At 40.7% G+C, this 60,948-nt stretch overlaps 1 protein-coding gene and 1 non-coding gene across 2 annotated transcripts; one reads left to right on the forward strand and one right to left on the reverse strand.

Annotated features, from left to right (window-relative positions):
* Positions 1–6,289: 6,289 nt before the first annotated feature.
* Trnaa-cgc (transfer RNA alanine (anticodon CGC)) lies at positions 6,290–6,364 on the forward strand. Its single transcript has one exon. It is a non-coding gene; the product is annotated as a tRNA-Ala (tRNA).
* Positions 6,365–8,928: 2,564 nt separating this feature from the next.
* On the reverse strand, positions 8,929–56,972 carry LOC126242271 (mite allergen Der f 3-like). Its single transcript, XM_049948075.1, has 7 exons — positions 56,915–56,972; positions 43,914–43,999; positions 34,287–34,381; positions 32,648–32,783; positions 27,068–27,184; positions 25,565–25,720; positions 8,929–9,217 (listed from the first exon to the last, which is right to left on the reverse strand). Exons 1-7 carry the CDS (start codon positions 56,970–56,972, stop codon positions 9,059–9,061), a joined length of 807 nt encoding a protein of 268 aa, XP_049804032.1. The 3' UTR covers positions 8,929–9,058.
* Positions 56,973–60,948: the final 3,976 nt, after the last annotated feature.

The raw sequence follows: 60,948 nt of genomic DNA on the forward strand, positions 1-60,948 counted from the left end.
AGATGCGGTCACAGGCTGGCTCCAGGCACAAGCGGGTGATTTTTATGCAAAAGGAATTTCAAAGCTTGTGAAGAGATACGATAAGAGCCTCAATCGCTATGGAGACTATGTGGAAAAATAGTGCAAAGATGTAGTTGTAAGATGTATATATTAAAATATTTTTATTTAACTTGGTGTATTTTTTTTAAATCAACCGGAGGTTACTTTCTGAACGGCCCTCGTATATAAATTCTCCTTCACCTGGCATTTCAACTTTTAATGGTTTATAAGTTAAACAATTTTTTATGAGCTCATCTAATTTTTCTTTACTATTAAAATGTAGTAAACATAAATCACAAATAGATTTTACTTCAGTATATTAAGTCATTTGACTTGATACCAGTGTAGATAAATTTTTCATATAACAGTAATGAGAATTATTATCTTTCTTGAAATAAAGTAGACTTACATGTTTTCCCTTTGGAGATTTTGTTATTTTTAATCGATACACTTTGTAGCTTTCATCTTCATCATCAAAAGAATAAACATTAATAGATTCATTAATTATACTATCTATTTTTGAGATATCTTCAACTAACATAGGAAATCCAATATTTTCAAGGTTTTTTATCAAGATCTAGATCAACATTTTAATATTTTGTTATTTATTATGGATGTTCATCTACAGGAAACACAGCTGATTTTTTAGAACACAGAAAACATATTACATTAATATATGTTTTTTTTATTTTTAATATTATCTGCTAAATCAATATAAGATGATCCTCTTAATGGAACATATTTGTTAAGGGCTCACTGTAAACCAATAATTCTATTTAATGACCATCCTGCTCCTTATGCTTGAAAATTAGATATTTTTATAAAATATGGCTTTTACCATATTTAAATTTTTTAATAAAATCTTTTTCTGTTAAAGTACTATAGTTTGGTGTTTGTTGTCCAAATTCTTGAACTTTATCATTTTTTTCATCTGTTCGTAGTTTATATTCACAATATAAATTAAAATTTATCTTTACACCATGATGTACCTTCAAATAGTCTTTATTTATCTTAAAAATTTTTGTTGTTACTGCATTTAAGAAATGATTAGGATCAAGTATATCCACATTATTTTCTAAATTTATAGTTTATAATCTTTTTACAAATGCCTTTTCAACTATGTACTCTTTAATTGTTTTTCTATCCCTTGTTTTCTGAAAAATATTTGTAGAAAAAGGAAATATTCCTTTTAATGGTTTATCTTCTAATAGTTAGAAAAACATTGTAAATATCATAAAATGGTAACTTTTTCCAAGGATTTTCACTCAATTCAGCTTTATTATTTTTAACAATATTTGTTTGATTATCACTTACTTCTTCAGGTATATAAATATTAACAATATTTATATATTTTTTACTTACTTCAGTTTAATAATTTTTATTATTGTCAATTATTTCAGTTGTATTGTTATTTTGAAGAATATTTGTGTTATTTTCAGGTGTATTATTTTCACTTACTACAGGTGTATTATTTGTAACAATATTTGGATGATTACTAATAATAATTGAACGATTAGTAATAGTAAATGTAATTAAAGCAGCTTTATGTAAACTTGAACATCCTCGTAAATTATTTATTCTACAAAATGCACAAAGCTTTACAACAGTTATCATTGTACTTGATAAGCAAATTGTTCTAGTTGAACCACAGTGTTACATTCCATCATGATTAATGTTATATTTCTTTAATAATTCTTTAAATTATTTACTATATAACTCTTTTCCATTATCTGTTTGTAAATTATGTGCTTTCTGACTATGAATATTTTTTCGAATTTTCAACTGTATTTTTAACTGTTTTACATTTAATAGGAACAGCAAACACATATTTTGGAAAACAGTCAATAAATATTTATATCCTTTATTTATTTTAGAAATACCTTTTAAATTACCTGAATCCATTTCATCTAAATCAGCCTACCAATAGTTATCTATTTTAAAAGAAATAACATTGCTTCTTTTAAAATTATTTCTCATTGGTTTATGTAGTTCATTTATTATATTTTCACGAATATTATTTAAACCTTCACCAGCACTTACAAATTTTTTTTAACAAATTTATTCTTTATAGATTTACATATTGTACAAAGACCTTCAATTGTTTCTCTTTCATTTTTAGTTGTTACTCTATGTTGATTATGTTTATCAGTAAAGTTTTTACACTTTAAACAATAAATATAATAATCATGTGAAGTATGATTTTCCATTTATATAGATAAAAAATTTAATAAATTTTTAATTTTTAATTATTTCACCAAAACACAATTATATTTACATCTACAGGAACAGTTTTAACAGAATCTTTCAACATTACAGTTATAAAATTTGATTTATGTACCATTATTGATTGAATATTATTATTTATTTTATATAGCTTATCAGCTACATTGACTGTTATTTCAAAAGCATCGAACTTTAAATCTCTGTTTATATTCATAATTATATATTTCTTGTTCAACACCTGTCATAAAAGTAAATTCAATTATTTGTTTATCATATAGTTTTTCTTTAAGATTACTTAACTGTTCTAAGTATGGTGTTAGATCTGTTTTTGAGAAATAATGTGAAAAAGCTTTTTCTACTTCCTTTTTTGTAAAGAAATTGTGTTGTAGTTATCTTGTTGAATCTGATTAATTTTGTAATTAAATTGTGTTGGTGACATAGTTATTAAATTGTGTTAGAATTATCATGTATATTTTTCTAAGTATTGTTCATTAACTACATCTTTTGCATCATTTGGATCATTTACATTTGCAAGTCTTCTACCTTTAAAACCAATATATCCTTTAGTTACTTTAAAAATTTCATTAAAGTCTTTTTGAAATTGTTTAACTGCATTTTTCAGTCTATTGATGATTGTAGATGGCTTAATAATATTTTCAATTTTTTCAATTTTTTTCAGTTTTTCTAAATTTAATGTAGTTGTATGAACTACTTGTTCATTTTGTTTAAATAAATGCACCTTATTTCCAAAAATGTCAATTTATTAAATCTAAAAATCATTAAAATTATAATTATCACATAGTAATTTTAAATCGAATAAACACAAATGACCACATATTACTTCATAAAAATTCTGTATTCTTTCTCTATTGTAATATAATTCATCTTTTCCTAAATAATTAACTGATCATTTTGGCATATTACCACCAAATGAATCAAAAACAACTGTTTTAGAATTATTTTTGTATTAACAAATCCAATGGTACCAGGATTATCAGTTGTATCTAAATTTACTATACCACATTAAATTTTAAATGGCTTATTTGGTAATTCATCAGTAATGTATATGCCACAAAAGTGTTAAATTTTTAATTGTTCAGTAAGTTCTTCTATATCAAAATTACTTAATGCATTAGGATATTCATTAATTACTTTTTCGAATTTTTTTTTTGTTTTCTTTATTCCAGTTCCAGATTTCTTTTCCATTTCTAAGTTACATCATTTTTGTTCTTCTAATTCTTTATCAGCTTTCCTCTTGTTTATAACTGCATTTGCAATCGCTGCAGATCCACCAGTTAAAGAACCAATTGTTGCTAAATAACGTAATGCAGCTAATAATAATGGTAAAAATCCTCATTCATGTTGTGTTAGTCCTTTACCATCTTTGTTTTTATTAAATATTCAATAATTTTTTTAACAACAGGAATACCTAATGTAATAAGTAAATTTCCACCAACTTTCTTCTATTTTTTCCTTTTTTGAATACCTGTTAAAAATGGTTCAATTCCATTTAATTGTTCATTATTTAACTTTAATTTAATTGACTTTCACATGCTGCATCACATTATGTGATGCAGCATGTGAAAGTTGCTGTATTTGGACAGGTTAGCCGTGTAACCAAAATACCAGATCTGAAGTTGGTTCTAAATGAACCAAAACCGGTCATATCAACAAACATTTTGCAATCAAGACGGATTATAAGTAAAATTATTCACACCACAAGGCAGCAACGTCATCGGGGTGGCTATCTAGTTGGGCGAATAGGTGGCTGATGGAGCAGACCTACTTCTATCATAGATTTAAAGATGTAAGAACAAATACAATGCCGAACTTTTAGAACAGGTATCTCCAAGATAACTAATTAAACTCAACATATTATTCTCAGTCTTCTCTTTTGCGTAATAAATGTTTCCTTTCTTAGTAATGAGCCACTGATGATACTGTGGATGTCGAAACTCTGTAGGGAATGTTGGGTTACAATAGCGGTATGTGGGCAAGCATTATAGTGTTGGAAAACAACTCCTGGAACGGTGTTCTTGAATGGCAGCATGACAGGTCGAATCACCAGAGTGATAATCACGAGAATAATCCTGCTGTCATAGGAAATCCTCATCCCAGACCACAACTCCAGGCTTATGCCCAGTGTGTCTAGCATTTAGACATGTTGGTTGCTGGCCCTCAACTGGCCTCCTCCTAACAAACACATAGCCATCACTGCCACAGAGGTAGAACCACCTTCTATCACAAAACATGATGGATCTCCACCATGGCCTCCAGTGAGATCTCTCTTCACACCACTGAAGTCGCAAATGGCGGTGGTTTGGTGTCAGTGCAACGCACGCTACAGGGAGTCTGAGTCAAAGCTGTGCTTCAAGTAAGCGATCTGTAACAGTTCGTTTGTCACTGTGGTGCCAATTACTGCTGAAATTGCTGCTGCAGGTGCAGTATGTTGCGCTAGAGCCATGCGCTGAAAACGCTGGTCTTGCCTCTCGGTTGTGCTACATGCCGTCTGGAGCACGATCTTCTTGTGACCATATACTCTCGTGACTACCGCAACCAGCAACCGTGTACAGTGGCTACATTTCTGCCAAGTCGTTCTGCAGAATCGCAGAAGGAACATTCAACTTCTCGTAGCTCTATTACACAACCTTGTTCAAACTCAGTGAAGTGTTGATAACAGCGTCTTTGCCACTTTGAAAGACGTTCTTGATCAACATTAACTCACCTCGTCCAATCTCAAAGGTAACTAACGTTCACGACTGTTACAGCGTGTATTTAATGCAAACATCATTTGCTAGCGCCACTCTAATGCGACTACTGCGAGATTTGTGTTGACTTCATCGTTCTGATGTGGATCCACGCCTATCAACTATCGTTTATGTCACAAAACTGCTTCTTGGTGTCGAGATTTTTTTCTGTCACTCTGATAGAAGTTACAAAAAGAATTTCAATTAAGTGAATTGATTTATAGTTTTCCAATTTTTTCAAAAACTGTACATACATCATATCCATGACATTTATTCATTATAGCAAATACCTGTCTAATGAAATATTAGCATCACAATCACATTTTATGTGCTTGCTATTAGGGTACGCAACATGTAATCTACAGGTGTTCACTGTTAACCGAAACGACAAACATATAATGACGATTGCTGATTTCATCAAGGCCCTGAGTCTGAGTTGTTATGCAGAATTCCTACACATTAAAGAATATTGTAATGAGTACCATCTTACTCACTGGCTGATGTCAGGCTTAAATTACAGCATGATAAAATTCACTTACTTGTTATGAACCACACGAAAGTAATTGAATCTGATAACAACTTTCATTAAGGTTACTGATGACGTCGATTCCTTACTGTTATCGTCGACAAAGTTTTTGATGTATTTTTGGCTAACAACTTCGTTATCTTAAGAGCAGCTCATAATCTTATGAACAACAAAGTGACAGGATGTATTTTGAACATATGTTGTAAACAAAATTCCTTATATGTTAGTGCAGAATGTAACCTCGTGATACAGTCCTATTTCTTCTAGTTGAGCAAGTTTTCACCATCTTCATGTTTCGCGACATATAAATTTATGCGGCTGCAAGCCCGAAATTTTCTGAAATAAGTTTTTCCCAGATTGACAGGAAACGTTATCCTTTAAAAGGAGAAAGTGACACCTCCCTCCCCCCCACCCCCACCACCACCATTCACCCCTCTCCCCGCAAATTGCTATTTGTTTGAAACTTCCTGGCAGTTTAAAACTGTGTGCCCGACCGAGACTCGAACTCGGGACCTTTGCCTTGCGCAGGCAGTTTTAATCTGCCAGGAAGTTTCATATCAGCGCACACTCCACTGCAGAGTGAAAATCTCATTCTGGAAACATCCCCCAGGCTGTGGCTAAGCCATGTCTCCGCAATATCCTTTCTTTCAGGAGTGCTAGTTCTGCAAGGTTCGCAGGAGACCTTCTGTAAAGTTTGGAAGGTAGGAGACGAGGTACTGGCAGAAGTAAAGCTGTGAGTACCGGGCGTGAGTTGTGCTTCGGTAGCTCAGTTGGTAGAGCACTTGCCCGCGCAAGGCAAAGGTCCCGAGTTCGAGTCTCGGTCGGGCACACAGTTTTAATCTGCCAGCAAGTTTCATATCAGCGCACACTCTGCTGCAGAGAGAAAATCTCATTCTGCTATTTGTTTGTTGGAATCTCCTTTGCAGTAACAAAGATAACATAATGAAATTTTCGCTCACTTCATTCAACCATGTGCTTCTCTCGTTCACTGTCTGGAGTACACATATTCATTCAGGTCTGGGTCAGGCAATCTAATTGAGATCAAAATCTGTTACATACGTGAATTTTCTTGCTTTTTTTTACCTTTTGCATTCTCAGTTCGTGAGAGCAGCGCAGGCTGTTGTAAGACTTCGTCCTTGTCAGCCAAATATTCCAATAGGCGGGGAGTGGGCCAGGGAGAATCCAGACTCACTATCTCTGGAAGGGAATTTCCAGTTCAGGCGTTCGCCTGATGAAAAGGGGGAAGTTTCCAGGAAACGTGTTTCTACTGAGGGATTACAACTATTTTAGTTTCTTTCTGGGACAATGTTGTCCATTCTCCCACAGAAAAATCAAAAATCTGTTTATTTGTAAGCATGTTTGTATATGTATGCGTGTGTATGTATGTGAGGGTCTGAGCCGTGTGTTTGCTTTTCCAAAATGATTGTTCTACTGATTCTCACTGCATTTCGCTACATCTAAAAATACTTAATTTTGCACAGAAGTATTTCATATTTTGCTGTGGGGGCATAGTAGACTACATTCAGTCCCCATACTTTCCTATAAAGAATATTTTTGTCATAATTTATTAATATATTCTGTGTCAGAATTACATAAATATGCAATCTATTATTCTATCTCAATAACAAAGTGACTGATGGTTAGTTGTTGCCAAGATATCTGCTGTACCGTTATCAATATTATTATCTTCTTCTTCTTTCGTTTCACCCTACTTTGTGGCACATGAAATCAATCAGTTTTTAACCTTCTCTGCCTTTCTAATAGCCAAGTATTGTTTCACTCCCTGTGATCTTGCTTGCCCTTCTTCTTCAGGGATTTTGATTGTTCGTTTGGCTGTCATTCTGACTTGAAACCTCTCTTTCTCGTGTTTGTCTTTTTCCAGTTTTATCTATGTGCATATTTTCTGTGATTTGGAGTTCTCTAGGTCCTTCTCCGTTCCCATAAACCAAATTGGTTGGTTTTTTTGTGTTTTGGAAGACTTTTTGTTAATTTATTGTGTTCCTGGAGATTCTTTGTTAATTTATTTTTTCGTACTCAGGATGTGTCCATGAAATTCAATTCTTTTATACCTTATTGTGTCTGAGTATGTTTCGTTAGTTTGCTAAAGGGTTTCTTTTTCATACGAATTAATTTGTTGTTGTGGAGTCTGGGACCAAGAAGTTTTCTTATTATGTTCCACTTTTTGATCTCCAACCTTTCAGCTGGGCTGTGGTTGGTGATGGACAATGTTTCGATTACATACAGGTGTTCCAGTTTGATTAGTGTGTTGTACTGTCTTATTTTTGTTTTCCATGAGAGGGACTTTTTGTTATATGTGTTTTTTGGTGATTTGAAAGCCCAGTGCATCTTTACTTCGTCTAGATACCATTTCTTTTTCCTCGTGGGCATTCCAGATGATCCATTCTCCAAGATATTTGAATCCTTCGACATCCCTATTTTTTGTTCTATCATTTCAAAATGTTTTGGTGTTTTTTTATTTTTGTCATTGTCTTTTCAATGGAGATTTTGAGATCTATTTTTCAGCTTGTTTTTGTAGTTCGAGATATAGACTGAATTATTTGGCGTACGACAGCAAAGTGTCACTGAAAATCAGCTGAAGCTTTGCTAAAAGTAACATTAACGGCGATTTCTGTGCACTTCCGTAAGATTAGGTTGGATGAATGATTACTTGGGGCTCTGCTAACCAGATGCTTACTGTATTCTACGAAAATGCGGTAAGGCGTACAGCCAGACTGTGCGGACGATCAAAGAAAGGTGTCAGAAACACAGGAGACACACCGAACCCAAGCAACCAACAAAATCTGTGGTTGCGAAGCGCTGCAGAACTACAGGGGAATCAGTGAAATATGAACAAGTGGAAGTCCTAAGAAAGACCTTATCATTTTTGGACTGTGATTTAAAGGAGGCTGTTGAAATACGGGTGCATGGTGGCCTGATCATTAGGGCCAATGGCTTCACTCTCAGTTCTCAGCCAACTGAAGTCACAAAATCAGAGGAAAGTGAATTTCCTTCCCAGATGTGACTGCAGAAGCACTGATGCAGGGGATATCTGAGCTGCGCTAAGCATTCAGCAATTGCGTCTCTGCTCCCCCCACCCCACCTCCCCTTTCATTGACTCCACCCGACGTGGGTTGCGGCCAGATAGTGAGGAAAGAAGTGGGGAGGTGTGACGCAGCAAACACGCTCATTGTACATGTATCACCTGATGATAACGGCAAGGTGCCGAATAGGAACACCGTGGAACGACTGCACCTTGCTGGGTAACCAACAGCAAAACAAACTCTTGATTCGGTGGAAACACCTAAAATGGTACAAATATTAGAATGAGAGGATTTGGTTTAGGAACAAAATTAAGCCTGAAACAGTGTCAAACAGTGAGCACTAGATTGCCGCTAAGAAACTTATGATGAAATTTTATTGTGACTTTTAGACAGACATTGACATAAATAACATACTGTAATAACACAATATTAACTTTTACCAATATTTAAAAACTATAGCAAATACAGATCCAACGGTGCTATCAATACACCACTGATGCATTAGTCTTCTCAATGATCCAGTCCACGTAGCTAGAGACACGTGTGTAGACCGAAGGGTAGGGAGGCTCGCCACATGCATAGCCCCACGACGCAATCCCCACAATCTTTCCCTCATAGAGCAATGGACCCCCTGAATCACCCTGAAAAGATCAGTGGACAAAGTAGTAGTGGTACGTGTACAAAATCATGTTTTAAAAACCTATATTCTTACCATTCTTAACATAATACACACTTTTGCTAATCAACCTACAATATCGGTGACCAGGGTTAAATGTAATTTATGTCCTTCAATAGAGATTCTAATATTTTTATCAACATATTGACTTCAATCGATATTTTACTTTATTGCATTTATCAAAATATTGTATAATTACATAATTGTAAAATGCTAATATTATTAGTTCCATAATACTGCAAATCCATTTACCTTAGGTATGCTAAAATTAATTTTTAAATAAACTGTATGATATTGGCTCCAAGTAATAATTATTCCATTTCATATGTTTCCAAGTATTCGTCTGGCACTTTTGAAAGGAAACTGAAACCGTATCTTTGAAGTATTTATACTCTTAATTTTTTTTGTATAGATCAATAATGCATCCACAAAAGCATTGTCCAACAAGTGATATCATATAACAAGCAAAACTGTCATTACACACGAAGAACACTCATACATTTTAGTATTTCTTTAGTTTTTAAAGTGGCCACACACAAAAATTTAAGACTGAAGATATAGAACAAAACGTGGAATTTAAATGATCAGTTTCTCTCTGTAACACAGTGTCATAACGAAATTTCTGGAGAAGATTGCAGCCAAACAGGGACATTAACGTAAATATTGGTTGTAGTATGTCACTTTGCAATGTAATTGAAGTATTTCCTCTTTTAAGACTGCATCACTCTCATATTTCCTGTTAACTGCAACTATCGTTTCAACTTCTTGCTCACTGCGATGTCACAGAAGCTTATACATCTACATGTACATTTAAATATTTACTCTGCAATTCAAAATTTAGTACGTACCTGAAAGTGGCTTCATCGAACCACCTTCAAGCTATTGTGACGGTATGTCAAATAACATGATAAAAATTATATTGAATAACTTCGCAAATATAAGAAAACTGACCTCGTAACGAAATAAATACTATCGCAGAAAAATAACAAAGACTGTAATCAATTAATGTGATCTGCGAATGTAATTGCAATCTCTGCTCCTTTTGCAAAAGGATTGCTCTCTCTTCCCATTTGTTTCTTGGTAGTGTAAGAAGCCATTTCGTGACGAGGCATGAAAACGTGTAAGTTCCATGTAATATTTAGCCTAATTATAATCAATTATTACTTAAACGTATTGTAAAATTTTATATGTACCAACTCATACATTTATGAAGCGGCAACATCAATGTTTTTATGCAAATTTTATAGCGGAATATTGGTGGACAGGTCAGCGCAGTTGTTCCAATAATAACGACCCAGAGTCGTAATACATATCTTAATACTTGGTAATTTTGACAAAAATAGATGTATATGTGAAACACTCTTTTTATTTGCGGTACGTTGAAACAGTATAAGTAAACCTATTTTATAATATTGAACCATATATGAGTAATGTGAAATCGGTTAATTCTTTCGATCCCCGCTAAACGGAAATTGAGGGAATCGCTGTGTTGGTGGTGTCTTTTAATATAAAAAATTCGTGTCGGGCAAACTACTGCGAGAAGTACAACAACTGAGTCACTGACATAAATAATTTTCCAGTTGTGAAGCAGCCAGAATAACACTAACTCCAACTTTTCATAACATATAAATAACGATACATAGAAGAACCACCACAATGGCGCCCAAAACGTGGCGCTCGAAACACCGATTTACATAAATATAGCAGTTGTGGAGGTACACCCAGCAACACCATAACTGGAGACCAAAGGGTGCAGCTCGAATGACTTACATAAATATATCCGAACGGATGTGAAAACAGATATAGCTGTATTTAGATTTTTCTTAACCTCAGAATCTCAAACTAAAACTTAGATGTAAATACATATTTTTTTGTATGTGGAACATATTTTAACGTTGTAAAAATAAACTGTTTCATGTACCACTTCCATCACAATCCTACAAGCAACGTATCCATCCGTGAGTAGTGGCTGCAGGAACTGATCCTGGGGCTGCAGCTTTGAGAAAAATGCAAGTAACCAGAATAATAAACCAAAAACTACGAAAGGTAAGATTGCAGATGCAAGTGCTGCTGGCTTGTGAACGACAAGACATAAATTAGCAGGGGGCCAGGCACTCTGCACAGTGAAAAATTTTAAATTGTAAAAATATTTTAATGAATTTACATTTGCATATCTTTGCAGTGAAGTCAAAACGATTCTTTTACTAAAATCAGTGAATGATAGTGTTAAATTTGAGTGCCTGATATAGGTTGTTTAGTGCAGTGCATATTTCATACGAATTTGATTGCCAGATTTAGTGTAAAGTAATTTAACGTGTGCACAAAAGTAACTTCAGAGTGTAGATCAGAAGACAGTTTTTCAGTGTTTTTCATAATTAACAATTCAGTATAGGTAAAACTTTCGCTGCAGTTGCAGAAAGTTCTGTATAGGTGTACTAGCTCCATTCATGTACATCGTCAAGTTTTGAGTCAATTTTAAAGAATTATAGTTAAGAATAGTCTTAAATAATTAAAAGAAAGTTAATTTAAGTAGAAATCTATATTTTGTTTTTGTATATTGTGACACACTTTCACTTAAGGTGTGTTTTATATTTCTTGTGTTTTTGTGCGTGTCTTGCATATATTGTCATTGAATAAGCATGGGTAGTCTGCGTAGAGAGAAGCGTACCTAGAGCGAGGCTCTGCCTGATGCGGAAGTGGACGATAATGTCCACGAGCTACAAATAACTGAACCATCGGAGAATACCCTTTCGCAAATTCCTCAAAAGGAACCAGAACTGAGATAAACATCTCACGATTTTACTGAAAATACTGAACAAGCTCAAGTGAGCACACATGTTCAGTAAATTAGGCCAGAAACGAAGACTGATGTCACAGCATCAGCTGATGGTGCATCAGTAGCAGCAGGTCCCAGCCCTGATTTTCTTGCGATGTTTTTAGCCCAATTAGATATCCGGGACAGACAACTCGAACAAGCACTTTTACGTCAGGTAAAATACGTGTCACAATCAGAACGTGAGGAAAGGGAAAAGGTACAATCCAAAGCTCTTGAAGAAAGAGAGACAGCTAAACCCTGGCTACGGAGAAAAGAGAGAAAGAGCGTGATGCCCTTCTTGTCCAGAAATTAAGCGACCTTTTTGAAGAACGAGATAAGGCTGTCATCTCACATCTGCGCAAGAGTTGGATGTGATAAAACAACAAGTTTCGGAACGTGTAGAACAAAACGAAGATGTTCTGGATAAAATCAGTGAGCTTGACGATAGAGTAAATAAGCTTGACAATACCCAGGTCGTGCTCGAAGGACAGGTAAAGGTCATCAGCCGGACGGTTGATGACCTCACACTAAGCTTGGACCAACGCATTGACGAGTGAAGCGGTGGGCCGGTTGCAGGTCGACCCGCCCTTGTGCCTTGGATTCAGGCGTATTACCAACCCTTGGCCAAGTAAAACTTGAGGAATCGTTGATAATGCATAGACAGTTTCAGATATGTAATGATGAGAAAAAGGCTGTCTCTCATGGACAGAGAGGCAAAAGATTCATTTTGTCACATCCTTTATAACAGTAGATGCAGAGCTGTGGGCACTAGAAACGGTCGAACAGTGCGCATCGTATTCTGATTTTGGAAAAAAAAAATTCTTGCAAGGTTCTGGTCCCTACCTGTACAAGAACGTTTAAGAAAACAGGTCCACAACCCTGAACTATTCAACCCCCGCCAGAGGAATTTGAGAAGGAATTTTGAGAAGCATCTTAATAAGACGCGCTATTGGGATGAACCGATGTTGGCAAGAGCTGTATTGAGAATTGTTAAACGAAAAGTACCCATTGCCATTCGATAAAAACTCGTTGATGCTCCAGACACGGACTTTGAACAATTTCACACTAGATTCTCTCGATTTAATCCAAGAAGATGCACGTCAGAACGAATATGGAAATGCGGGGAGTAATCAAATCAACAATAAATCACGACAGTCGAATAGAAGCAGCCCCAGAAAGAATAAGTTAGCGAAAAATAATGACTTCAAATGGTGAAGCGTACAGAAAAAGGCAGATGGGGCGTAACCAGCAACCGAGTGACAGTAATTAGCATCCTAACCATGCGGAAGGAAACCAATATTCACGATCTACTTACTCACCGAGTGAAAACGGCAGTGAACAATACAACCGTAAAAGGAGAGATGAAGGAAGAGGTAACCACAACCTCTCCCAAAAAATATGCGCACTGCCATCGGCTACTGGCAATGCCAAGGGCCAGAAAACTGGCAGGTACAAAGTCAAATGTCAAATAATAATGTAATGAGTTAGCAGCTTTCACTCAGTTAATACTAGGCAGAAATAAAATCTGCGTGTGGAATGCACTTCCTTGACTCTTGTGCAGAAAGGAGTGCAGTATTCTGCTGCATCCATTTTCAATAAGCTACCACAAGAACTCAAAAATCTTAGCAGTAGCCCAAACACTTTTAAGTCTAAACTGAAGAGTTTCCTCATGGCTCACTCCTTCTATTCTGTCGAGGAGCTCCTGGAAGAGCTGAAAAATGAAGCAAATTCCAGTGTTACATTGTTGATTTTCTTTATTTAAACTTACGACTTGTCGCCTGAATATGTTTCTTATATTTCATTTTATCTGTTTCTACTATCGTGTCATAATTTCATGTATTGACTCGTTCCATGACCATGGAGATTTCTCCTTAATTTGGTCCCGCGGAACAATAAATAAATAGATCCATCACATACGTAAACGTTATACCCATGCCGACACCACCGCCGCATCCACCTAACCCTAATGCACAGCCGACCGCCGTGGCATAGCGGTTCTAGGCGCTTCAGTCCCGAACCACACTGCTGCTACGATCGCAGGCTCGAATCCTGCCTCGGGCATGGATGTGTGTGATGTCCTTAGGTTAGTTAGGTTTAAGTTGTTCTAAGTCTAGGGGACTGATGACCTCAGATGTTAAGCCCCATAGTACTTAGAGCGAACTTTGAAACTAATGCACAGCTATATTTACCACAGAGTCAGTCTTGCGCTCAAAACGAGAGCGTGAGCATTGTGGACGTCACAGATGAGACATCTGCAGTCGGTCTGCAGTGGAGGAGGAGGGGGCGCGCTGAATGTAAACATATGTGTGCTGAGGTACAACGTTTGCCAGCATTTAAAGGACGAATTAATATCTCAGCCGCGACAGTGAAGTACGGATGATATGGAATTAATACAGGCTGCCTTTCAGGCTAAAATTACCAATATTTTAATAGCAGTGATTCTGGACACCGGTTCCAGCACATCCGTGATAGATGAGCAATTGTTCCGTGGTGTGGACAAGATCAGGCAGCTGCCGATTTTACCAGTAAAAACTGTAGGGTGGTAGGAGCCATACGAGGGAAGGGCAGTTAATAAAAAAACCAGGTGCAGGTAGAGCTAACACTGGAAAATGAAGCATTTACAAGCTCATTCCTGATGGTTAGAAATCCCGCCGTACCCTGTATCCTGGGTTTAGATGCTCTCCGTGAAATGAAGGCGAAAACTGACCTGTCACGGGGATCTGCACCTTGGTATACCATGATAAGCAGATCGAATTGGTGTTAATCAGGACGCCTGATGCGTGCACGAACTATTGTCGGCACGTTAGCGTAGTGCTCCCTAACAGTCCCACACTTACTGAGGTGCACAATCTCTCAGTAGAGAGTGAAAACGATACGGAAGGTGCCTGGATGTAGGAGTCACGGAACATTAAGCAAAATATTGTCGAAAAGGTAGCCGAATCCATATATCTGAATGACCAGCAACAAAGTGAATAGACACAGTTGCTTAACCAATTTGCTGGTGTATTTACCGAAATACTCAGTATAATCACAGGATATGAGTACAATATGCAAGTCCCAGCAGGCTATACATCCTGCCGCACAATCTATTCTGTTCCCTGGTCAGTGAAAATTGTAAGTACATTCGTATTTGACAAGAAAACATACTTTGAACAAATTTAGGTTAGTTTGAATAAGTATTTTTGTGTTTCATGTGTGCTTTTTTTTCATTTTTGTGCATAAATTTCTTGTCTTGTTTAGTGTGTAAGTATGTGTATTTTTCAGTGGGTTGAATTGAACGTGTGCATCATGTATGTACATGAACTAACATATTAGCAAATGTATCGGACGTACGTGTCCATAAATGATTTACTAGCACTGAGCACAGTGCGTGCGCCCGAAAATTTGTCCCACTGAAATTTTATTAATGCCCATTCTCTGGACGGGATCGTTCGCATTTCTCATTTCAACTACAGTACAGCTTGATGGATTTAGCGCCAATACCAACTAGAAGTACTTGTGGCTGTACTCTAACGTGCAGGGCAGCTGCAAGCGCGCAGTCTACGTTAAGCGAATGATTCTGTGTTGAATGATAATATTATGTATAAAATTTACTGAACTCATGGGCGACACTTCATGAATAAGAGGATTTGGTAAAGAACATGATAATTTTGTTGTAGACAAAGCATATTAGTGATTAAATTACTTATCAGTAAAGCCGACGAAAAACGTAATATCGATTGTATATGTATTTATATATATACTTTAAATGAAAAGGATCATAATGTGCTTAATGTGCCTTTAATGTGGAATACTTTTCTGGACACTCAGATAGAGACATGAGGAAAGAAGTTACTCACACGGTACAAACTTTAAACAAAATAAGAGTGAAACAGACTGTACATGTTATAGCTAGGCAAAATATTGATAAACTCTACCAAAGTGCAGCAGTAATTAAGTGACCGTAAATGCTCGTGACATACGGCTGACATGTAATAAGTAAAGTGCTTTATGGTTGTTATAGTTTCACTGAACTGCGCATAACAAGAAACAGTGGTGTTTATTGCAAGACAGTGAACCTATACATCGTAGTTAAAACTGTGTGGTTAAGAAACAACCAAACGCGAGCTGAAATCACAAGTGAACGCCTTCAGCTGCACAAGTGTTAGCGAAACAGTGTGAAAGTGTTACAAAGACAAACCTTGTACGGACCCCCACCAGAGTCACGTTCAGGAAAATCATAGTGAACACATGTGTTACGAATCACTACTTAACGTTAAAGTAAAAGAGTGATCCGAAAAAGCCAAAATCCCAAGTGAAATATCGTGTGACTAGGGCCTTCCATCGGGTAGACCGTTTGCCGGGTGCAAGTCTTTCGATATGACGCCACTTCGGCGGCTTGCACGTCAATGGGGATGAAATGATGATGATTAGGACAACACAACACCCAGCCCCTGAGCGGAGAAAATCTCCGACCCAGCCGGGAATCGAACCCAGGCCCTTATTATTGACATTCTGTCGCGCTGACCACATTTTTTTTTTTTTCATTTTGTTCGTTATTGATCGTTGTGTTAGGTCGTTGCGGACGTCGCAAGACATCCTGTTCAAGTTCAGTGGTTGATCCTTTATTACAGAGGCCAACCGGCTCTCTGACCGAACACGCTGAGCTACCGTGCCGGCGTCCACTCAGCTACCGGGACCCGACAAAATTCAAAGTAAAGTACTCTTATTGTCTGTTCTCGATCAACATACTACAGACACTTATAAATACACGTGTGACTGTGGAGCGTATGGCCTAATAACTTTTCCCTTACAGCCAACGTATTTTGTAGTACTATTAGTCAGAAATCTAGTGCCCGGTGGGTTACTTCTCATGTCGCGCGAGTAGCGAGCGGGCGCATAGCAGTTCTGGACCGCTCAGCTGATCGGCTCCGGGCGACGCTCACTTAGTCGCTGATGTCGTACACGGTCAACGAACCTGCTTTCCGAGCGCCTTGTTCCTACTTCTGCGTTGTCCTGCCCTGAATACTCGCCGACACCGTCGTCAACTGTCTTCTCGACGATTTGACATGAAAGCTTTACGAAAGTAATTGAAATAACAATGAACAGTTTGCTCATGAATGTAAACTCAAATGAACTTGATTTGCTAAACCATCATAAACGTCAAACCTTTCGTCAATGTTGCTAAACTGACAAAGACTTTCGTCTTATATGTGAAAGTACTGTTACTTGTTACGGACTTGAACCTTAAGTGACATTAACATGTCATGGACATAAATAACCAGCGAGTATGAAAAACTTTCTAAAATAATTTGCACTTTAACCATCTGCTGCATCAACTATTTTTCCTAAGTTTCCTTTAATTTATGTCTATGATCACAAACTTTTTGTTGACAAATTGCCGGTTTCGGTCTTTAATGACCATCATCAGATCTGCAGCAAAAATGGGAAAAACATAAATACACTCGCAAACTGTACACAGCTTAAGAACAATACATAGACCATAATGAAAAGTAGTACTGACAAAATTTACATTTGTGCGCTTTAAATATGAAGAGGCATACCTGTTTAAGCACACAAATGTAAATTTTATCAGTACTACTTTTCATTATGGTCTATGTATTGTTCTTAAGCTGTATACAGTTTGCGAGTGTATTTATGTTTTTTCCCATTTTTGCTGCAGATGTGATGATGGCCATTAAAGACCGAAACCGGTAAAATGTTAACAAAAAGTTTGTGACCATAGACGTAAATTAAAGGAAACTTATTACATATACGGGTCACTGTTTTTGCGCGACAATGTCGCAACTTGTGAAACTATTTTTTCTTTGTGTTGATGTAAATATTGTTTTATTACAATTGTTGTATATATGTATGTTTAAAAGTCTATCATTCGAAAAAAAAATCATTAAATATCACAGGAAAGGAAACATTTCGAAGACTCTGGGCGGGGTTATTTTCGACCCGTTTTTTCCCATAACCCCATAACCCGAATGGGGAGTATAAGCCTTTTGTTATCGAGCCATAGGTTATTCCGAACTGTTGCCTTCATGTGCAGACACGGGTCAAAGAGTATGTTAAACACAAGCTCTGACAAAATAATTGTAAACCTAAAAATACATTGTAAACAAATACTGTAGGTGTAAGTTAAAGCGCAGTGTGACTGAAGACTTTAAAAAGCATGTGAAGTGATGGAGTGTGGTAGTGAGTGAGACACAACACTGGAAATATTTGCGTAACCCTCACTAGGGTGCCCAAGTGGCGGTACGCCACATAACGTGATAAAAATGATATTGAATAACTCCGCAAATATAACAAAACTGACGTCGTAACGAAATAAATATTACTACAGAAAAATATCAAAGACTGTAATCAATTAACACGATCTGCAAATGTAGTTGCAATCTCTGTTTTTCTCTGCCTGGTGATGACTGGATGTTGTGTGATGTCCTTAGGTTAGTTAGGTTTAAGTAGTTCTAAGTTCTAGGGGACCCATGACCACAGATGTTAAGTCCCATACTGCTCAGAGCCATTGGAACCATGTTTTGCAATCTCTGTTCCTTTTGCAAAAGGATCGTTCTCTCTTCCCTTTTGTTTCTTGGTAGTGTAAGAAGCCGTTTCGAGAAGAGGCACGAAAACGTGTAAGTTCCATGAATATTTAACCTAAATGTAATCAAATATTACTTAAGTGTTGTAAAATTTTATATGTACCATTACGGTATATTAATAATTTTTACTTGATTTTATCAACTGAATAAAATATTCAGTTGCTGTCAGACGGTCCATAAGTAAAAATTATTAATATACCGTAATATTACACGCAACTGAGGAAGACAGGACTATAAAAGTTGAAGATGTTTATATGTACCAACCCCTATATTGATGAAGCGCCAATATCAAATTTTCTATGCAAATTTTATAGGGGAGCTATATTGATGAAGCACCAATATCAAACTTTCTATGCAAATTTTATAGGGGAACATTGGTACAGAGGTTAGCGCCATTGTCCTAAATGATAACGGCCCATAGTGGTAATAAATAACTTAGTATTTGCTAATTTTGACAAAAATAAACGTAAATGTAGGAGAATTCTCTTGATTAGCGGTTCTTCCTTTGAAACAGTAAAAGTATTCAGTTTTTCCTATACTGAATCACATTTGAGTAAAGTGATTTCAGCAAATGTTTTTGGTCCTCGCTTCACGGTAATTGCAAGAATCGGTAATTGCAAGAATCTCCTCAGCTTTGTAATTTTACAGAAGTAAAGAACAATTTCCAAATTCAATTTCAATTATATATATCCGGAGTTTTATGCAGTGATGGTGTCTTTTAATACAAAAACATCGTGTCGGGCAAACTAACTGCGAGAAGTACCACAACCGAGTCACTGACGTAAATAATTTTTCAGTTGTGAAGCAGCCAGAATAACACTAACTCTTAAGTGTCCACGTCTCTACCGTTCCACTCTCGAACGGCACGCGGGAAAAACGAGCACTTAATTTTTTCTGTGCGAGACCTGATTTCTCTTATTTTATCGTGATGATCATTTCTTCCTATGTAGGTGGGTGCCAACAGAATGTTTTCGCAATCGGAGGAAAAAACTGAAATTTCATGAGAAGATCCCTTCGAAAAGAAAAACGCCTTTGGTTTAATGATTGCCACTCCAATTCACGTATCAAAACTGTGGCACTATCTCCCCTATTTCGCGATAGTACAAAACGAGCTGCCCTTCTTTGATCTTTTTCGATGTCATCCGTCAGTCCCACCTCATGCGGATCCCACACCGCACAGCAATACTCCAGAATAGGGCGGACAAGCGTAGTGTAAGCAGTCTCTTTGGGAGACCTGTTGCACCTTCTAAGCGTTCTGCCAATAAATCGCAGTCTTACGTTTGCTTTCCCCATAACATTATCTATGGGATCCTTCCAATTAAAATGATTCGCAATTGTAATTCCTAAGTGTCTAACTGAATTGACAACCTTCAGCTTTGTGCGATTTATCATGCGACCCAAAAATTTAGCAATTTCCTTTTAGTACTCATATGGATGACTTCACAGTTTTCGTTATTTAGAGACAACTACCACTTTTCGCTCCATACAGATATCTTGTCTAGGTCATTTTGCATTTGGGTTTGATCATCTGATAACTTTATAAGAAGGTAAATGACAGCATCATCTGCAGGCAACCTAAAGCAGCTGCTCAGATTGTCTCCTAAACCTTCTGGAAATCTAAAAATATGGAATCAATTTAACATCCCCTGTAGATGGATCTAATTACTTCATGAAAATAAAGAGTTATTTGTGATTCACAAGAACACAATTTCCTGAATCACTTCTGGATATTTGTCAATAAATCGTTTTCTTCGAACTAATTCATAATGTTCGAAGACAGTATACGTTCCAAAATCATACTTCAAATCACGTTAGTGATAGGGGCCTGTAATTCACCGGATTACTCCAATTTCCTTTCTTGATTATTGATGTGACTTGCACTACTTTCCAATTTTTAGGCACGGATCTTTCGACGAGCGAGCGGTTGTATGTGGTTGTTAAGTACGGAACTACTGAATCAGCATACTCTGAAGGCAATGTGACCGGTATACGGTTTGGATCGGAGGCCTTGCCTTTATCAAGTGATCTTAGCTCCTCCACTTCACAGAGGTCATTTACTTCTATGTTACTCATGTTGGTAGTTGTTTCCGATTCGAGTTCTAGAATATTTATTTCGTCTTCTTTGGTGAAAGAATTTCGGAAAACCATGATTATCAACTGTGCTTCAGTAGCACTGTCATCAGTAATATCACCATTTCTGTCTCTCAGCAAAGGTATTTAACGCGCCCCGCCGCTGGTTTGCTTTACATACAACTAAAATCGCTTAGGGTTTTCCACCAGATTTCGAGACAGAGTGTCGTTGTGGAAAATATCAAAACCATCTCGCTTTGAAGTTCGTGGTAAATTTCGAGCTTCCGAAAATCTTCGGCTTTCTTAGGGATTTTGTGTTCTTTTAAATTAGGAATGCTTTTTTCGCTGCTTCCGCGACAGTGTTCTGACCTGTTTTGTGTGCCCATTGGTACATGTCTATAAATTATTATTTCTTTGGATTCAAACTACGTCTGGTCTACGCTTACGTAGTCAGATTAGAAGGAGTGGAGCCTGTCTCTGAGAAAGGCCTCAAGCGAATTTTTATTTGCTTTACTAAAAATGGATATACTTTGCGTTTACTTTTGGTAGATATGGATGCTGCGAAGGTCATTCTCGTCACAGTGATCTTGTGTGCGCTAATCCGTGTATCCGTCATGATACTCCCTATCTGCTTGTTGCTAAGAGATCAAGTATATTTCCGCAACTATTTACATTTCGAGTGGGCCCCCGAAATAATTATTCAAAATAATTTTCTGAGAGGAGGAATAGAAGGTATTGTGAGGCAAAGATATAGTGCATTACATAAATTATAAAACTGTTTCGTCCTTTGGTGGAGAAAGAGCGTTGATTAATAATTCAGATATAGTGTTTAACATCTTCAGTACTAGAAATCCACTTAGTGCTGTGTATATTGTGATATATAGAGGGTGAACCACCTGAAACTTGCACCGCAAATAATGTGGTAATCGAAAGGGTGTATACTGTGAGTTATAATGGGTGAATCGCCTACAACTGGCGCCGCAAATTATGCGGTAATGGAAAGTGCTTTTGATGTGCGATTTTCACAGAATGGTCTGGTAATCAGAGGCTCCTAATTTTAGCCAATAAACAGACTGTAATAATACTTAGAAAGCATATCTTTTGTGCAAACATACAATTTTTATATCGAACAATGCGTATTGACATTAACAAACTAAAATTAGGGCAAATTAGAATTTCATTGGTGTTTGTTGCAGCACATCGACACTTTTTTCTGCCACTCAGCCTACATGGTTGCTAGATACGGTGTTGTTACGTTTGGTTACAGTGTGCTTGTGTGTTCCCTGAGTGCATAGCGACTTGCTGGTCAGGTAGTGTGTGAAAGTCCAAGCAGTAGGTCTTGAGTGGACGATGGGATTTACCGATGCAGAAAAAACCATGCTCATGGTGCATGCAGAGTGTACGAAAAATGTAGTTCGTTCTCGCACAATGCATGCGGCAATATATCCCTACAGACGTCAACTGTCTCAGCAATTATTTATCAATCCTCATCAACAAGTTACATGAGAGTTGTAGCATAACACCTAGACAACGTTAGAGAAGGAAACTGGTGGGACAGAAGAGAGGGGGATTAATCTTTTTGCTGCTGTTGCAGTTGATCAGTACGTTAGCTCCCGCGTAATCGCACGAGGAAGTGGCATGAGTGGCGCAAGTTTTCTGTGCATTATCTATCGACATAGGATCCATCCCTATCACATCTCTCTCCGCCAAGAGCTGCATGAAAGCGATTATAAGAATGGTTGTAGCTTCTATACATTGACTTTAAGATAAGCTGCTCCAGATGTACCATGATCTTTCTTAGTGATGAAGCCAAATTTACCAGTTATGGGCCAGGTAAACCACTGAAACATGCGTTACTGGTCTGTTGACAATCCCTGTTGGCTTAGTCTGCTGGAATGTCAGCGTCAATGGAGTGTAAACGTGTTTTGTGGGATAGTAAACCATCAGTTCGTAGGCCCGTTTTTCATAGACTGAACCCGTACAGGTATCGTAGCCTCCTAACAGAGCGTTGAAAGGTATGTGCTGAGATTCGATCAGGATAGAGCCAGTGAAAAATGTCGATAGTTCCCAAACGCAAGGTTGGACGAGTAGTACATCTTCGAGTAGTAAGATCTTTGGCAGCTAACAGAGCTAGGTGCACGCGGTAAAAGTTTGAGTAGTGGTGAGGAGATGCGCAGAGACAGCAGACGTATTTCGAGTTGGAGCTAGATGGCTGCAGGAGGCAGCCGGGTCGTGACAACATCAAAGTAAGAATTGGCGCTACGCACATAATAAGCTATATATTGAGCGAAACTCGGCACATACCTGGGGAAACTAGAAAGAATAATTAATAAAATGGGTTTTCTTTGGTTAAATAATGTCTAAAAGCTAGATAGAAGTCCCACTGTTGATGCAATAAGCGTTTTGTCAAACTTTCTCGTAAATCCATGCTATAGAAGTTTTTTTTAGTTTTTCACATGTGCCTTAAAATTTTGAACAATAAATATTTTTTGGATAAAATTAGTTTCATCTCACACCTTATGTCGTTCTCCGCATCCTGTGCTTGCATTGAACCAGAAGGTACATTAAAGTTCCCATGAGTAAAGCTAATAATTTCATTTATCAGAGTAAAATAATCTACACTCCTGGAAATGGAAAAAAGAACACATTGACACCGGTGTGTCAGACCCACCATACTTGCTCCGGACACTGCGAGAGGGCTGTACAAGCAATGATCACACGCACGGCACAGCGGACACACCAGGAACCGCGGTGTTGGCCGTCGAATGGCGCTAGCTGCGCAGCATTTGTGCACCGCCGCCGTCAGTGTCAGCCAGTTTGCCGTGGCATACGGAGCTCCATCGCAGTCTTTAACACTGGTAGCATGCCGCGACAGCGTGGACGTGAACCGTATGTGCAGTTGACGGACTTTGAGCGAGGGCGTATAGTGGGCATGCGGGAGGCCGGGTGGACGTACCGCCGAATTGCTCAACACGTGGGGCGTGAGGTCTCCACAGTACATCGATGTTGTCGCCAGTGGTCGGCGGAAGGTGCACGTGCCCGTCGACCTGGGACCGGACCGCAGCGACGCACGGATGCACGCCAAGACCGTAGGATCCTACGCAGTGCCGTAGGGGACCGCACCGCCACTTCCCAGCAAATTAGGGACACTGTTGCTCCTGGGGTATCGGCGAGGACCATTCGCAACCGTCTCCATGAAGCTGGGCTACGGTCCCGCACACCGTTAGGCCGTCTTCCGCTCACGCCCCAACATCGTGCAGCCCGCCTCCAGTGGTGTCGCGACAGGCGTGAATGGAGGGACGAATGGAGACGTGTCGTCTTCAGCGATGAGAGTCGCTTCTGCCTTGGAGCCAATGATGGTCGTATGCGTGTTTGGCGCCGTGCAGGTGAGCGCCACAATCAGGACTGCATACGACCGAGGCACACAGGGCCAACACCCGGCATCATGGTGTGGGGAGCGATCTCCTACACTGGCCGTACACCACTGGTGATCGTCGAGGGGACACTGAATAGTGCACGGTACATCCAAACCGTCATCGAACCCATCGTTCTACCATTCCTAGACCGGCAAGGGAACTTGCTGTTCCAACAGGACAATGCACGTCCGCATGTATCCCGTGCCACCCAACGTGCTCTAGAAGGTGTACGTCAACTACCCTGGCCAGCAAGATCTCCGGATCTGTCCCCCATTGAGCATGTTTGGGACTGGATGAAGCGTCGTCTCACGCGGTCTGCACGTCCAGCACGAACGCTGGTCCAACTGTGGCGCCAGGTGGAAATGGCATGGCAAGCCGTTCCACAGGACTACATCCAGCATCTCTACGATCGTCTCCATGGGAGAATAGCAGCCTGCATTGCTGCGAAAGGTGGATATACACTGTACTAGTGCCGACATTGTACATGCTCTGTTGCCTGTGTCTATGTGCCTGTGGTTCTGTCAGTGTGATCATGTGATGTATCTGACCCCAGGAATGTGTCAATAAAGTTTCCCCTTCCTGGGACAATGAATTCACCGTGTTCTTATTTCAATTTCCAGGAGTGTATATGCCATTGCACAGTTGGCAAATTATTCAGATCAGGACAGAATTTTTATTAAGTAACAAACAGGGCCAAAATGAGTAAAGTTATCTAGAATGACAATTTGATGCCATTGCACTACGGCTGAGTTGAATATATGTTTTATTATCGGCTAAACGGGAAGGAGTGCACGAGCTAAGTCCACAGACGCAGTCAGATGCAGGTTGGTGACTTTCATTTATTATCACCACTAAACTTTCATGCAGTCAGATAAAGTTCAGTTCAGTTAAATACGCAGTCAGATGCAAGTTTTATTAAAGACTAAAGGAGTCACATGCAGTTCAGTCTAGTTTAAATAGAGAAGTTTTATTAACAACACTTTCACCGTCTACCACGGATGCTAGAAGACTTTTCTCTGCAGGCTAGGAAGATCCTGCGGTACCAACATGACGGCTGTCCAGCCCATAGTGCGCGAAGTACTACAGCATCTCTTCACGAACTGTTCACAGATCGTTGGGCTGGACACAGGGGACCTGTACCTTGGGCAGCCCGTCCCAGAATTTGATGCCTGTAGACTTTTGTCTATGGGTAAAGCTGAAATACGCTCCCCACAAGAACATACCAACTACTCCCACTGATGAGCAACTACCTATTCCTGCAGGCTGCTCGGAAATCTCCGCTGAAATGTTAGCACGTGTGCAGCAGTCGTTCCATACCACGCAGTGTGTAATGCGATTGCCAGTTGTGATTTTGAGCAAAGCCTGTGCTGGTCAGTTGTCTCGTCACTGGTCAGATCCAGAAAACAAGCTCGGTGTCTACTTACGTGGCACGGGCCGTAGGTTTTATCGTCAAAACGAGCAGCGCAGATCTGCGTAGGGTAGATGGGGCGGCCATAGTCATTCCACACCGCCTCACATTCCTCTTGGCTTGTTACTTGAACGTCCACTTTGCGCAGCTCAATTGGACTCAGGCCGTTGTACTATGAAATAGAAGAACCTTTTCTAATACGATATGATGATATGTTGCAGTTTTGAAAACCTGGTATTTAATATATGGAAACATATAACTAAGGAACAAATCTTCCTCAAACAATTGGAGAAATTAAAATGCTTCCGGACTTCAAAAGACATCCTCATGTCGTACCTTATAATAGCTATCTCTTTTGCATCTCGCCAGCAGGGGGGGGGAGGCCGAGCGGTTCTAGGCGCTCCAGTCTAGAACCGCGCGGCCACTACGGTCGCAGGTTCGAATCCTGCCTCGGGCATGGGTGTGTGTGATGTCCTTAGGTTAGTTAAGTTTAATTAATTCTAAGTTCTAGGGGACTGATGACCTTAGAAGTTAAGTCCCATAGTTCAAAATGGTTCAAATGGCTCTGAGCACTATGGGATTCAACTGCGAAGGTCATTAGTCCCCTAGAACTTAGAACTAGTTAAACCTAACTAACCTAAGGACATCACAAACATCCATGCCCGAGGCAGGATTCGAACCTGCGACCGTAGCGGTCTTGCGGTTCCAGACTGCAGCGCCTTTAACTACACGGCCACTTCGGCCGGCTAAGTCCCATAGTGCTCAGAACCATTTGAACCATTTTTTTTCTCTTGCATCTCACTCTAGTCAACACTCCCGCCTCACACCTCACCCCCACCACTTTTTTCTCTCGTTGCCTACAGAATTTTCAGAGAAAATTCTCTTATTTCCGAGCAGCCATTTCAATTTCATTTTTAATCTTCTCCTCTTTCTTTGCCCCCTTCCACTTCTTCTAATACCAAACAAGGTTTCAAGAGCGCTAAACTAATCAATATCATTCTTAACGTCCACTATTTTATGTGTAAGTGTTGCTATTATGGTTATTGTTATTGCCAATTATTGTTTTTGTTAATAATGCAAACTATTATTACTGTGATTGTTAGGTAATATTTTGGCGTATGTATTGCGCCTGGCCATATCTAAGAGAGGGGCTTAGTGTCCTCATATGGTCCACAAAATAAGCAATAAATAAACAATTATTACGTTTCCTTACAACACACACGTTTCTGGTCAACATCCGACAAAGAGCACACTGTGCTGGCTTCCATTAGTCAAACATTTCTCGAACCATAATCCTATCTAACATGATCACAGAGTGATCATATCACAGTTATCAGTCGGAAATGTCAAACGACTTTTGTAAATCCACAAAGTAGCTTCTATTAGTTCACTCACATCTCCTGTTTGCAAGAAGAGTACGCCTGTTTAAGCTGCAGAAGCTGCACATTTAAGCATGGCAAGAACTTGCCTTTATGAGAAGATGATTGCAGAAATTACAGACTATGTAGCTGACACCTACCCAGAAATTTCCCCAGCCGATGACGGTGACATTGGCGCCGTCTGGAACCTCCTCTCCCTGTTCTGGCAGCTGTATTGGCGCCACTTTGACGCCATCAATTGGAAAAGCGGGGGATACCTGCAAAGGCATGAATGGTATCAATGAGAAAGGACTTTTTCTAAACAAGGATAACGGAATGCAGTCAAATTGAACCAGACTATTCTGACTGAATTAGATTATAAAAGTCATTAAAGGTAGTACACGACTGTCGCCATTTGGGCAGCAAAGTAACTGACGGAGGTAGACAGGATATTAAATGTAGACTGGCAATGGCAAGAAAAATGTTCCCAAAAGAGAATAATTACTTAACATCAAGTATATCTTATATACACATATCTTTTGTTTTCTGGTATATATATATATATATATATATATATATATATATATATATATATATATATATAGGGTGTTTCAAAAATGACCGGTATATTTGAAACGGCAATAAAAACTAAACGAGCAGCGATAGAAATACACCGTTTGTTGCAATATGCTTGGGACAACAGTACATTTTCAGGCGGACAAACTTTCGAAATTACAGTAGTTACAATTTTCAACAACAGATGGCGCTGCAAGTGATGTGAAAGATATAGAAGACAACGCAGTCTGTGGGTGCGCCATTCTGTACGTCGTCTTTCTGCTGTAAGCGTGTGCTGTTCACAACGTGCAAGTGTGCTGTAGACAACATGGTTTATTCCTTAGAACAGAGGATTTTTCTGGTGTTGGAATTCCACCGCCTAGAACACAGTGTTGTTGCAACAAGACGAAGTTTTCAACGGAGGTTTAATGTAACCAAAGGACCGAAAAGCGATACAATAAAGGATCTGTTTGAAAAATTTCAACGGACTGGGAACGTGACGGATGAACGTGCTGGAAAGGTAGGGCGACCGCGTACGGCAACCACAGAGGGCAACGCGCAGCTAGTGCAGTGGGTGATCCAACAGCGGCCTTGGGTTTCCGTTCGCCGTGTTGCAGCTGCGGTCCAAATGACGCCAACGTCCACGTATCGTCTCATGCGCCAGAGTTTACACCTCTATCCATACAAAATTCAAACGCGGCAACCCCACAGCGCCGCTACCATTGCTGCACGAGAGACATTCGCTAACGATATAGTGCACAGGATTGATGACGGCGATATGCATGTGGGCAGCATTTGGTTTACTGACGAAGCTTATTTTTACCTGGACGGCTTCGTCAATAAACAGAACTGGCGCATATGGGGAACCGAAAAGCCCCATGTTGCAGTCCCATCGTCCCTGCATCCTCAAAAAGTACTGGTCTGGGCCGCCATTTCTTCCAAAGGAATCATTGGCCCATTTTTCAGATCCGAAACGATTACTGCATCACGCTATCTGGACATTCTTCGTGAATTTGTGGCGGTACAAACTGCCTTAGACGACACTGCGAACACCTCGTGGTTTATGCAAGATGGTGCCCGGCCACATCGCACGGCCGACGTCTTTAATTCCCTGAATGAATATTTCGATGATCGTGTGATTGCTTTGGGCTATCCGAAACATACAGGAGGCGGCGTGGATTGGCCTCCCTATTCGCCAGACATGAACCCCTGTGACTTCTTTCTGTGGGGACACTTGAAAGACCAGGTGTACCGCCAGAATCCAGAAACAATTGAACAGCTGAAGCAGTACATCTCATCTGCATGTGAAGCCATTCCGCCAGACACGTTGTCAAAGGTTTCGGGTAATTTCATTCAGAGACTACGCCATATTATTGCTACGCATGGTGGATATGTGGAAAATATCGTACTATAGAGTTTCCCAGACCGCAGCGCCATCTGTTGTTGAAAATTGTAACTACTGTAATTTCGAAAGTTTGTCTGCCTGAAAATGTACTGTTGTCCCAAGCATATTGCAACAAACGGTGTATTTCTATCGCTGCTCGTTTAGTTTTTATTGCCGTTTCAAATATACCGGTCATTTTTGGAACACCCTGTGTATATATATATATATATATATATATATATATATATATATATATATATATATATATATATATCAGAAATAAAGAGGGGCAAAAAGTCAAGTGGGAATTATAGTTGGAGAAGGAAACTCCAAAGAAAATAGTAACAGGGACTGAAGAAATTGCAGTTGGAGTTCCGTTAACAAAGCAGCAAAAAATGATGCACTTTTTGGTAAACCCACACCACATGTGGAGAGACCAAGGTAGTTGATTCTAGACATTCCACAGTCAGGTTGGATATTTAGCTGACCCATAGTGCGTATTGCGAAGATTGATTTGAATAGGCTTTGTAAACGATCCTTCATCTTGTTGGGTCTGTTTTGATTGCTTTTATTTTTTAGTGCGCAACGTTAACTCAACACTCCTCGGGGACTCAGCGTTGTGGATTTACTCGGCGAGAGAATGTTACACAAAACGTACATATCATTACCGTACTATATACGGGGCAGTCAAATGAAAACGAACCATACAAGGGTTGGTTCAAAAATGGTTCAAATGGCTATGACCACTATGGAACTTAACATCTATCGTCATCAGTCCCCTAGAACTTAGAACTACTTAAACCTAACTAACCTAAGGACATCACACAACACCCAGTCATCACGAGTAGATAAACTCCGTGACCCCGCCTGGAATCGAACCCGGGAACCCGGGCGCGGGAAGCGAGAACGCTACCGCACGACCACGAGCTGCGGACATACAAGGGTTGGAACTTTAATAGTGGCAACTATTTATTTACAGCTCGTACAAAATAGATACGTCTTTCAAAGTTTTGCTGACCTTCAAAGTAGTCAAAGACATTGTGTATAACCCGTTGCCAGCGATCTGGAAGTCGTAAGATACTCTCAGCAGTGCCAGTGGTGTTGACAGTTCGAGCGGCGCGGTCTATTGATAGACAAATTTGTAGCAGTTGTGAAGCGAATGCCGTGAAGTGTTTCCTTCAGTTTAGAAATCCAACTGAACTCACGAGGGCTTAAGTCAGGGGAGTGCAGTAGGTGGTGTAGCACTTAGCAAACAAATCAGTCAAACAAATCAGTAACAGCTTGCACTGTACGTACTTGAGTATTGTCCTGCAAAATGATGGTCAGGTCCTCCAAAAAGTGTGATCACTTCTGTCTCTAAGCTGGTCGTAGGTTTTGTTAAAAAAATTAACAGCATTTTATCACAGGGTCTTCCTAGATTTTTTTTTACTTAATCTTTCTTGAGTATAGATTTCAATCGTTCCGTGTTTGTCAAAATCTTGTGTCTAAGTCTTGTTGATGGGAGTCTGTGGACAAGTCTATAAAATTTATTCTTACTTTGCTGGTGTCTACCACGCAGTTGGATAATGCTTCTGTTGTTTTACGGGGCTTTAGTCTGCAGCCATCTTCCGTTCCGCAACTTTGGGTTTCCTTTCAGGATGCTTTCCATCTCGCCCTTTATAAGGTCGCTAGGATATAGCATTTCTGATCTGATAATGTTGTAGTGCCTGTTTTTTTTTTTTTTGTATTTGTGTAGATACGCTATTTGTCATAGATATAAGTTCTCAAGTGGCCTCTTTGAGTTTCTATAGCAGAATCCTCTTTTTTCTTTTTTTTCTTTCCCACTAAGTTCAAGGCTCTCGCCCAGATACTTGCTCTTTCGATTTAAATATATTTTGTCGACAGTTTTTGCATGTCAATTCTGAACACAGGGACTGAGTCTTTTGGAGAGAAACTTGCAATAATATGAAAATATTAATACCAGTATCATTATTTTGATATACTTTCAGCGCTGTTCCCGGCTGTCTCCTATGTCTTCATGACTTCTGGAATCATTTCCATAATATCAGCGTTCTTCTGTCAGTGGTATCCAGTGGAGAGCCACGACCGCCATCTTAGTTTCCCATCCTGCTCCGTCTCGTATGTTTACTGAATCTGCGAAAGCGGTGCAGTTTATATGTTGTCGCATATCATTGAGCCCTCGCGTTCAATACTTTTCGTCAGAAAACTTGTTCTGATAATATTAATCTATCTGACTCAGCACACCCCCAAGCCCATAAACTGGCTTTTTTCATTCTAGTAGGCATCGAGCATTGATTACTCCATTAACACCTGAAAGTTTGCGAGATGAGATTAAATAAATTAAATCTATTGCCACCAAGAATGGCTATGAAATGAAATGAGATGTCGTGTGGCGAGGGTGTCCCGGCGGGTAGACCTGGTTGCCTGGTGCAAGTCTTCTGAGGCTACAATCGCTCAGTAGCCAACAGCATTTTGGATGTAAAAATGTCTAAAAAACATTCCGCAATAGGTGACAGTAAACGAGAAGATGTGTATGGGAAAAGACGCTTTGTTTCTATACAGTTTTTAAGGTAATACTTCATACAAAGTTAGACGACTTCTCTCTAAGTAATACTGATGCAATGAGTCTTTTTCAACTAATAACATCTTCAGAGGAAAGTTAATGCACAACGTAGGACGTAAAGAAGGTCAATTTTCAAAATCTGGGGTTTACACGATAAAATGTACTGAATGCCCCCTTCTTTATATAGGTCAGATTGGGAGGGCAATTAAAAAGGTACAAGGAAAATTTTTTGGGCAAAGGGAGTATTAATATTCATGGCTCCACATATGCTGAACATCTCGTTCGAAGCGGACATTTCCCTGGTAATTTGGAAGATACTGGTTTTTGCGTAGAGAGGAGGAGAGGTATAACATAATTATTAACATAATTATTACATCGGGCTACTATAACGTTTTCTGAATGCCCAACTCTTCATGATCGTTTCCAATAAAATGTTGTACATGTCTGTATAATTACGTCATTTATCATGAAATTTTCATAAGCCTAGTTGTCCTATTGCAACAATTTTTTATACGGTCTGTCGCTCCCTGCCTCCTGAATTTGTGATATAAAAATGTTTCGATTTCAGCACGTGGTTCAGTTACATCAGCTGTTTGCTGCGGCTATAGAGCGCAGGGTGTATTAGCACCATCTGGGCGCAGTTTTGTCAATTTCTGTTCACACATGAATGTTGCTCCGCCAGTTGCGTGTTTATCGGTTACTGGTCACACACACAACATCCTATATGTGTATTATTTTATGTATGACAAAGTCAGACTGCTGTTTTTAGACTTTTAAGTTTTAATTATGAGTAAGCCTATTGGCGGCACATCATGATCAGCGTGGAAAACGCAAGTTGTGGCTTATACTATTACTAATTTTTGTCCTTTTTGTAATGTATCAGTGCCCATGTCGGGCACTTGGCCAGTGGTCCACTCTGCATTGTTTTTCACGTGAGCATTCATCTTGCATTTATGATAACAAGTGGACGTATTTTTATTGCATATTGTAAGAAGCTCCATTTTATGTGTGTTGTTTTATAAAATCCTATATTTGAACGTTGCATTTATCTGCACATACCTCTTTCAAGATGATAAGACTTCGGAAGAAGGCCCTTTTATATGGGTTGAAAGCTAGAGAGCTTTTGACTACTACCATTCGCAACTGTTGGCTGGTTTTATTCCATATACTACAGTTGCACAGTTCCTTCTGTAGTCATGCTTAAGATTTTAAACGTTACAAAATATCTGAAGTACTTACCCTGACTACGGTGATGTCGTTGACCCAGACATCATTAGGGTCGTAAGCCACATGAGTTTCAATGGCAGTCACCGTGTGTCTGGTGCCCCCTTCGCCGAGGCTGTTGGTGCCAGCTAGCACCTCGAACGTGTCTTCCCTGCAGACAAACGAAAGCGAGAGTGCGGAACAACACTGGAGAAGAACACTAAGTGTAACTTGTTACCACTAGGTACAGCTATTTCGGCAGCGCTTAGAGAGATGTGTTATCCGAATGTATAATATACAGGATTTGATGGATATATTTTGCTTAAGTACTACCCAAAACTAAAACGAACCATTAAATTTCTCAACATTAGCAACACAACGTTAATTGACACTGGACAATAAAAAGTGAGGTCCTCCACATTAGTACGAAAACAAATCCGTTGAATTATGGCTACACTATGAAACACACAAATTTAAATGTTCTAATGTGTGTGAATTCTTAAGGGCCCAAACTGCTGAGGTCATCGTTCCCTAGACTTACACACTACTTTAACTTGTCCTAAGAACAACACATACACCATTGCCCGAGGGAGGACTCGAACCTCCGGCGGGAGGGGCCGCGCAATCCGTGACACGGCGCCCCAAAATGTTATCGTTTCAACTAAAAAAATAGCAGAAGATTACAATTAGCAGCAGCTTCAGCTGGAACTGTCATGCAGAATATTTTTTAGGGAATGTGAACCACCTTTTGTGCGAACCATGCTTTATCTGTTGTACATTAAGAAGGCAAAACTATAACCAGGTTCCCCACATTACGCTAGTTCATCATCCTCTGGAGTATTTCTGCACAGAGTGGGATCGTTACTAGACAGCTCGTTTTGTATTAGCGATAAATAGGGAGTGAGTGTCCCAATATGATACGATAGTTAGGGTGGTAATAATTAAAACAAAGACGTATTTCTATGCGAAATCTCATCAACAAATTATAATCACCAATATTCTCCTCCGAATGCCAAAATATTTTGTTCACTCCCATCTACATAGTGAGATTTATTTATTTAGCGTATGGAATTACATATGAACAGCGACTAGCAGTTGTGGATAATATAGTTTGACAAAATTTTACAAAAATATATTAATTTCATAATTAATAATTTAAAAAACAAGTCTATAAATAGATATCTAATTTGTCGATCCATTCAGGGGCTGCCTCTGTCACTTTCTTGACTCTGTTTCAGGGAGGTCAGATGTATACATAGGGAGAAATGACCATATTAGTAAAATAGCTCACACGAAAATATTTAACAGTTCATTTTCTCCATGCGCTGTTCGCAGAGAGGTAGGGAGGTAATCGGGAAATAATTTTATAGACTCTCTGCCTAAAACTTAAGAGTGAATTGCGGAGTAACCATATAGATGTAGATCATTTAGTTCTGCTGCATAAAACAGCCATGTAGTAGCTACGGCATGTTGAATATGTGGTATTGCGAAGGGGGCGTGAGCATTTCTCAGTTATATACGTTGTCTCACAGGTCTGGTTCAAAAATCTGGTGAAGTAATAATAATGTTGAGGACAAGAGAACGTGCTGCCAACCACGTCCTGCTTTTAGTGGGTGATGCCTTCCACTACTGCGACACTAATTCGTATATTTTACATAATTATGGTGCTACTCACACTTGGACGCAGTGGGCTGCGGTGAGTGCCCAGTGCTGGTTCAAGACAGAGGCGCCACACATGTGGCTTTTACTTGGTTTCCTCTGCAGCGACACCTGAAACACAGAGTATTGCAACCTCCCAGGTGCTTGAAACATCAAACGTCGAATACATAAGAAAATCCCGTACTCCAGCTCCTTTAACATTTTGTCCCTCTGAGCAGGTTCCTTGCGCAGGTAGTCCTTGAACATCTACGTCAACACTACGCAGACCACCTTAGGGTATGTGATGGAGAAACTTCCTGTGTAAACATCATTTCTAGCTGTACCTGTTCTATGTCAGAAAGGGGAAGTGCGACTGTCAATAAACCTCCACATAAATTCTAATTTCTCCGATTTGTGGTGAGCATTTCACGAGACACGTAGGAGGAAGCAACATGGTTCAAAATGGGACTTAACTTCTGAGGCCATCAGTCCCCTAGAACTTAGAACTACTTAAACCTAACTAACCTAAGGACACCACACACATCCATGCCCGAGGCATCCATGCCGAGCATAGGTCGCGCGGTTCCAGACTGCGGCCGGCTTGAAATCACTGTAATGTACTTACATTACTTTGTTACTATTAGGCAATGCATTTAAGTTTGAATTTGGCTTATTTAAAGAGTAACGTAAGTCAGTTGTCGAGGTAACTTAAATAATACAGTCTATGTGTTAGTAAACAGTACCTTGAAGTCTATATATTTATAGTACCGAGCCTCGTGGCACGGTGCTTAGCACGCTGGAGTCTAGCGCAGGAATACGAGGGTTCAAGTACGCGTCCGAGCTTCCTGATTTAGCTTTTCCGTCATTTTCATAAATCGCTCCAGGCAAATGGCGGGAAGGTTCCTTTGGAAGAGCGCGGCCGATTACTTCTCCGTCCTTGACACGATCGGAGCTTGTGCTTCTTCTGTAATGATATCATTCTCGATGAGGCGTTAAAGCCTGGTCGTCCTAGATTTTTGGAAGCTGTGGCGACGACAATGAACGATGCTTCATTTAAACGAACCAAACGTCATTTCGCGAAGGCAATAGTCGTAACGAGTCGATTAAAATCGAAGTAATCATGTCTAATGTATCTTCTAAGCAAGTTGCCGGCCGCGGTGGCCGTGCGGTTCTAGGCGCTGCAGTCCGGAACCGCGGGACTGCTACGGTCGCAAGTTCGAATCCTGCCTCGGGCATGGATGTGTGTGATGTCTTTAGGTTAGTTAGGTGTAAGTAGTTCTAAGTTCTAGGGGACTGATGACCTAAGATGTTAAGTCCCATAGTGCTCAGAGCCATTTGAACCATTTTTCTAAGCAAGTTAAACGACTATGATTTATTTAGAAATATCAGAAAAGAAATACCCATTGCTGGCACGAGCTATTGAAAATACGTTAACTGCGAAACTCTTAAGTAATAAAAGATGATTTTCTATTATGCACTTTGGGAGGGGACGGTGACAAGTAATCTGAAAAACAACTTTCATGCACATCTCTGCAAAGAATTACACTGAGGCAAGATAGTGCAGCTTAATAGAGTAAGGAAGAATCTATCGAAATGACTTGATTAGTGACGTGTGAACTTGGTTTGTGTTATCATGGTTTGTGTTAACATGGGTTCAGTTACAACAGTGATGAGAGGTAATGCCTGAAATTTTATATTCTCGGCACACTCTTGATGCAGTGTATCCCGGAAAATTGAAATCCCTAACGATTTCCTAAATGGAATGTCCCATGCGATTAGCTCCAACTACCATTCCGCTTTCAAAGTGTGATATTGATAGCTACGATGCCATGGCGTAGGTGCAAGTTCGTAGGTTGGCACTACGAGACACCGACGACAGCGCCCTCTAGCCGGCGCTGTGGAGCTCTACGAGCGTCGCTCCGGATTCGCCCCATTTCTTCAAGAGCAAGCGGCCTGGAAACATCGCTTCAACCTCAGACGGTGTTGGCTTGCTATTGAGACTATGTACTACTTACGACGGGTCTAAGACTTTGCACCTCGCTGCAAAGTTATGTAACCATTTATTAACTTGTTTTTGCCTATAGTAAATATCTATAATTCACACTGCAGTACCGAGAGATTTTCACCTTTTCCTGCTCCTACCCGCTTTCGTCATTCGGCCAATCTTTCAGTTTTCAGGAGCAGACCCACGCGCCGCCTTCCGGGCGGGATACAAAACAAAGTATATTAATTCCCGTTGTGTGGCCGCAATCATGTCGGAAACCTTTTCACATGAGTCACCCGAGGACAAATGATAGCTCTACCAACGCACTGTCCTTTTATATTTAGTTACACGATACACCGCCATCTGTATACAGAGTGTTTCCAGCCGGCCGAAGTGGTCGTGCGGTTAAAGGCGCTGCAGTCTGGAACCGCAGGACCGCTACGGTCGCAGGTTCGAATCCTGCCTCGGGCATGGATGTTTGTGATGTCCTTAGGTTAGTTAGGTTTAACTAGTTCTAAGTTCTAGGGGACTAATAACCTCAGCAGTTGAGTCCCATAGTGCTCAGAGCCATTTGAGCCAGAGTGTTTCCGGAGAGCGTTCAGATACTTAACAGGACATAGAGAATGCTCCACTGAACAATTTGAGGTTAGGAATCTGGGACCGGAGTAGCCGGCTTAAGGAGATACGGATATAAATTTGTCTGCCGCTTTATCTAGCTTTACTGTTTTACAACTAACATGCGTACAAGTTCACACATACTGTGCTGTTTATTTACATGTACATTCTTTATTTCCTTCCACTGTGATGGAAGTCTCGTGACGGTTGGCTAAACTGTCACCACATGCTTATGGACGCCAAGCGATATGGCCAGGCTCTGCTTGTGCTAAAAATTAAAGCTTCAAATAATCAGTAAAAACATGAAAACCTGTTCCAGAGGTGCTACATAAAATCAAATGTGAGCTTTGAAATAGTACTAAACAGACGAATTCACTAAAATTGTGCCCATTCTTCGTCTGTTTCTTCATCTTCTTCTTCACTTCAAGCAGTAGGTTTATAGCCTGTTCCGTCTTCACAAAAGCCACCTTTTCCTTGGTCTTTCTACTTGTACAAGAGCTCACGACCGAAATCTTTAACTTATAGAAATAAAGACGAAACCATCTTCGTTCATTGTTCAATAGTACCATCTACTACTCAACATTCATATCACGTGTCATTATTATGGACCGTTATGTTCTCTATGATCTCCACCCTGTACGGCTATGACCAATTACTAACTAAAAATTTTATCACATCTTCTCTAAATTTTATATTTTTCAATTCTTTTCCGAAATCCGAATGTCTTAGCTCTTGTGGTCCCGAGATGTCAAAACTACCAATGTTACGCTTTCGTACATTCCACGTTGAGTGTCCTATAGACGGGCAGAAACATCTGTCGAATATCAGACCGATTCTTGAAACAGCATGTTCTCACAAAATGTGAAAAGTTTCTTCGAGAGATCACCGAAGGTTCACGGAATGTCTCTTAAGGAACGCTGTAAAAAGACTTCACTCGTTAAAACATCAACAGATTCTGTCTGACTGCTTTCAATTTTTTTATTCAAAATCTCCCTTCAGATCACATTTACTGATTTTAGTTATTGTTCCGTACATGTAGGAAAGTGATAGCGGCACTTAGCTTATCGTGTAACATACTGTTCAATACTTATTTTTTCCCAAGGATAACGCTAAAATTCACTAAAATAAACAGCAGTTCTCAACATAAGAGACATGCGCCGGAACTTTCAATTCATTTTTGGAAGCATAGGTGACATCGTAAATGTCTGAAAACAGTGTCTTGATCATCTTCATAGTAATTCAAAACTTTTAAAAGAATTGAATCAGATTAGCACAATGCAGCTCGGTAAAATCTGGCTTTTTTTTAAATGCGCTCTGGCCAAATTCTAAGCACAAAATATGTGCAAACAAACATTTTCGTGACAAAACTACAAAAGCTATTTGCATTTTTAAATCAATCGTATTTTGATAACACCATTTGTCAATTTTTTTTTTTGACATACTGGAAATGGAGCCCTGTGGAGCTGCGACGTGTTTTGCCGTTACTACCCACCTTGTCGGGCTCAGATCACCTAATGTAATGATTTGATATAGTTTTGGTCGTAAAACGGTGAGGCTCTATGGTCGATTACATGCCCAACTATTCTTTCTGTCCCCATTCTTTCAATATTTTTTCCATTTTCTTCCATTTTGTTATCCCGTTTTCTATTTTTCTTCATGCAAAATATGTATAATTCTTTCCTTGCTTCAGAATTCCTTATTTGATTTCTCATGGTACATTCTTTTACTTTCCTTAAAAATTTCATTTCGCCCGACTGTTCTTTTCCTTGCTCTTTCTTGGTTATTGTCCTCGTTTCACTTCTGTACTTGAGCATAGGTAAAATTTTATAAAATTTTGCCTTTGTCTTTCCTGGTTTTATTGTTTAATGTTCTATGCGTAGTGAGTGCTACATATCATTTGAAACTTATTTAACTTGTTGGAGAGGCCATTAACGTATTCACAACTTATATCACATCCTATTAGCAGAAAGTGAGATATCTGTTCAATTGATTTTCCATTTAGATTTTTTTTAGAGTGTACTTGTTATATTCGTTTAAAGGCTGTAGCTTTGGTTTTATTTTCTGATATTTTCAAGTTACAGAGTTTGCCTACTGAGTCCAAGCAATGTAGAGCAAACTGTAAAACATCCCCCATCTGTTGTTAAACGACTTAATCGTAAGCTAAGAGTACAGTGTTTAAATACGTGTTCCTAGAAATTTTATTCCTGGGTTAACTTCTGACTTCTATTGTCTAACAATGTTGTCAACAGCTGTATTAAATAAAGTGGATGAGAAATTACATCATTGTCGTACTAATCGGTTAACTGCTACTGGTCCTGTTTTGTCTTTGCTAGCATTAATTATTATTCCATTATTTAAATATACACTTTTATCACTTGTATTAAATGTTTAGAACAACCTCATCTTGCCATTATATTCCTCAGCATATACGTAGTCACTCTATCGAAGGCTTTTTCATAATCCGCAAATGCAATATGAGTTTCCAGGTTATGTTCTCGTCTCTTTCCAGTTATCTACTGCACTGCAGTAATATTGTCAGTGCATGATCGTCCGTTTCTTAAACCATTAAGAGAGTGTCAGCTGTTCTTTTCAGTCTGTTATTAGTTATTCGTGCATATAATTTATAGCCAGTGTTTCAACAGACTTATTACTATGCAATTGTTAGAATCATTCCAGTTCCTTTTGTTCTTCTGATTTTATTCTTTTAATTCACAAAAACCTCGGTTCCAACATTAAACCTACATATTTAATATGTTCAGCGCTAATATTCTCGCGTCCTGTTGCTTTTCTATTCTTCGTCTGCTTTAATGCATCTTGTATGTCCTCCAGATTAATATTGTCTTCTTGGTATATTTCATCATCTCGTTCTTTTTGCCCTTGTCTGTTTTCGTTAGTTCAATTTTGTCACTGTTTTCTACCCATAATCTTGGATAGTGTTTCATCCAGGCTTCTTTGTCTATTAAGTGTAATCATGCAGAACATTTCTCCTGTTTGTTGTTTCAGGAGTTTGAGCCACCTCTTGTCTGCCATGTACGTTATTTTCAATATTTGATATCATTCTATCTCAGGATTCTTGGTGAGCTTCTCTATTTTCCTAGCGTAACTACGTTTTTCTTTATACTGTTCTTTCGTTTCTCCTGCATTCTTCAGTAGATTTCTAGTGTAAGCTTATTCTTTCTCTTTAAGTGCATTTGCTATATCTTAGTTTCATATTTCGCCACTTTTCTCCTCCTAATTTATCTTTTTCTTCCCTATTACCTCTGTCGCTGCAAGGATCACGTATGCCTTTACGTTTTCCCACTCTACATTCATATTATTTTCTGTAGATTTATTTTGTAAATAATGTGCGGGTCACTGTTGATACAGATTTCTTACACTTGTTGCAGAAGGAAGACTTTGAGAACTTCGTCTACGAGTTTACTTCTCGGAATAAACCGTTTCCTCCATTTAGTAATCAGCTTTACTTTGGCAAGCACAAGGAAGTGACGGGACTCAATGTCGTTGCCTGTATGTACTCTTACATCCTGTGCTGGTTGTCCATCTCTGTGTTAAGTATGACGTAGCCAATAATAGATTCATCACTCCACTTGCATTTATGAATAACGGTCTTTCTAAAGAAAGTGTGGTAATTTTGATTTCTATGTTACAAACTAATGTTGTTCGTGTGAATTGTTATTTATGGCCTACTTCCTATTTTTCCAGGTATTGTCAAATTACCTAAACGTCCATTAAGGTCTCCTCTTATAATCACATAATATTTCTTATTTTGGTCTACTTGTTTTTGAAGGTCTTCATTGAACCTTCCGGTTTTTTCTCTCCTTCATTCTTTAGGAGCTTATAAACCTACTGTCGTGAGATAGCCTCTCTATTTTAGCCCTACTGACACGACTCTTTCATTTATGAAGGTGTAGCGGTGAAATAAATATTAACTAAGTTTTTGACATTTACATAATACATTTATCTAAATGCTGATCCGACACAAATTTTTGTAAATAAGTAATTCAGTATCTCAGAAAATAGTTCGAAAACGCTGTACTTTATCATACACAGATACACTACAGAATAGAATCAGCGAGAATTATTTATTCTAGTATCCCAAACTGTTTAAGTATGTTTAGGAGAATTTAGTAAGTTTATGTTAGATTACGGAGTAGTGTTGTACTGCAGTCGCATGCTGAATAAAGACATGTTGTTGACTACTTTTTGCTACTCTGTTTATGATATACGAACTCTAAATAAAGGTTGGTCGTTTTGTGATATTCAGTGTGTAGTAATATGTTGGTACCAGAGTTCAAATTATGTGAAAGTGTCCATAATGTATGTGTTTGAAATATGTTAAGGCTGCAAAATAAACAATCGTAAGAATTGTCTTCTGGTTGTAAGTTGCTCACTTGTCTTTAGTGGATGGTGAAGTTTTTAAATAGGCGGCCAGATAGTATTTGGTGGGTTGTTGATGGTCGTAACTTGGTGGGTAAGTTGGTTTGCTAAAGTTGGCACAGCCAATGAACCGCATGAGTTTGAGTGTTGGTTGGGCGACCACAATTTCGACTTCGATCTATTCAGGACTTACAAATATTTTAACGTAACAGTTCAGGACGGTTTGAAAGTTTGGACAGTGAGTGCTAGTATGGCCGCCAGTGGCTGAACTTTTACCATGGCGAAGCGGTTACTGTATACAGGTTGTGTCTCCTAAAAGTCGTCTGGTCGTCAGGTACACTTTCTCTGGCGTTTCGTCAGATATCTGCAGTTTGATTTTTGGAATGTGCAGCTGGAGTCACCTCTAACGAACACTGCACATGAAGGCTTTTATGTAAGGTCCAGTGTCCTCGCAAAGGTTCGGATATTTCCCACTACGAACAAAATGATTTTTAAATCAAAATTTCATCCGTGCAATCGACAGTCTCAAATTAGGCTAGTGTGATATTTAATTTCTCGATACGAATTAAGGACAATAAGATACAAAGAATAAGCAGTAGGAAGAACAATCGGTACTCCAGCAACGACTGAGTGGCGCTGCTGCATGGGCGTAGCATACAGCGCTGCAGTACTGATTGTTGTTCATGTGTTACTGCCCTTTTTGATACATATCGATAAAACGGACATCGCACTAGACTAATCTGGGACCACTCTATCTAATGGACATGTGAAATTTCGCTTTAAAATAATTTTGCTCCTAACGGAAAAAACCGACATTTTTCGTCGGCAATGAACAGTATTATGTTTGGGGTGACTCCAGCTACATACAGCAAAAATGAAATTCGAAATATCTGTCAAAACGCCAGAGAAAATATGCCTGACGACTCTTTGGACGGACACCCTTTATAGATCTCAACTTAGTGAACTTTAGGAATTCAGTACGCGTGATTTGGAGACCGTACAATGCTCTGGATTACATTTTTTACAGCCTGCGAACACTGCATGCTCTGCTAACTAAGTTAGTCAATCTTTGTTTGCTCTGGTGTGTTTAAACATCAGCCTCTGTTAGCCCACCACTGTATGTAGATCTGTAATTGATCTGAATAAATTTATAGTAAACTTTAAGCTTGTGGCTAGGCTAGATCATTATCCCTAGGAATCATTCAATTCATATATCGTCTACTTTAATAATCAGATGAATAAGTGATGTTGTCACTAAATATTTTCTCTGTCTGTTCCATTAATGCGTCTTACTAAAAATTCAATGAATATATCATGCCAGAAATAGAGCTGATCAGCTAAGTAGATAATTAGCTGATTAGCTCCGGTTCTGGATGATGTGTGGACTTGTTGTTTGGTGCCTTTGTACAATTCTTTTGCAGGCATTATGAACTACACGACCATGGAATTTCGCTGTATGCGTCTTACAGCTGACACACACACACAGAATGCGATACGTACAACCTTCTGAAGAAGGCCACTAAGTGCCCGAAATTAAGAAATTAAATCTCTTCTATGCAGCTAGTTGCTGATAATTTCGATATAACATCTGTAGGCACTGACACTATCACAGCCTTTTGCCTTCCTCTACATTAATCGGTTTTAAAAGTTGTTGTGACGACTCAGTTCTCTATCTGATCCAAAGACGTTCAGAATAATTTCACAAAAAATCCTCATTCTGGCAACAGTTCTAATAGCATGGCTGTCCCATTCTATAACTGTCAACTTTACATCTCCTCCTATTTCAGTAGACTGGTTACGGAATTTACTCGTGTTATCTTCCAACTTTTTCCTGAATCGCTCTGCCACTATTGCTCCTGAGGCAGTCCTTAAAACGACCTGTTATAAAGTGTGAAGTGCAATTCTGTGGCGTTAATAAGACTGTGGTGGGCGTTTGTTTTGATTTGCTATGTATAAAGATTGAATCGAGGAAGGGAAAGACTTAAACTCGGCGCTGGTTTTTAGCCACTTCCTATCAAATAACACTAACGGTATTAATGTGCTTAACGTAACCATCCGTTTTGACGTGTCACCATCAACGGATCCACATAGCCCTACTTCTTGATATTCTGCCGACAAGACGATGCGCCCTCGTCATTCTGACAGTGTATCATCGTACATTGCTCCTTAATTCGTCGCACATTTTTTCAGCATTTTTTCTCTTCTTAACTCTCCCCCAGAGACATGTAGCTGCAAGAAACATATTAAGAACAACTTCTAGAAGGAATAGAATTTCTTTCTAAAACTGTATGTGCGAGAAACTTCTATAAGCAAAGTAAAATACATGGCCTCTTGAGATATCTCTCATCAAGTTTCGGCAGTGTTAGATACCACTATTTGCCAATGGTTTGCAGTTATTTTGGTAGGTACATTCGCTTCCATCGTCAGAGCGTATGAACAAGCCGACCAATGTAGAAGTTCCAGAGTGTTTTTGCTGTAGGAGATGTACAAGTACCAGAAGAATTTATTAATATTTTTTGAGTAATGAAGAGATTCATCAATCGTCAGAAGTGTAACTGGGAAATTTTGTTGTAACAGAGTAACTACCAATAATGACAGTTTCTTTTGCAACGGAAGCCCAGCCGGCACCATACAGAATGTCTGTTTCGCGCGTGTAGTTTCTCTGGCCACTTAGGCACCAGTACTCACCTGATGAGGAAACTCCCCAGGTGCAGCTAGGATGCCGTTGACTATGCGACCCTGTAGTGCCGACGCCTCCCGCGGCACTACGCCACCTGCAACCAGTCGTACTTTAACCACGTCTGTTCATACAATGAACGTACAGGCGTTACAGACAACTAGCTTAGCGTAAATACATAAAACTGGAACCAGTCTTTTTTTAATAGTTATTATTCCATGAACCGGTTTTCGAACCTTTCCAGGCTCATCTTCAGCTGGTCTTCCAGAAGTTACATATCTATTTCTAGCATAATGCTGTGAAAGGAAGATGGAACACGCTTTAATGCAACGTCATCAGTATTGTTTATCTGTCGATATGGATGTAAAATTTTAGCTTTGTACTTACTGGGAGAGTGTTGGCGGCTTTTGTCTGGTAGTGTCTATCTGTCTTCTATTGTGATGGCCAGTTGATAAATCACTTTACACACTTTTAGAAATATGTATGCATTTACACTGTCATAGCGAAATTTTGCCAGCATACAGCATGTGCTATACAACTGTTGCTTGTTACAAAGCTCTTCACATAAATATATGACATAGCCCTACCTCGCTCCGAGATGATATTTGTATTTGTTTGCATGTATTAAAGTCGATTTATGGGCAAATGCTTTAATCAGAACTCAAGTGAACATGTTAGTTCAAACTAAATAAATAAATTACTACAAGAACAAACTTCATGTGATCTGATGTCTTATTTCTATTCGTATACTAACGTATAATACAGTCAGTCTACGAGCAATTACTTTAATGAAGATTGGTATTAACATGAATCACCAGAGATAAAATAATGAAGTGTGTCAAGTGATGTGCCAACTGGCCATCAAAATGGTTAAAATGGCTCTAAGCACTATGGGACTTAACTTCTGAGGTCATCAGTCCACTAGAACTTAGACCTACTTAAACCTAAATAACCAAAGGACATCATACACATCGATGCCCGAGGCAGGATTCGAACCTGCGACCGTAGCGGTCGCGCGGTTCCTGACTGTAGCTCCTAGAACCGCTCGGCCACCCCGGCCGGAACTGGCCGTCATAGTAGAAGCAGACAGGTAGACACTACCAGAGAAAAGCCGCCCATACTGTCCCAATAAGTACAACTATAAAATTTTACAACCTCATCGTCGGATAAACACTACTGATGACAACACATTAAAGCGTGTTCCATCTTCTTATCACAGAGGCAGCACTCAGCACTATTCTAGGAATAGATATGTAACGTCCAGAAAACCATCTGAAGATGAACCTGCAAAGGTTCGAAAACCGGTTCATGGAATATTAAATAACTATTAAGAAAAGACTGGTTCTAGTTACATTCAACTAGTTACATTCAGCTAACAGTCAAGAGTTCTAAAATACGGATACTTTTAAGTAGCTAAGTGACCCCTGCTTCGCTTGTGTAGACTGTATGGCTTGCACAGATTTTTTGTTTTTATTTAATCGAATTTTGCAACAAAAAAATGGTTCAAATGGCTCTCAGCACTATGGGACTCAACATCTTAGGTCATAAGTCCCCTAGAACTTAGAACTACTTAAACCTAACTAACCTAAGGACATCACACACACCCATGCCCGAGGCAGGATTCGAACCTGCGACCGTAGTATTTTGCAACACCTTCTAAGATTTTCATACTAATTAAAGTCTTATACGTATGGTCTTTTGCGTATATACTTCTGACCAAAAAGCGAATCTGGTAACTGGAGTCCAAAAGTTTTCTTAATGAAGCCTTTTGTGTTCTTGTGGAGATATTTACATAGCAATTTTCATCCCCTAACATTTCTTAATATATTAATATAAAGGGTATCCCATATATCTTGACCACCCTGAATAACTGTTTGTCCAGATGCAAATTACAAAATGTTCAGGGGGACATCAGTCAGCATAATTGCCTTCGTTGTAGCTTTGTTTTTTACAAACATATGAACAGCGGTATGACTTTTTTAAATGGCACCCTGTACTTTTTATTCGGTAATTCATTTCATCTACTAAAAACCTATTCAAAAATGTATCCCAGTGTACCATTCACTGAAACACAAAGTTATTAATTACATAACCCAACATGGACTTTGACGCTCCCAGCGCTTAGTGCAGATACTCGGGGTAATGGAACACATCCCCGTGCTGTCGTTGACAGAGGACAAGCGTAAACATAAGTAGAATGCACACTCGTCATTCCGTCAACCATCATCAGATGAAGAGCTGTGTGAGTAGAATGTACACCAACGAAGAGAAGGTAGAAATTCTACTCCTCTATGGGGAATGTAAGTTAGCAGACAAGTCATTTCAGTACTGTTTTCCTATGTACGGGTACATTTAGTACAGTAGTTTAGTCCTTTTAAATACTGTTGCGTAGAGAAGGCATACAGTAAAGGGTGTCCTTCCTACAAATTGCATCGACATAACGTTTCCTTTATTGTTGTTGTTGAAGGTAGGCGAAATGCTACTCAGGCTGTGGAACTGTATCGAGAGCGATATCCTGAGAAGAACCCACCTTCCCAACGGATGTTTTCTCGTCTTGTAGCGGCGCTTCAGGAAACGGGAAGTTTCAAATCTTGAGAACGCAATCGTCGTAGCACTAGCGCTGAAGAAGCTGCCGAAGTTACTGTTCTCTCTTCCGTTGCTATGAATCCACATGTGAGCACACGACAGCTTGAACACGAGATTGGAATTCCTAAAACCAGTGTACATCGTATTCTTACACGTCACCGGTTCCATCCTTACTGTGTACACCTACGTCAAGAATTGCATGAGAATGATTTCCAGAATAATGTACAGTTCTGTCAGTGGGCACAGCAGCAAATCCTCGCCAACCCGAACTTCTCCAATGTTCTATTTACCGATGAATGTTCCTTCTCAAACAAAGGACAGGTAAATACAAGGAACATGCATTATTGGTCCAGCGATAACCCATGATGGCTTAGACAGGTGGCAAATCAGAGTCAATGGAGAGTTAACGTCTGGTGTGGGATGCTTGTTACTACAATTATTGGCCCTTATTTCATCAATAGTAGTCTAATCGGCACAGCGCACGCCAGCTTGCTCAGACGAATTCTTCCTCCTCTTCTGGATGAAGTGCTGCTAAGAACCAGAATGCTTATGTGGTATCAACACGATGGATGTTCAGCACATAATGCCTTGCGTGCACGTCGTATTCTGAACCGAAGGTATCCTGCCAGATGGATTGGTCGAGGAGAAACAGTAACTAGGCCTGCTAGGTCTCCTGATTTAAATCCTCTGGACTTTTTTCTTTGTGGATATATTAAAGACGTCTATCGCGATATTCCAACAAATCCAGACGACATGCAGGAACGTATCGTGCTTGCTTGTAATTCTCTTCAGCAGGCAACACTGGAAGCAGTAAATAATTCTTTCATTCAACGAGTGCACCAGTGTATCGGTGTCCAGGGTCACCACTTTCAGCACCTTTGAATGTTCTCCTCCTGGGCAATGGTACAGGAGAGTCAGAGTCAATTTCATGTTATGTTTTTACTTGGTTTTCATTTGTTTTCTGACAACTCCAGCAAGAGGACAAGTTTGTGATCCCGGGCTCAAACTCAGTGTTGTGTTATGTAATTAATAACTTTGTGTTTCAGTGAATGGTACACTGTGATACATTTTTGAATAGTTCTTTAGTAGATGAAACGAATTACTGAATAAAAAATACAGGGAGTCATTTAAAAAAGTCATACCACTGTTCGTATCTTTGTAAAAAACAAAGCTACAACGAAGGCAATTATGCTAATTGATGTCCCCCTGACGGCTAAAGAACATTTGCTTGAAATATTTTGTAATTTGCATCTGGACAAACAGTTATTTACCGTGGACAAGATAAATGAGACATCCTGTATAACCGAGAAGTAAAATACCAGTTTTCATAATTTGAACTTCAAATTTTTTTAGTGCAACGAAATAATTTCTTCATATTTGCGTTCCCTAGTGCACTCCATTAGGGGCTGAATTTCCAGGAGCACTGAAAAACTTATTTTTTTTATTTCTAACCGAGAAGTCAAATGCCAATAGTCATAAATGTAGCCTTAAAAATCCTTTAGTAGTTCTTTAGTAATTATTTATTTTCAAAATAACTTTAGCCACTAGTGGCTGAATTTCCAAAAATGCTGAAATACGTATTTTCTTATTTTCTGAAAGAAAAACCAAATACCAGTTCTAGTTACAAAAGTCCCTTGACAGCGATATACCTTCAAAAAGCCTTTCACCTCCTATTTTACCTCTTAGGAGTAAAATGTCGGACAGTCCCTTCTTAATCGATGCCTACAGTATAAGATCCAACACCCTCTCCAGGTTTATGTGAGGTTGGGGCTGGGTTGTTTGGGGGACGAGAGCAAACAGCGAGGTCATCGGTCTCATCAGATTAGCGAAGGACGGGAAAGGAAGTCGGCCGTGCCCTTTAAAAGGAACCATCCCATAATTTGCCGGGAGCAATTTAGTGAAATTAGCCGGCCGGAGTGGCCGAGCGGTTCTAAGCGCTACAGCCTGGAACCGCGTGACCGCTACGGTCGCAGGTTCGAATCCTGCCTCGGGCATGGAGTGTGTGATCTCCTTAGGTTAGTTAGGTTTAAGTAGTTCTGAGTTCTAGGGGGCTGATGACCCCAGCAGTTAAGTCCCATAGTGCTCAGAGCCATTTGAACCACTTTTTTTTAGTGAAATCACGGAAAACCTAAATCCGGATGAACCGTCGTCCTTCCGAATGTGAGTCCAGTGTGCTATCACTGCGCCACCTCGCTCGCTTCCAGTTTATTTCCTGGGACGTCAGGTGCCACGACAATATTCTTCAGTGGTGGATCCCCGACTGTTGTAAGCATGTGTGCCGCTTATGGTCACAACGTTAAAATATTGTTCCAACGTTTACCAAAGTTGCACATTGTATCAGTTCTCCTGCGGCCAAAGGCATCAAGCAACGCGCTGGCCTAGCTCATGTTTGTGGAAGGATCTATTACACTCGTCGACAGTTAGATTTTGTTTCCAAAGAATTGTTTCGGCTTCGTTTAATGAGTGCCAAAAATTTCGACTTCTTCTTGAGACTGGCTGAACGGTGTTCCGTGGTCGGAGTCTGATTGTGTATTTCGTTCTGTAGCCGCCCGGAATTTGAAGAAGTTTGAACGTTACCGTGGCTCGGTGTCTAATACTACACTCCTGGAAATGGAAAAAAGAACACATTGACACCGGTGTGTCAGACCCACCATACTTGCTCCGGACACTGCGAGAGGGCTGTACAAGCAATGATCACACGCACGGCACAGCGGACACACCAGGAACCGCGGTGTTGGCCGTCGAATGGCGCTAGCTGCGCAGCATTTGTGCACCGCCGCCGTCAGTGTCAGCCAGTTTGCCGTGGCATACGGAGCTCCATCGCAGTCTTTAACACTGGTAGCATGCCGCGACAGCGTGGACGTGAACCTATGTGCAGTTGACGGACTTTGAGCGGGGGCGTATAGTGGGCATGCGGGAGGCCGGGTGGACGTACCGCCGAATTGCTCAACACGTGGGGCGTGAGGTCTCCACAGTACATCGATGTTGTCGCCAGTGGTCGGCGGAAGGTGCACGTGCCCGTCGACCTGGGACCGGACCGCAGCGACGCACGGATGCACGCCAAGACCGTAGGATCCTACGCAGTGCCGTAGGGGACCGCACCGCCACTTCCCAGCAAATTAGGGACACTGTTGCTCCTGGGGTATCGGCGAGGACCATTAGCAACCGTCTCCATGAAGCTGGGCTACGGTCCCGCACACCGTTAGGCCGTCTTCCGCTCACGCCCCAACATCGTGCAGCCCGCCTCCAGTGGTGTCGCGACAGGCGTGAATGGAGGGACGAATGGAGACGTGTCGTCTTCAGCGATGAGAGTCGCTTCTGCCTTGGTGCCAATGATGGTCGTATGCGTGTTTGGCGCCGTGCAGGTGAGCGCCACAATCAGGACTGCATACGACCGAGGCACACAGGGCCAACACCCGGCATCATGGTGTGGGGAGCGATCTCCTACACTGGCCGTACACCACTGGTGATCGTCGAGGGGACACTGAATAGTGCACGGTACATCCAAACCGTCATCGAACCCATCATTCTACCGTTCCTAGACCGGCAAGGGAACTTGCTGTTCCAACAGGACAATGCACGTCCGCATGTATCCCGTGCCACCCAACGTGCTCTAGAAGGTGTAAGTCAACTACCCTGGCCAGCAAGATCTCCGGATCTGTCCCCCATTGAGCATGTTTGGGACTGGATGAAGCGTCGTCTCACGCGGTCTGCACGTCCAGCACGAACGCTGGTCCAACTGAGGCGCCAGGTGGAAACGGCATGGCAAGCCGTTCCACAGGACTACATCCAGCATCTCTACGATCGTCTCCATGGGAGAATAGCAGCCTGCATTGCTGCGAAAGGTGGATATACACTGTACTAGTGCCGACATTGTGCATGCTCTGTTGCCTGTGTCTATGTGCCTGTGGTTCTGTCAGTGTGATCATGTGATGTATTTGACCCCAGGAATGTGTCAATAAAGTTTCCCCTTCCTGGGACAATGAATTCACGGTGTTCTTATTTCAATTTCCAGGAGTGTATTTCTTGATGTTCTGTGATGAATCTACATCTACATCCATACTCCGCAATCCACCATACGGTGCGTGGCGTAGGGTTCCTCGTACCACAACTAGCACCTTCTCTCCCTGTTCCACTCCCGAACAGAACGAAGGAAAAATGACTGCCTATATGCCTCTGCACGAGCCCTAATCTCTCTTATCTTTGTGGTCTTTCCGCGAAATGTAAGTTGGCGGCAGTAAAATTGTACTGCAGTCAAATGGTTCAAATGGCTCTGAGCACTAAAGGACTTAACTTCTGAGGTCATCAGTCCCCTAGAACTTAGAACCACTTAAACCTAACTAACCTAAGGATATCACACACATCCATGCCCGAGGCAGGATTCGAAACTGCGACCGTAGCGGTCGCGCGGTTCCAGACTGTAGCACCTAGAACCGCTCGGCCACCCCGGCCGGCGTACTGCAGTCAGCCTCAAATGCTGGTTCTCTAAATTTCCTCAGTAGCGATTCACGAAAAGAACGCCTCCTTTCCTCTAGAGACTCCTACCCGAGTTCCTGAAGCATTTCCGTAACACTCGCGTGACGATCAAACCTACCAGTAACAAATCTAGCAGCCCGCCTCTGAATTGCTTCTATGTCCTCCCTCAATCCGACCTGATAGGGATCCCAAACGCTCGAGCAGTACTCAAGAATAGATCGTATTAGTGTTTTATAAGCGGTATTCTTTACAGATGAACCACATCTTCCCAAAATTCTACCAATGAACCGAAAACGACTATCCGCCTTCCCCAAAACTGCCACTACATGCTTGTTCCATTTCATATCGTTCTGCAATGTTACGCCCAAATATTTAATAGACGTGACTGTGTCAAGCGCTACACTACTAATGTAGTATTCAAACATTACAGGATTCTTTTTCCTATTCATCTGCATTAATTTACATTTATCTATATTTAGAGTTAGCTGCCATTCTTTACACCAATCACAAATCCTGTCAGAGTCATCTTGTATCCTCCTACAGTCACTCAACGACGACACCTTCCCGTACACCACAGCACCATCAGCAAACAGTCGCACATTGCTACCCATCCTATCCAAAAGATCATTTATGTAGATAGAAAACAGCGGACCTACCACACTCCCCTGGGGCACTCCAGATGATACCCTCACCTCCGATGAACACTCACCATCGAGGACAACGTACTGGGTTCTATTACTTAAGAAGTCTTCGAGCCACTCACATATTTGGGAACCAATCCCACAAATGTTTCTGTAAACGGACTCGACCCCGCGACCCTCGGATTAACGTTCTGTACTCTTTCCGCTGCGCCAATCGCATCATCTCACGAAGAAAGCTTTTGACGACGCAGATTTATCAGTGCTAGGGAAAGGTTTAAATCTTGCAACGACTCCCAAATATTTGCTAGTGGTTGATATTATTAGCTCTGCCAAACGGGCTCTTTTTAAACTGCCTCCTGATGTTGCAGAGGAGGCAAGGAGGGAGGTATGTCAGGTGTTGACTGGGGCACGTCCATCCTAGAGTAATGTCACAGCAGATGAGAGGGCTACTTTACGTTCACTTAGGGTTGATCCGCATATTGTTATTTTACCTGCGCACAAGAGCAATGCTACCATTGTTTTGGAGAAGCAGGGACGTTCAAAAGATGCGTGTTCACTCTCTGATTCGGCGTATACCAGAATCGATGCCGACCTCACAAAAAGTGTTGAGAGAAAGAGTATAAGCCTCCTGAAGAAATGTTCCTTCTCGCAGGAGGCTATCAAGAGTCTCAGTTCTAATTGTGCTGTTTACCCTACATTATATGGCCTCCCTATGGACTACAAGGAAGGGATTCCTCTTCGTCCGATAGTGAATAGCAACGGTGATGCGGTATCGTGAAGCAAAAATACCTTGCTACAATGTATGTCAAGTCCTATAGTAGGTCGGTGTGACCACCACATTAAGAAGAATTTCTTACATCGATTGTTGGGAATACATTTGAATGACTGATATTCTAGTAAGTTTTCGTGTCTGATTCGTTAGCGTTGATTGAGGCTAGGTTTGGTGCTGAATTAACGAGCCTATTCGATATGTACTGACTTTGTTACTTTTTATTCAATGACCATTACTCCGAGCATACACATGGGGTGACGATGGGAAGTTGTTTGTCACCTGTTATTGCCAACTTGTTCATGGAAGATTTCGAGGAGCGGGTCTTGGAGTCGGCGATTTTGAAACTTGCGTGTCTTTTCAAATGTGTAAACGATTCTTTTGTTGTTTGGCCTGATAGCAGTGAGATTTTGAACGTCTTTTTAGAACACTTGAATTCAGTCCATCTGAATATTTATTTCAAGATGGAGTTGAAAAAAGCATGGCTGTCTTCCCTTCCTTGATGTGTTGGTCTGGACGAAGGTATACAGTACGTTGGGACATGCCGTTTCTGGGAAGCCTACTCAGACCGACTTATATCTGCTAGCTGATAGCTGTTGAAGGGTTTCTTCGTACCGTGGTTCACCTATATCTATATCTACCGCGCCACGGTACGGTACGGTGCGTGGCGGAGGGTACCTTGTAACACAACTAGTCGTTACCTTTGCTGTTCCAATCGCAGATAGAGAAAGGGAAATACGACTATCTACATGCCTCCGTATGACTCCTAATTTCTCGTATCTTCGTGGTCCCTACACGAAATGTGTGTTGGCGGCAGTAGTGTTGCTCTGCAGTCAGTTTCAAATTCCAGTTCTCTAAACTTTCTCAGTAGCGTTCTTCGAAATGAATATCTGCTTCCCTCCAAGGATTCTCACGTGGGCTCGTAAAGTATATCAATAACACTTGCATGCTAATCGAACCTACCGGTAATAAATCCAGCAGCTCACCTCTCAATTGCTTCGATGTCTTCTTTCGGGCCCGCCTGGTGCGGATCCCAAACACTCGAGCAGTACTCAAGAGTAGGTCGCACTAGTGTGCTGTATGCGATCTCCTTCACAGATGAACTACGCTTTCCTAAAATTCTGTCAATAAACCAAGTCTACCTTTCGCCTTCCCTACCACAATCCTTACACGCTCGTTCCATTTCATATCGCTCCGCAACTTTACGCCTAGATATTTAAACGACGTGACTGTCAAGGAGGGCACTACCAATGACGTATCCGAACATTATTAGTTTTTTTGTCCTTACATTTTTCTACATTAAGAGCCAGCTAACATTCATCACACCAACTAGAAATTTTGTCTAGGTCATCTCCTATTAACCTATAGTCACTTATCTTCGACGCTCTGCACACCACAGCATCATCAGCTAACAACCGCAGAATGCTTCCTCCCCCCCCCCCCCCCGCCTCCCCCCGCCCTATCTGCCAGATCATGTATGTATGTAGAAAATGCCAACCGTCCTATCACACTTCCCTGGGGCACTCCTACTGCTACCCCTGCCTCCGACGAACACTCGCCGTCAAAGACAGCATACTGGACTCTATTACTTAAGAAGTCTTCGAACCATTCCGTGTGCACGTACCTTCGTTAACACTCCGCAGTGGGATACCATGTCGAATGCTTTTCAGAAATATAGAAATATGAAATTCGCCCGTTGCCCTTCACCGGCCAGGGTGGCCAAGCGGTTCTAGGAGCTTCAGTCTTGAACCGCGCCACCGCTACGGTCGCAGGTTCGAATCCTGCCTCGGGCATGATGTCCTTAGGTTAGTTAGGTTTAAGTAGTTCTACGTTCTAGGGGACTGATGACCTCAGAAGTTAAGTCCCATAGTGCTCAGAGCCATTTGAACCATTTGTTTCCCTTCGTCCATTGTTCGCAGTAAATCACTTGAGAAAAGAGCAATCTGGGTTTCGCACGAGCGATGCTTTCTAAAGCCGTACTTTTCAGTCTCTCGGGAATTTATTATATTATGGTTCACAGGTCCCAAGACATCTAGGACGCTGAAAGTTTGACTGCTGAGTTGGCCCATCTCTAAATCACTTTTCGTCATAATGGTTATAATGAAAGACAGATCAAACTTGCGTTGCGCTATAGATCCATTATGCATTGGTTGAGCGATGATAATATCGAGGTGACGCCAAATCTATGGCCTTTTTGACTTACGTAGGGAGCATTTCGAACAGGACTGGTCGTATTTTGCGGAAATATGATGTGAAGTGTGCTTTTCGATCACCATCGACGACCAGGTTACTTTTAGGTTCCGTAAAAGATGATCTTGGTCTACATAAGGTGGATGTCTACCGTATTCCGCGCAGTTGTGGCAAGTCGTTTATTCGTCAGACTATTAGGACTGTGGAGGACCGGTGTAGACCCGTACCACACTGGGACACTGGTGACGGTCACCAGCGACGGTCACCGACAGAGATACCTTCGTTTGAACTGGAGCGTTCACACCGGTACACTACACTACCTCACAAGGCCACTGTGACCCAGCAGTAACTCACCCTCACGACATGTGACGCTCACGGTCACTGTGTTTACAGCAGTCACCACCGGACGTGCATTAGTCTGAATTGGAGTGTTCGCATTGGGACACAGATCACAGACACAGTGCAGCAGATTTACCAACAGCCAGGCTGTCATTTCTGAGACAGTGACGCTAAACATTTATTGAGCATTTTTTTACTGTGCAGATTGTAGGCATGAGTCTAGATTTGATTAACATGGAAGATTTTATAAGTGATGCAGAAAGTCATCCTGCTATTTGGGATGTGAAAAGCGATGTCTATAGCAACAAAGTGATGAAAACGAATGCGTAGCAAGAAATTATAACGAATTATGGTTTCAAATGGCTCTGAGCACTATGGGACTCAACTGCTGTGGTCATAAGTCCCCTACAACTTAGAACTACTTAAACCTAACTAACCTAAGGACATCACACACATCCATGCCCGAGGCAGGATTCGAACCTGCGACCGTAGCAGTCGCACGGTTCCGGACTGCGCGCCTAGAACCGCGAGACCACAGCGGCCGGCTAACGAATTATGTGCCTGATTTCAATGAGACGAGCATGTCTACATCTACATCTACATTTACATTTATACTCCGCAAGCCACCCAACGGTGTGTGGCGGAGGGCACTTTACGTGCCACTGTCATTACCTCCTTTCCTGTTCCAGTCGCGTATGGTTCGCGGGAAAAACGACTCCCGGAAAGCCTCCGTGCGCGCTCGAATCTCTCTAATTTTACATTTGTGATCTCCTCGGGAGGTATAAGTTGGGGGAAGCAATATATTCGATACCGCATCCAGAAACGCACCCTCTCGAAACCTGGACGGCAAGCTGCACTGCGATGCAGAGCGCCTCTCTTGCAGAGTCTGCCACTTGAGTTTGCTAAACATCTCAGTAACGCTATCACGCTTACCAAATAACCCTGTGACGAAAAGCACCGCTCTTCTTTGGATCTTCTCTATCTCCTCTGACAACCCGACCTGGTACGGATCCCATACTTATGAGCAATTCTCAAGTATAGGTATCAGAAAATCATAATTGGTAAGTTGTACGTTTCTTTTTTCTAATTGAATACCTTATTTTTCGAACCATAAAAGACTAGTGAAATTTAGTTGCTTCCATTTTACTAACTAATCAGTTGGCAATACTTGCGGTGTCGGACATCAGTGATCCAGGAATGTTCACCACACTCACCGGTGACCATCACTGGCGACCGTCACCAATGTCCCACTGTAAAACGGGGATTTAAGCGTCACACACGCTTACAACAGCTGAGAAAATCTTGGCACCGGTCATTCTGTGGAGCCGGCCGGTGTGGCCGAGCGGTTCTAGGCGCTACAGTCTGGAACCGCGCGACCGCTACGGTCGCAGGTTAGAATCCTGCCTCGGACATGGATGTTTGTGATGTCCTTAGGTTAGTTAGGTTTAAGTAGTTCTAAGTTCTAGGGGACTGATGACCTCAGCAGTTGAGTCCCATAGTGCTCAGAGCTATTTGAACCATTTGAACCATTCTGTGGAATTTAACAACTTTGGGATTCTGTCGTGTACTTCCACCTACTGGGATAGTGTTATCAAGGACGCTGCTTAAACCGTCTAAGGATGGTGATTATTGTTTACATTCTGCACCGAATCCTACTCTCTGTCTCGCCGAAAACACAGGAACAGAGTTTATGCTGCCTCATCTGTTGGTTATTAATTTCACTACCGGTAACTTCTGACATCGGTCATCTATGATTTGTGATGGCGCTAGTGTTTACAGTGTGTGTGTGTCACCTTTCTGGAGTTTCTCTATAAACCGACATATTAAATTCCCCTGCACAGTGCTTAGTTACTGCTGATTTGTCTTGAAAATGACGGCGTGCGCCCCTGTCGAAATATCGGCGGTTGTCGACGACATAACCTGGCTGAGATATTTGAAGAAGGATTCCCTTCTCTCACTTAAGACTGAATAGCAGAGTATAGACACACATGTGAAAAGATTTGGATCTCACCTGGGGCGCACTTCACGGATGCTACTATCAGCAACAGAAGCAACGCTGCCTGCGGCATTGTGTTCATAACGCGCCCACAACACACTCAACATCTCTTAAATAGGGGACCATCGCTGCCAGGTATCAGCCGATGACGGTATTGCCTCCATTAGGAGGTCTTATCACTGTCAAGTGATTCTTACAAGAGAGTGAGTAAGTTCATATCGATCAAGCTAATGACTAATTATATGCTCTAATAAATGTTTTCAAAAGGTCCTCATCAGGTAAGGTATTAATGTCCGTCGGTCTAAAACTGCTTTTCAGCAATTTATTCTGTTATCAAATCCATTCATCATTTGCACGGACATCGAGTGATTCCCCTTTCCATTTTTAACTTAGATAAATCGTATCATCCCCGTAACACTTATCTGTGATACACCTGTTACCGACAGACAGCGCGGTCTACGGCCAGTAACGGAAGATAATTCTTTGAGAACGCAAATCACTGGTTACGGAGAAAAGTCAGATTGTCAGTAAAATAGGCGCCGGACAGAAAACGTGAAGCAGATGCTCCCAGGCAGTGCGTCAAGAAGTGGTCGCGATCGTCTGGATGTTTAAAAAGGGTGATGCAGTGTCTGTTGAAGCACAAAACCGGAAGTCGGTAAATCACACACAAGTTTTTGGGGCATCCAATGGTGATAGCGCTCGAAATACACATCTCACGCTGAAACGTCTGATCTGTTACACATAAACCTGGTACAGTCGGGCTAATGGGTTTCTTGTTATTTTCTCTCTTCTACCAATCTGTTCATCTCACAGAGTAATAGCGCACGCAGGTTGCCGATAGAGAAATACTGTTTCAAGAGTTTAGTGTCTCCCGTCAGAAATGTTCAATCTCAGAAGACCTTTTATTTGGAGGACTACTATTATATAAATATTAGCTGTTCACAGCCACGCAGTGTTGTGGCTGAATCTGGTTAAACAGAAAAGAAATTATAGAGAAATCACACGTTTCTAATAAGTATGGATTGGATAAACGTCCTAATTGTAACTGCTATAACGGCTTCTGATACCAAATGTAGCAGTTGTGTTACTAAATGTGACACTTCTGTCACTAAATGTAACTGGGTTTTCTCTTTTGATGCTGTCAATTGTCAGGATGAGCATTCTAAAGCATTCTGTCAGGGTGAAAATATTAAATAAATTAACTTTTCTCTCTTAACAACATGTGGGCAGGGTGGGTTCTTCCTTGGCTCGGGTATGAGGTCGAATGAAACATCATTTTTACATAAGATAACTTTTATTGAAGATTTGTACAACTGTATCTTACGGGATGTTCTGGTTCGGAGAGCGGCAGCTGTGTCGTTTGTGAAGTCTTCTGCTGCGGCAGCGGCGGCGGCGGCGGCGGCGGCGTCTGATTACGCGTAGCGGTGTGTATCTCGTGTCGCTGTCTCGCCCAGCTGACGGGAGACGCGCAGCGCGAGGTGGCCGGTTTAATTATTGCGAGCGAAGTCGTGCGTCGGATGATACCTTGGGAGTGGCGTCCCAGTGTTTCTCTTCTCTATGCGGCCGCGTGTGTTGTGCGTCGACCAGCGGAGCGGCGCGGCGGGGGAAGGCCAGTGTCCCGGACTCGAACCACGGACTCCCGCTTGCCAGTCTTCGGCTGTCAGGTCTTCATCCCAGCTCACAGGTGACTACTGATGTGAGGCCGTCTCCTTCCCGTCCTCACGAGTCACCCGGGTATGTAAAAACCAGACTTCAAATACCTTTTAACTTCTGTCTTCTGGCGCTGCGGCTGCTGCTTGCTACTCCATTACAGCGGCGGACTTGGTGCGTCTGTGCATGATGCAGTCTCTTCTTGCATGACGGTCTTCAGCACCGAAACTGACTGAAAACTTCTTCGTCTTCTTCGTCTCTTCTCTCCGTCTCCGTCTTCGTCTCCGTCTCTGTCTCCGTCTCCGTCTTCATCTCTCTGGCCCACTGCGTCTCGCGTATTTATTCACTTCAGTTTACTGGAGGTGAACGACTTCACGGTCATTGCCTCGTCTGTCACGTTGAAAAGCTTCTCGAAGAATCTTCTTAACGTCGGTCGTTGGCTCTTGGAATGTAGGTGAGGGCTTTTGATCCCATGTGACGACTGAGAAACACGTGAGCCGGTCATTGCCTCTTCTGTCACGTTGAATAGCTTCTCGAAGAATCTTCTTTACGTCGGTCATTGGCTCTTGGGATGTAGGCGAGGGCCTTTGCTCACATACGACAACTGAGAAACACGTGAGCCGGTCGGGCGATGCCCTGACGGCTGAATCGACAGCGCCCGCTTATGTGGAAGTTGCTGACTTCATGGTCATTGTCTCTTCTGTTCTGCTGTTTTGCCCGCTGAATGCCAGTATGTAACTCTCTAAACTAAACCAAGTTTTTCATCTATATTCTAATTTCTAGTTCACTTTGATTTCACTAATTTATTTACTTAAGTACCACTCAACATTCCTCCACCCTTCGGAGAAATTCGCCCTCGAATTTACCACTCAACATTCCTCCACTCTTCACACGGCAAAAGCACTAACATAAGCAATGAAAACTCTCGACTTAGAAGATTACACACGCTTCACATTAAGTATGTTGAAAATACTTTAGCACTTTACTAAAGCACTGTACGGTCATGAATCACATAGTGTACACATAAATCATTGTAATAAGTGTAACAAATCTTGGTGACAATGACTAAACAGAAAATAGATTTTTCACTTGGAAAATTACATAGCAACACCTGTTTAATGTACCCTATACTAATGCAATAATATCTATTCTACAGTATTGTTTATTTTAACAAGAGACTGTTTAATAAAGAATGAAGTACAATAAACAAAATTAATATACTAATGCTCATAAGTAACACTGAAGTACACCAGTTAAGAGTGTGGTATCCAGTTAACAGGGATTTGATGAAGTGGTATATTATTATTTGGCTTCTTTTTTCGTCTTAGATAAAAGAAAACTGTACAAAGTAGAAACACCAACACAAAGGTTCCAGATATACCCGTTCCTAGCATTATAATTTTAGTTTTGCGTTCACCTTTTAATTTTAAAACATGTTGCATCATAACATTGGCATCAATTTTGCCTTGCTGTGAGTTTGTGATCGTATCTAATGACTTCAGAAGGGAACTGTCAAGGGAGTCATTGAGGTAGGACAGGTTTTGTGTAGGAAATGCTTGCATGGCGTTTTCTGAAAAAAGCAAACAACATGGTTATGAACCTACCAACCTAGTAAAAACGAAAACAAAGAAAAGAAGGAATACATTGTTAACTACAAGATCTACATGTTTCTACGATCAACTTTTCTTTCTTAAAAAATAAACCATTATCATTTATTAATTATTTACATATGTATACTACAGTCTACTAAGATTCAACTAGGACATTCGTACTCTTGGTCGAAGATTGTATGGTGCCATGTCTGTATGTTGTGCTGGCGTGGCCACTCTTTTTCCTTTACGGGAACTTCCTCCACCCTTCGGAAAAGCAGACACTATTGTTGAAGGAATTACATCTGGAGCGCCCTTGAAAGGTTTTAAACGACTTGCATGCACAATGGTAGTTCGGGTGGGCAGTTGCAATTTAACGTTGACTGGTGACGTGATCTCAATAATTTGGTAAGGACCTCTGTAGTTTGTTACAAATTTCTTCGTTTTTCCTCTCGCAATATAAGGAGTTGAAACCATAACCCACTGACCTATTTTGTAATTTGGGTATTTAGCTTGGGTATTACCTAATCTTTCCTGTCGTTCCAAAGCCTTTGTATTAGATTTTTGAACCTTTTTCCATACATCCTTCATCATTCGACTGAAATCTCTTACTGTTTCTCCGACTTTTCCGTTTTTCTGCCTGATTACATCAAAAGGGTAGAGGCAGCAAAGGAATTTAAAGAGCAGCTTAACAGACGAATAATGTCTTGAAAGGGGGTTACAAGAAGGACATCAACAAAAGCACAACAAAGATAATGGAATGTAGTAGAATTTAATCAGGTGATGCTGAGGGAATTAGATAATTAGATT

The sequence above is a fragment of the Schistocerca nitens genome, chromosome 1, assembly GCF_023898315.1.
Source record: "Schistocerca nitens isolate TAMUIC-IGC-003100 chromosome 1, iqSchNite1.1, whole genome shotgun sequence".
NCBI lineage: Eukaryota > Metazoa > Arthropoda > Insecta > Orthoptera > Acrididae > Schistocerca > Schistocerca nitens.

Excerpts from the sequence above, each read along its gene's own strand:
- LOC126242271 (XM_049948075.1), bottom strand. The coding sequence starts at position 56,972 with ATGCCGCAGGCAGCGTTGCTTCTGTTGCTGATAGTAGCATCCGTGAAG. Across the intron at positions 34,382-43,913 it reads CTGGGGAGTTTCCTCATCAG|GTGTCGCTGCAGAGGAAACC; the intron begins GTGAGTACTGGT and ends TCTGTGTTTCAG. Across the intron at positions 32,784-34,286 it reads GCAGCCCACTGCGTCCAAGT|GGAAGACACGTTCGAGGTGC; the intron begins GTGAGTAGCACC and ends GTTTGTCTGCAG.